We start from the raw sequence: 72,089 nt of genomic DNA, 5'->3' as shown, positions 1-72,089 counted from the left end.
TTTGTGTAGAGGGTTGTTCATGCTAAACCGCTTAGTTTTAGAAATATTGACGAAAAACCTAAAAAACTACGAATTTGCAGATTTCTCCCCCCTCTCCCCCCCCCCAAACCCGACGCTCAAAATGGTGTGACTTTTTTCTGAACATTATGTGGACCATATAGAACAATTTGGTGCTGAAGGATAGCTTTCACTTTGGATGTCTGGGTTTGGGTCTAACTATACCATACTATATTCTGGCTATGTGTTCTGCCCATTTTTTTAGTCTGGCTATCCTTTCAATGACGTTAGTCACTTTTGTGCTTCTCCTGATCTCTTTGTTTTTGATTTTGTTTCTGCGAGACATTAAACATTACTATTTGAGAAACAGGTGAAGCAAACAAAAGAAAAGCGGATAAATATTTTGACAACATGAAAATAAAGGGTTTTATTTTGATTCAAATCGGGCTATTCCTCGACACGTGTTTCGAGGTTTCTAAATATTATGAGATTAATTCTCCTTTATCCTACACTGTCAAGATTTGGTTTCGAGATTTTTGTAGTGGCCTTATATCTACATTGAATAAACCACGTATTGGACAGCTTTCTGATGCAGTTACACCGAAAAATTTAAAGAAAATTCATGATATGATAAATCAAAATGAGACAGCAGCTAAAATTCGAATTAATTATCCTCTGCTCTTTTTAAGATAGAAAAACAAAACAGAACAGAGTGGTTAAATACTCGACAAGAAAATCTATAATTGCATTCACGACCTGTTGTTCACCATGATAATAATCTTTAGCGAACTGGTTCCTTTTGTACAGACAAACGTGAATAAAAATATAAACTAAAATTAAAGATGATTCAGATTTGAGTACAGAAAAGGGCGTCTACCATGTGCTTATACGTATTTCGAATTCAACTTATTCTCATCAGAGCACTTGTGTGGAAGCACTGTCTCCCACAGCACCTGTGTAGTGTTTCTACATCCAACAGCTGCTCTGATGAGAATAAGTTGAATTCGAAATACGTATAAGCACATGTTAGACGCCCTACTCTGTAATCAATCTGAATCATATTTACTTTTAGTTCACGAAATGAATGGTTTTAGCTCATCGTATAATAAAGGAGCGTCCATTGGCAGAGGCCACCATAATTCTCAAAGAGCGCATATTGTGTTATATTTACTCATATTTTGAACAAAGTTTGAATTTAAAAACTTATCCTGCCGATGGGTGCCGAGTTTACTAATCATTAGTCAAATACATGATTGTGTGACCACCTCTCAGCAATATTTGGAACTTATGAAGCGCAATTCCTCGAATTTTTGGCATCGATTGGTAACGAGATCAAACCTGGATCCACTACTAAACTCCAGGGAACAGAATGAACTCATGGCAGTGGACTGAAGCCATAAAAATGCTTCAAAACGACCAAGAGTTGCTCAATGAGTCGGAGATTTTATGGGTATTTTGGGATTGTATTTGTATCATGGGTATTTTGGGACACACTCTATTTTGGGATTGCAAAAGCATAATTTAAACTGACTATCTTTAAAAAGGTAAAACTATCAATATATTATTTTTGTGCATGATTACGTAAATTAAAGCTGGAACTCAGTAAGAAACGTCCCTATATGCAGAAGAAAAAGTGTGATCTCACCAAGATGATGCATCGGGTCCCAAGAACGTTATAACAATGAAAACACCTCGTGACTCGGGCGTATATTTGCTTTTTCATCCGGTTTATTCTCCTGATTTGACCCTTTTCGATTATTATGTGTTACCGAATCTAAAGAGATGGCTCGTAAATAAAAGAATCAGCTCGAACGAAGATATAAAATTAACGAACACAACGCCTATTTTTGAATAAAGAATGGCATAAAGAAGTTGAACAATCACTGATATCGTTTTACTGGGCTAAAAGAAGACTATATCGAAAATAATATAAGAATTTTCTAAAAAACATGTTTTTTATTTCAAAAGAGGTTACTTATCAGATCACCTTATATATTGTTATATTTCTATTTGATATGAAAATTAAAATTTGATAATTATAGACAAAATTCAATTTAATATAAAATATTTTCAATTTTCTCAACCACGGGCATATAAATTTAGAACAACCTGTATACAACAAATTGTTATATTTAATTTTAAGAAGTGATTAAATAAGACTCAAGTGAAATCGTTAAAAGGTCATTAAAATTTGTATATAGTAGAAAGTAATTTTAGAATGGGAATTAACTATTTTCTTTGAAATCCATTAAGCATATTTAGAAAGTTTAAAAATTGGTTTTGAGGAATACTGCGAATGAGAGTTGGTGGTGGAATTTTGATTTGTGAATCTGGAAGGGATATTTAGAAAGTAGGGGAATGAATGACAAATAGAGATCAGAATGTTTTGAGCTGTCGAGAAGTGAAGTCGAGTAGTAGACGGTAGTGTACGGAGAGTGAGAAAGCCTGTGTAGTTCCGTGAGTGTGAAGTATCTATCGTAGAACGAGAGGTAGGCCAGGTTGAGAGTAAAAGAACCTCCTTGAGCCAAGAGTTCCCGGTAGCTGATTGCAGTTTCGAAAAAGGTAGAACACAGCATCACGACAGAAGCAGGAAACGAGAGCTATACGAGCTAGTTTCAGAGGAGAACATTACTGGAAGCCAGGACGAGGTTTGGATTGCAGCCAAGGATAGCAGGAAACGGATCTTGTGTGAAGACATTCTCAGTGCACCAGAAAAAGGTCAGTCTCATTTGTTTGGACATGAATGTATGGGTTTTTCGTAGTAAATACCACATTTAAAATTGAAGAAACATAATCAATAATATCAGAAAAGCTTCATCAAACTTAAATAGAATTGTTGCTAATAAATCATAATAGTTAAATGTTAATAAAAACTTTCAATTGGAAATCAAAAGAAAATAAGATTCCCATGTGTAAATGTTATGTTTAAGAAAAATAAGATATAGCAAATATTAAGCAGTGATTGCCATTTAAATAAAATAAACAATATTTTGATTACAATTGTAACCCATATGTGTTATTATTTTACTCTTTTCTTTCCTATCCCGATTAGGAACCATTAAGAAATACTTAGAAGCCACGTATGTAAGTAATTAATTTTATAAAAAGCCCTGAGATTGAAAACATATTGATATGTGATCTGGTAAATTAATTAGATTATTATTAATGCATTGATTAAATTAAATGACATATAAAAATATTATCTCATATCAATAATCAAGATCACATCAACTGTCGTCCAACGTGGAAAGCATTGTTAAGTATTTCTAGTGGCAAATTTGAAGGATAGAAAGAGTAAAGCCGGTATTTGAAAATTTATATGCCTGTGGTAAAAAGTGAGATACTTACATTTGATAACATAAAATTTTAGATCTCTTTAGGTACAAATTTTACATAATGATTTAATATTTTATTTTTACGATATTTACATTTGATATATTTATTGACAATTTATAATATTTGGGTGAGAAAAAGTCGTCTTGGTAACATACTAGTAAAATTTCATATTTGGCGGGGACAGTACTTCTTGAAAACAAATGTCTGTGACAAGAAGCCAAAGCAAAGACAACAAAAAACAAAAAGAACATTCAAATCAAGAGAATAATTCAGACCAAGAAGATATTTTAGACACGACAATCATGGCATCAGAACAGCAAGAATTATCAGGAATAGATAAATTATTACAAATGATGCAACTCCAGTCACAAAGAATAGAACAAAAAATGGATAAAAATCAGGAGGAAACAAAACAAGCAATGGAGAAAAATCAGGAAGAAACATCAAAGAAAATGGATAAAGTGGATCAAAAAATGGATGAAACACAACAAAAAATGGATGAAACACAACAAAAAATAGATGAAACACAACAAAAATTGGATCAAAAAATGGATGAAACAAAAAGAATAATGCAAGAAAATCTGAAGGAAACAAAACAAGCCATAGAAGAGAACAACAAGAAAATGGAGGAACGCATAGAAAAGTATGAAATGAAAATTAAGGATCACATGAAAGAACAAGAAATGAAAATTCAAAATAAAATAAAGGAGATAACGAATTGCCAGAAAAAAGAAATGGAAAGTTTGGAAAACAAGTTGCAAAACGCTATTCAAGCAATCAGAGAAGAAATGGAAAGAAAGATTGCGGAAATCAATATTCAACAAAATGTAGGAGAAAGAAGAGAAAATGTTATACATAGCACAGATGACGTGAAGATAAGGTTTGGCGGGGATGTAAGAAGATTACACCCAGTGCCGTTCATAAATAGCCTGAAAAAGAAAATACAGCACATCGGAAATTTCGAAACAGCAAAAGAAACTATCAGAAACCATCTAAAATATGAAGCAAGCCTATGGTTCGATTGCAAAGAAGAAGAATTTGACAGTTGGCAACAATTTGAACAAAAATTTTTGAATTATTTCTGGGGAAAGGTCCAACAATTGGAAATTAACAAGGAATTGCAAAATGGGAAATACAATGATAGGATGGGTGTATCAGAAAGGACATATGCTTTGCAAATTTACAATAATGCAAAACATTTACAATATAATTACTCATCGGAACAATTAGTCGAACTGATTGCAAGACATTTCGAAGAAACGCTGGAAGACCATATCACATTGCAAAATTACAAAGACATAGATAGTTTATGCCAATTCCTACAAATAAGAGAATCACGTCTAAGAGAAAGAAAATCAAGAAGGTCGCGAGAAGATTACAGGCCCCGAGAAACACAAGATTACAGAGATAGAAATCAAAATAGGAGGGACTATACAAGACGAGATTTTAATCCCAGAAGGGAAAACGAAAATAGAGACAACGGAAGAGGAAATTATGAACAAAGAAATAGGCAATGGAATGAGGATAGAAATCGAGAATACCAGAATAGAAACACCACACGCTCAAATCAAGAAAACAGAAATAATGGTAGACAAAATGAACAGGGATATCGAGAAAACCGAAACAGATCCGACAGACCAAGAGAAAATAGAAGAGAAGTAAATAATACCCAGACAGATGAATATGACGGAGAGAGACAGTATGACGAAAATATAAACAACGATGAGCAACCGGCGTCTTTTCACGACGGCGCTCACTAAAAACCAAAAATCAAACAGGAATCTTTTGTCACCCCAAGGAGTTTATTAAATTGGCAGGAAACAACGAAAAGAAAAATGGAGTTAATTTAAAATTTGTGGATGGATTTATCAACGAGAAACCAATTAAAATTATGATAGACACTGGATCTGAAATAACATTGGTCAACAGAAAACTAATAGAAGAAGTTAACTTAACAAATTTAATTTACAAAATACCTAGGGTAAATTTAGTGGGCGCAAACAAACGGACATTGGCAACTATAAATGAAGGCATACGAGTAATGGTACGACTGGGTAAGAATATGTATGCACTACAATGTGTAATAATGCCAAATATGTCACATGACATGATAGTAGGAGTTGACGAATTGGCAGAAAAACATGTAGTGATAGATTTTAAAAATAATACGATGAAACTAACAGAAGAAAAAGAAAAAGAACAGGACAAGGAACATGAGAAACAAAATACGGACGAATCAGGTAAAGAACAAACAGTGGAAATGAATTTGGCAGCGAAGCAAGGACAAAGAAAAAAAAGGAGAAAAGGTCGGAAAAGGATAAAAGAAAATGAAACCTGTGGCTCCTCAAAAGAAGAGTTGAGCCCAGAAGAAGAAAGTTTGAGAGTATCAGAAACAAAGGAAACCTGGGATTCCTCAAAAGAAGAGACGAGCTCAGGAGAAGAAGAAATAAAGCTAAAAAATGAAAGTGAAAAGAATACGATTGAAACAGTAGTATTTGAAGAGGAGGTATATGCAAACGAGGAGGCAGAATGCACGGTAAACATGTGTGAAGAATCTGAAAAAAAAGACAGAAAATTGATATGTGGAGAAGGGAAAGAAAAAGAATTGCGGTTGATGTTAAGAAACTACGAAAATTTGATCAATGAGGAAAACAGAGTGGCGAAAAAGTACGAACATTCATTTGAGGTGAAAAACTTGGGAAATTTTCGATCAAAGACTTACCCGATTCCATACAAGTATCGACAAGAGGTGAAAGAAGAAATAAATAAAATGTTGGAAGATCAAATCATCGAAAGATGTGATTCACCGTATGTTAACCCGATTGTGATAGTAAAGAAAAGCAATGGAGAATTGAGATTATGTTTAGATGCCAGGAATATCAACCAGCACACTGTATCACAATATGAATCACCTCTAAACATCGAGGCCATTTTTGGAAGAATCACCGGGTCACACATATTTTCGAAAATTGACTTAAAACACAGTTTTTGGTTGATACCGTTAGCTGAAAAGTGTAGAAACTACACCGCTTTTTCTATTGATGGTATTGTCTACCGGTTTAAGGTAGTGCCATTTGGATTGCAGAGTGCTTGTGCTGCACTCGTCCGAGCTCTACATACCATTTTGAATCGCCATGAAGATTTCATAGTTCATTATATCGATGATTTATTAATTTTTTCACAAGATACTCAGAGTCATCTGGAACACATAGAAATAATTCTGAAAGAATTGGACACAGCGGGATTGAAATTAAACATTGAAAAATGTCAATTTTTTCAAAAAGAAGTCATTTATTTGGGTTTTCAATTGGACACCAAAACAGTAAGATTAGCCGAAGACAGAGTCAAGCTCATAGATGAATACCCAAGACCAACGAATTTGAAAACATTGAGAGGTTTTCTTGGCACGATAAATTATTTTAAAAAGCTGATTCCCGATTTGAGCCAAAAGGAAATTCCTCTGATAAAATTGCTTAAAAAAGGAATAAAATGGAATTGGAAAGAAGAACAGGAGGAAGCTTTCGAAACATTAAAACGAGAATTCTCAAAAGGAACGAAAATATACCACCCCATTTACAATTTACCTTTTATACTCCGAACTGATGCGTCCATACAAAAATTTGCAGGAGTTCTGTCTCAAATACAAAACGACCAAGAAGTACCGATATGTTTTATATCTCGAGTGACTAAAACACATGAGAGAAAATATAGTGTTACAGAATTGGAGTTTGCCAGTGTACTATATTGCGTAAACAAATTGAGGTTTTACTTATTGGGAGCAAAATTCACAATCGAAACAGACCATGCAGCTTTAGTACATATCATGAAGAATAGATTAGTAAATAATAGAATACATAGAGGCATTCTATTATTACAGGAGTATGATTTTGAGTTCCGATATATAAAAGGAAAAGACAACATAATAGCCGACGCTCTAACACGGGATGAGGACACCGGAAAAAAGGAAACAATTACTCTACAGGTGGGACTAAATAGATTAATACAAGAAGAAGGGATATATTCGTTAAATGAGATAAGGACAAACCAGGAAGACCTAGAGGAAAGAGAGAAAAGAAGAGCGGAAGCAGAAAATAACATATATTTTAAGAGAATAGACGGAAAGGAACTATATTTAGTGACACAGACATTGGCCGAAAAGATAATAAAGAAATTACATGAGGACAATGGGCATATCGGTAGCAGAAAAGTTTGGCTCGTTTTTAGGGAAAATTACATAAGCCGACAGGATTACCGCATTGCAAAGGAAATTACCCAGAAGTGCGATGTATGTCAAAAATATAAGAGTCGGAATTTCAAAAACGAAAATGTTGCCAAAAATATTGAAGCCCGAAACAAACTAGACATTGTAGCAATAGATATGTTAAGCGATCTAATTATGACCACTAAAAGGAACAAACATGTTCTGGTAATGGTGGATGTGTTTTCAAAATACGTAAAATTATATAGTTGCCGCACCACAAAGGGGGAAGAAATATTAAGAAAAATCGACAATTTTATAGCCATAGTAGGAACACCAAAAAAGATTCTACTGGACAATGCAACGTATTTCCGAAATGATCGTTTCAAGGGACAACTTCGAGAACGAGGAATAGAGACAAATTTTGTCAGCATCAGGCATCCACAGAGTAATCCTTCGGAACGATTCATACAGGAAGTGACGAAATTTCTCCGCATTGCAACAGATGGTCAACATCGCCACTGGGACAGGAAAATGGCGGAAATAGAAAGGTATCTAAATACAATTCCGAGCACAGTAACAAAAGAGACCCCAGAATACATCATGAAGGGTGTACTGCCGATAAGGCCATGGGAAGACCAAGAGCCAAAAGAATATCAACAGGTGATTGAAACCGTACAGAGAAGATTACGGCGAAGCAACGAAAAATATATCCAAAGACAGGAACAAAATAGAAAAAGAAGACCAGTGATTTTCCAAAAGGGTGAAAAAGTACTCGTGAGGGCATTACGAGTATCAAATCTTCCTGGGGGCATTTGCGCAAAGTTGATGCCTGTTTTCGAAGGCCCGTATATCGTGAATAATGAAAATGGGATAAATAGTTATGAGTTGAGGCACAGGAACTCGGAAAAGATCCGAGGAATTTATAATATTCACGATGTATACAAATATCACGAATAAAAGACAGAATTACATGAAGTAGATAGTAAGTTAGGATATAAGACGTAGATTAAAGTAAGGAAATATACAGGGAGTTGGTTTTGCCTCGAGAAAATTTATTTAAAAATGCAGATAAATTTTATCGAATACAAGGCGGGGATTTGTTATATTTCTATTTGATATGAAAATTAAAATTTGATAATTATAGACAAAATTCAATTTAATATAAAATATTTTCAATTTTCTCAACCACGGGCATATAAATTTAGAACAACCTGTATACAACAAATTGTTATATTTAATTTTAAGAAGTGATTAAATAAGACTCAAGTGAAATCGTTAAAAGGTCATTAAAATTTGTATATAGTAGAAAGTAATTTTAGAATGGGAATTAACTATTTTCTTTGAAATCCATTAAGCATATTTAGAAAGTTTAAAAATTGGTTTTGAGGAATACTGCGAATGAGAGTTGGTGGTGGAATTTTGATTTGTGAATCTGGAAGGGATATTTAGAAAGTAGGGGAATGAATGACAAATAGAGATCAGAATGTTTTGAGCTGTCGAGAAGTGAAGTCGAGTAGTAGACGGTAGTGTACGGAGAGTGAGAAAGCCTGTGTAGTTCCGTGAGTGTGAAGTATCTATCGTAGAACGAGAGGTAGGCCAGGTTGAGAGTAAAAGAACCTCCTTGAGCCAAGAGTTCCCGGTAGCTGATTGCAGTTTCGAAAAAGGTAGAACACAGCATCACGACAGAAGCAGGAAACGAGAGCTATACGAGCTAGTTTCAGAGGAGAACATTACTGGAAGCCAGGACGAGGTTTGGATTGCAGCCAAGGATAGCAGGAAACGGATCTTGTGTGAAGACATTCTCAGTGCACCAGAAAAAGGTCAGTCTCATTTGTTTGGACATGAATGTATGGGTTTTTCGTAGTAAATACCACATTTAAAATTGAAGAAACATAATCAATAATATCAGAAAAGCTTCATCAAACTTAAATAGAATTGTTGCTAATAAATCATAATAGTTAAATGTTAATAAAAACTTTCAATTGGAAATCAAAAGAAAATAAGATTCCCATGTGTAAATGTTATGTTTAAGAAAAATAAGATATAGCAAATATTAAGCAGTGATTGCCATTTAAATAAAATAAACAATATTTTGATTACAATTGTAACCCATATGTGTTATTATTTTACTCTTTTCTTTCCTATCCCGATTAGGAACCATTAAGAAATACTTAGAAGCCACGTATGTAAGTAATTAATTTTATAAAAAGCCCTGAGATTGAAAACATATTGATATGTGATCTGGTAAATTAATTAGATTATTATTAATGCATTGATTAAATTAAATGACATATAAAAATATTATCTCATATCAATAATCAAGATCACATCAATATACTTTGGTCTTCTTCTTCCCTTCTTATTTTGATAACAGGTGCTTACAAAGTCTCAAAGATAGATTTTTATCTTTTATGTCAATCTTAATCTTAATTTATGTCTCCTTCTTCTTTAAAATACATTTCTATGTACCACTATCTCTCATGCTCTCATGTACTAAAATTATTAATTTTTTAAATCATCTCAGTTGTTTACAAGACCATAGCTTCTTTCAGTTGACTCTAAATCTTTGTTATTTAATATTATTTTGGTACCCATATAATTTCTGTTTGCTTATCAATAATAATCATCTTATCCTATCACGCATTGTCCCACCAAACTGTCACAGCGGGAAACTGAATAAGGGTAACCATATTTTGAAAAGGTGATAATTCAGTGAAATGTGTAGTCGATATTAATGGTTGTATCAACGTTTGGTTTCTTTTTAGACGGGTAGAATATTAGTGAGATGATTATCTCAGGAACGTTGTGTATTTTCAGTTTTGATGGGAACAGACATTCAAATAAGGTATAAACCACGTCTTAACCAATGAATTTGGCATATCCATAGGAATATGCAAAGAAAAGACATGTAATGAATACATCATTTCAGTAAAATTATTAATTAATCTGTGGAGTAAAATAGTTCATCATATTTCTTCTTTTCTCTATAGGCATAGAAGCCTGTTCATTCTTCGGGTTATTCTCGTAGATCGTTTTCTATGGGATGAAGATTTTTCTTCTATGTTTACTATTCCATTTTTTGGTATTCTATTTATGTGTTAATTTCATTCAGTCTTTTTTTCTTGATCCACCTCTTTATTAATTTCCAAAGACACATATTCCTTTTACAGTCAAACTCGCTTATTGGAATACCTCTTAAAGGAATATCCCGGTTTAAGGAATACAAATTTGAGGTCCCGAAACGTTTCCACTGGCGACCAATGATCGCTTATTAAAATATCCCAGTTATAGGAATACTTTTGACGGGCACGAAGGCTATTCCAATAAGCGGGTTCGACTGTATTTGTTATTCTACGAAGATTTGTTTTTTATGTCCTCTACAACATTCTTCGTGCACGTTTGATCTTCTGTCTTAAATGTGGCTTCAATATTTTTTAGTTAAGTGGTTTCATTGTTCGGTTGTAGATCTTCAGTATCTTGCAAAACAGATAAATTGTCGTAAAAAGAAACAAATCTTGAAAAATCTTCGTCCATCATTTTGTTTTCGTCAAGAAGAATAAGTATTTTCCTAATTTTCTATGAGAGATATGTTTCTACCTCTTCAAAATACCTATACTTTATAAAACAATTTTTATGCAATTTTCAGAAGTACCAATTTTTGTTGGCATTATTATTATTATTATGAAAAGCGGAGAAAACTGAAATTTTTCTTTCCATGTCATTGGAATTAGCTGAGGACGTCGTGTCATACAAATCCATTTTAGCTACAATTTTTAGTAGAACTTCTTTTCTATAATTTCTCTAAATAGCAGAAATTATTTTTTGATCCATCTGTTGAATAAGTGAAGTTATATGTATTTCCGGACAAGAAATGATGCATGGGCAGAGCAGTTAACAAACAAATTACAAAACTTTTCAAGTATTTTTTCTGTTATTTTCAAAAGTCAATACGCCATTCCTTAAACAGGATTGTTGTCGTTCTAGCATTTTTATTGAAACTGTATTTTACGGGCAATGATTTTATATTTGATACTATTACTACATGTCGCATGTCGGTTTATAACGTTCATAGGTAGACTATGTTCTGTATTCTATGTTTTTTTCTCTCAGCTCCTTGTCCATTCCTTCACTCCATCTTTCTCGGTCTACCTCGTTTTCTCTTTACTTTTGGTGGCCATTTTAGTATTTCCTTTGGTAATCGGTGTTCATTCATTACTTGTATATGTCCGAACCAGATAAGTTGTTTTGTTGATAAGTTATCTGTGTTTGTTCGTTTGATTCCTATTATTTCTCTTATGCGTTCGTTGGTAAACCTTTCTGTTCTAGATTTTCCTGTCGTCTTCTACAAAAATCCATTTTAGTTACTCTTAGAGTTGCCAGTGTTCTTTATTTCAGTGGTCATACCTCGCAGCTGCATATAGAGATAGTTTTTGCTTTAGTCTCATATATATCCCCTTTTTATTTTTTTGCTGATGGATTGATTCCATAAAATACTGTTTAATATATCAGCCTTTATTTTTAAATAAAATGTGTAGAAGAATATGGTACTAAGGAGAGCTAAAATAAATTTAATTATTTGATACAAATTTTTTCTAAAATATTTTATTAAATATAGGTCTGGATCCCTAGTCTAGTCGGATAAACTTTAATATATGGGAACACTGAAACAGGGGCAGTTTTAATTGTGGAACAGGTTAAAAATTTGGAACAGTCACACCACGAAAACGGAACATTTATTTTGTCCGACAGGACAGAACAGACTTAAACTCTCCGAACAGAGATTAAACTCTCATGCAAAAATCAGACTGCTATTTATCACCTGTCATAATTCCTGTCATTTGACATATTCCACATGTTCCACTCATTAAAACGTCCATTTGGTGATAAATAGCAGTCTGATTTTTGCATTAGAGTTTAATCTCTGTTCGAAGAGTTTAAGTCTGTTCTGTTGGACAAAATACATGTGCCGTTTTCGTGGTCTGACCGTTCCAAATTTTTAACATGTTCCACAATTAAAACTTCCCCTGTTCCAGTGTTCCCATATATCAAAGTTTTTCCGACTAGACACCCTTAAGCTATTAACAAATTTTCAGCTTGCTATTAATCAACTTTTTTTTCATACGCGGGATCCAGACCTAATAGCTATTTTTCTACTCTAATAATGGACTTTTAGATTTTTATCTTTTTACTGTTAAGTGTTTATCATGGTTTAAACTAATTTATCTGCATTATTTATTGATTTCATGGTAACTTAATGACATAAAACCAATACCAACGATGCAATTCTTTTCTCAAATTGTATACAGCCCACATGTAAGTCAAGACGTATTAAATGAAGCACCACGTACATGGAATCAGTAAAATAGTGTTCCAACAACTCATATTGACTGAAAATCGATTTCTTAGTTGCTTGAACACGAAAATAATAAGCGATTTCGCAATAACATATCTGCTGGAGTGGCTGCGTAAAATACGAGTGAAAATAAATTATTATCACTCGTTCTAACACAATTTCTCAAGGAAGCATTGTATGAATTTACAGTCCCAACAATAACTGGATGCTCATTTTAGCCAAGGCTGTTGTTGACAATAAGATTCTTGTAACTTACGATTTGTCAGTAGCTATTTATTAAAAAAGAACTTACTTGTATATAATTCTTGTTCTTTTAGTATCTTTTGAGGTGTAGCGGTCGTAGAAAATGCTGAATGAACCTAAAAAATACACTCTAAATGATGATATTGTCACAACTTAAAAGATCTTTGTAAAACGTATACGACATACCCTTTGATGAAATGATATTATTATATATCTGTATCTCAACCCATATCTATTTTTGAAGATCTGTCTTCTTTTAAAATTGTTTTCTTCTTCATCCGGTTTACGCATTTATGACTATTCCGGCCTAAATTTTGCCCTATCTACCTTTTCATTCAACTAGCTAGATGTTTTGGACTCCATATGGTCCAGAAGATTTCCAGTTATGACTTCTATTTAATTATGCTCCAGACTTCTTCAGCGTGAAGTGTTTGTAAGGAACGTTACTGTAATGGTGACGGGTGGGCATTGTATCTTCAATTCATTCAGCATTTCTGTTAGTAGTATTTTCTACCAAATAATAGAGGCTTCTGTAGAGTGCCTTCTCTATATATTTCTTTAAACCATATGGCTCTCACTCCCTCGAAAGCAAAATCCACAGATTCCAGAGTCCTATGGTATCAAATGGATTGAGCTCTGATGGGACTCTTTCCGTGATATCCAGGTGGCTTGATATGTTACAGTATCTCCCAAAAGTTGCTCCTTATTGTGGGCATCAATAAATTAGGAAAGCTTAAAAATAGACCAAGACAAAGTCGCCAAAAATGAACAACAGCTTGCCACGATTGTTTCATTGTCCAAGCAGCTAGAAGAGCTACTTGAAGCCCAAGAAAGAGTTGGTGCCCAAGGACTATACAGCAGGAGTATACGGGTTCCCATGCTATTCAGACAGCATAATATTGATGGCATATATTGGAACATTGCAAATTGGCAAAATTTACGTTTTTAGAAGAAACGAGGATTTGTGTAAAATCAGATGACCGACGAATTTTTGTATTTAGAGGGTGAGGAATATAAGTAAGAACGGAAACTGCCAAAACTGTTCACAGAAATAAAGGAGGAAGTGTCATGTCTCTTTTAATTTTCATCCAACTAACTTTAACAGGCGTTCAGTAATTTGTATTATGTTCTATAATATGTAGTTGTTAGGCTCTGAAGAGGTGCAATGGGAATGCAATGAAAATTTATTTCATGTTTTCTGCACTTTCACATACCAGCAGAGTGACCACTTGAAGCAGAAGATATCACAAGAATGGAACAACCTACACACCAAAATGTTGAGAATTTGATTAGCATATCCACGCAAATTGAAGTTTGCATAAGGGCTAAAGGTGGTGACACTGACTACTAACACACATAAATAAATAAAAACAATTTATCATTATTTATCTAACATTGTATTTTTTATGTTTCTTCTTCTGCTTCTTAAGGTGCCTATCCGCTCCGGATGTTGGCGATAAGCATGACTATCCTAACTTTGCTTGCTGCTATTCTGAATAGTCCGGTTGTCGATGTATTAAATCATTTTCTCAGGTTTTGAACCCAAGATATTCTTCTTCTCCCTGGTCCTCTATTTCCAAATACCTTTCCTTGAAGGATGAGTCGCAACAAGCCATATCTCTGTTCATTCCTCATAACATGGCCAAGATATTCTAGTTTGCGCTCTTAGATATTCTACGTAGAACCTCAACATTAGTGTCACACGATCCACCCACGAAATTCTTTTAAAATGCGCCTGTAACACCACATCTCGAATGCCTCGAGTTTTCTCAAAGAAGCCTCGGAAAGTATCCAGGCTCTACTCCGTATAATAACGTAGAAAATACATAGCATCTGATGATAGAGATTTTGGTAGCAAGTGGTAAATCGTGGCTTCTGAAAAGAGACTTCATCATTATGAACGCTGATCTCGCTTTTCATATGCGTTGTTTTATTTCACTTGAGTAGTCCCACTGGCTGTTTATGTTGGTACCAAGGTATGTGTAGCTGTCGACCCTGTCAATTAGTTGTTGGTTAACCAAAAGCTGTGTATTTAATATTTCGCGCTTACTGACAACCATGTACTTTGTTTTTTTCGTATTGAGATCAAGTCCGTATTCTATACTTATATCTGATATGCGCGACATTATTCTTTGCAAACCATCTAGACCAGAGGTCGGCAACGCGGCGCCCGCGGGCGCCAATGCGCCCTTTAGTAAATTTTAGTGCGCCCTTAAACTATTGTTAATTTACACAAGAAATTCAAAACGTATTTTTTTATTCGTATATATTTATATATTTATTAGGTCAAAAAATAGTTGGCGCCCGCCGTGAATTTTTAATTTAGTATTTCACTCTTTACATTAAAAACGTTGCCGACATCTGATCTAGACTGTCTGCAAAAACTACAGCGTCGTCGGGATATCTAATATCTAATGTTGTTCAGACGCACTTCATTGACTAATACGCCTTCTCAGTAGTTCTCCCAACGCTTGCTCGAAGATACATTCAGAGTATACATTAAACAACACCGGGGACAGGATGCATCCTTGCCTCACTCTTCTATCTATGGAGACTGCCTCTGTCAATTGGTCGTCCACTTTAATATTGGCAGTTTGGTTGTAATACAAATTATATATGATTCTACTACCGCTTTTTTCAAGATGTTTATGAGTTTATCATGGACTCTATCAAATGCCTTTTTGTAGTCGATAAAACAAATATACACGTCACAGCCAACATCCCTGCATCTTTGCATAAGCACTTGCACAGCGAATAGAGCCTCTCGAGTGCCTAAGGCATCGGGAAATCCAAACTGCGTCCATGATACCTGTTCTTCGCATTTTTTATAATATATTCTGCCGTGTATCACTTTCAGAAACGTTTGAAGAAAGTGGCTCATTAGGCTAATTGTTCTGTAGTCTTCACATGTTTTGGCATTTACTTTTTTGGGTAAAGTTTCGAAGGTCGACTTTAACCAGCTTTGGAGTATTTTTCCAGTTACGTATATATTTTGTTGAATACAGTTGTTATCCATTTTATTCCTTGTTCATCCATAAGTTTTAGGAATTCTACATAAAACTGGTCAGGCCCTACAGCTTTACCATCTTTAGTTGTTTTAATAGCTGACGTGACTTCTTCAATGGTAATCGGGGTTCTGTTTGGCATTCAGTGTCTTCAATGGTATTCTGCTTTTCATCTGCAAAAGTTACTTTCACATATTTCTTCCACGTGTCTAGTTTTTCTTCCACACTTAACAGTGGTTTGCCTTGGTTATCTGCCAAGCACCCAACTTTTCTAAGTTTGTATAAGCCTGCAGATTCTTTAACTTTTTTGTGCATATTGAATGAATCGTGTTTATGTTGCAATTGCTGGATTTCCGCACACTGTTCTCTTAGTCGTGTATCCTTTAATTCCTAGCTATTCTAATTGCTTTTTTGGTCTCTTTATCTATTCTTTTGTATAATGACATGTCCTGATCTTTGGACTTTCGCCTCCCTTCCATCATATCTAAAATCTCGTTTGTCATCCACGATTTCTTCTTTATTTTTGGTGGTTTGAGGAATTTCTCACGTATGTCTTGTGAAACTGTATGCAACTTTTCTATCTCCTGGTCCATTACATCCGATTGAATAACGGTATTCAAGTTGTTCTGTATATACCGTTTTACACTCTGTTCTGTGTTTTGGTCTTTTAATAGCCTGATGTCGAATTTTGGATTGACACTACGTCTACCCTTCTTTAGCCTGAGCTTAATTTTGGCAATCAGTGGGTTATGGTCTGACTTGATATCAGCTCCTGGGTATGTCTTGACTGATGTTATGCTGTTACGGAATCTTTTATTAATCATAATGTAATCTATTTGATTTCTCACTATGCGGCCTGGAAAGTCTTGAGGTAATTTCCATGTATATAATCTTCTGTAAGGGAGTTTGAAGTAAGTGTTAGTAATAACAAACTCTTCTTCTGCCACAAATTCACCCAGTCGGTCCCCACGCTCATTTCTTTCTCCAAGTCCAAATTGCCCTATGAATTCTCTCGATTTTCCCCTGGCAATCTTGGCATTTAGATCACTTATAATCAAAGCTAACTCCTTTTTGGGGAGGAATTTTAAGTTGTTAGATAGTTCATTATAAAATGCTTCAATTATCGCAACCGGTTTGTCAGCTGTAGGGGCATATACCTGGATAATGTTAGTTGTAATTGGGTAGGTATTAAGTTGAAGGAGGAGTATTCTTTCCGATATAGGTACAAACATTTTAACATGTCTGGCAGTTTCTAGCAAGCAAGCAAGCAATTTGATTCAACCCGACTTGTGGGAGATGTCCACCCTTTCGAAAAAGTACATTCGGGTGTAACAATTCATTGGGGCGAGATGTTTTGACCCGAGTTCAAACAGGGATTACCCCACCTCGCTCCAATGCCCCAGGCCATCCCTTTCCCCCCCATAGCACGCTGATGCGCGATGAGGGCACAACTATCGAAGCCAAATGCTCTTCACAATGGAATCCTGGGTAATAAGATTCCATGTGGTACCCTAATCGAATGCAAAAAATACTAGGCCCAGCGTGATGCGCTCTATGCCTTTATCCTCTTACTTACTTAACCGCGGAACTAAAATTGCTTGCTTGGGCCCCAAGCCATTGTACCAAGCCCAAGCCCGAGCTCGGCCCAATGGCTCGGAACTCAAGAATTTTATGATTTTTTTTGTTTTTGTGTGATTTTTTGTTGGCTTACGCCTTTTTTATGATTTTTTTTTATTTGTATGTTGGTTTTACCTGATCGTCTGTCTGGTATCTTGGATGACTTCTTGGACTACCTTGGTCACTATGTTGGTGACTAGTCTGACCAGGTAGTCTTCGTCTGGGAGGATCGCTGTGGTGGCTTGTTGGTTTTTGCCCTGTGTGGCTTTGGCATAGGAGACTCCGTTTGCCTGTTGTCGTCTGTTGGTCTGTTGTTGTGGCCTCTGTTGTGGTGGTCTGTTCCAGGTTGGACTTCTTGGGCATCCTCTGTAGCTTGCGGGGTGACTTCCTTTGCAGTTAGCGCAGGTTGTCTTTGTTTCTCTGGGTCTTTTACACATCTTCGTGGGGTGATCTTCTCCGCATTTCACACATTTGGGATGTTTGTGGCACGCGTTCTGTGCATGGTGGAAGCCCTGGCAATTAAAGCACTGCGTTGGCTCTATCGCTTTTCTTAGATCTTCTATCTCTACCTTCATGTGGCACAGATTGGTGATCAGCTTAGCCTTTTCTACGTCCTCACGATTCAGAGTCAGTACGAACATCGGTAGTTGCCTTTTGGGGCCGACTCTTGTGGTCATATTCTTGGCTGCTTGGCAGACTATTTGGTGTCGTGCTTTCATCTCTTCTTGGATTTCCTCCTTGGTGGTATTTGAGGGCAATCCTCTTAAAACCACTTTGGGTTCTTTTATCCTCTTCTACTGGGAAGGCTACCCATTGTAGCCTTTTGTCTTTGTGTGCCTCTGCTTATTCTTCTATTATCCTCAACATCTGGCAGTTTCTTGATTTAAGATTATACCTACCCCATTTTCGTGTCTTTCATTAGGGTTACCTGAATAATATATGTGATGATCATTAATTTTACATTTCCCAGAGTTCGTCCATCTCATTTCACTTATTCCCATTATGTCTACTGATAGTCTATCCATCTTCTTGATTGCATTATGAGTCTTACCTGCTTCGTATAATGTTTTAACGTTTCATGTGCAGATCGCGAGGTTTATCTTTACACTATATTGGCAAGGATTTCTTCTGCTGGCGACCGAGAAGGCCTTGCCGTCTTGTGATTGTCCTTCTCTGCCGGATCTTGGTATCCGAGTTCCATGATCAGTAATATCGTTTCTATGATTTGTCGTAGTCATGCTAATTGTACTAGGGGTACTCTCCGAGTCTTAAATGCCGTGGTTCCCCGTTGCCTTCTGCAATTTTTTATGCTACTGGCTTTAAAACAAATAGTTTTAATTTGTTGTTTCAAGACTTAACCATTTTCTTAGATTTTTTGTATTGGTAATTAAATTGCTTTAACATAAATATTGTTTGACTGTGTATTATAATATGTTGGTTTTTTAAATTCGCCTGAAAAAATGAGAAATGTCAGATGGTTCCATTTGTTTGTTTGTCTGTACAGGTATTTTTGTAGTAGGTATTGCAATGGTGTAGACGTTTTGCTTTAGTCAGTCCTTTTTTATACTCTACAATAACCACGAGACGCAGTTTATGTTCTTCTGTTGTTTACATGTATAGATATCCACAAATGAGAAACAAAGCTTTAAATTGAAAAGTTTATTTAGCTATTGTTAATTATTATGGAAGTTGGCGCCATGGTGACAAATGCATTATTTGCCATAGAAAAAACATTTGTTAGAACGAAAGACGTTTTTCATTGCACAACCTTTTTTATGCGTTCAAAACCGTAAACATTAGATGTCAGCATGATTGTCTAAACGTCTTCGTTTTATGAGTGTCGCCAGTTTTTCCCCTTGTATCGCTACATCTAGGAGGAGCAAATGTTGAAAATAAGGAAGTCTCCGAAAATCATTATTTTAATTGGCAAAAAGTTGACAACCTACACTGTACGTCATTATTATTCATACGTTGATGAGTTTTCTTTTCCTAAATAAGAAAATAATTATAAAACTTTGTTTTACGATCCTTCTCGTGCAAGTAACAATTTAATAAATCAGTTAACTACATTGTTACAGATAATAAAGTTGACACACGAACAAAATATATGAAAATATCCGCGGGCAACAGCGGTCCTCAACATTTCGACTGTATGCAAAAATATATTACACATTTTGCATCTAAATTAAGCATAATATCTCAATGCACATTATCGATATATTTATGATCGCAAAAATCAATGAGCAGGAAAGCGCGGATGGCAAATAAAAATCTATATACAGAGTGAGTCATAACTAGTGAGATATATCAAACTGTTTTCTTGGGGCAGTTAATATTATTTATTATTTCATAATTCCCAATAAAAATTTAATTACCATTTAAGTTTAAAATAGGACCCTTCTTTAGACCACACATTATTTATTATTAACTTGCAACGAGTGCAACATATTTTCGAGCACAAGTCTTTCCATAGTCTATTTTTTCCATCTGTTCTTTTTCCAAATCCAAACTGGCGTCAGGTAAAGTGAGCACAAGGAAATACAAGGTAAATACAGAGAGCCAGGGATGTCAACTGCTATATGTATGCATGTTTCATCGATTTCGAGAAGGCATTTGATAATGGGAAACTAATCTATATCCTAAAAACATCAGGACTCGATGGTAAGACTGTAAGACTGGTTTCAAACTTATACCTCCAACAAAAAGCAATAGTTTGATTCGAAAATGAACTGTCTATAATCTTCACAGTTGGGAAAGTAGTTAGATAGGGTTGAACACTGGCACCAGCATTATTTAACATATACTCTGAAAACATTTTTAGAGAGACCTTGGACGAATCATAAGATGCTATTGCAGTAAATGAACGACTTATACCTAAACAATATTAGATATGCAGACGATATAATATTGTTGACAAATAGTGCGCAAGGGCGCCAAAGAACGATGGATAATGTTGTAACATTATAATAGATAATGTTGTAACATTATGATGGATAATGTTACTAAAACAATCAAAGGGCGCAAACGAGAATATTTTAGCAATGTTATGAGGAATAAACAGAGATATTGCTTGTCCCAACTCATTCTTCTTCTTAAGATGCCGTGCATTTCTGTCGTCTGTGTCAGGTGAGATGTTAGATAGTCAAGATTAAATAATTCGGTTTTTAGCAGCATCGAAAAGCATTTCATAGCTGTGGACTCCTGTCTATTGGCGAGTACTACGCAGCCATGATATCTTTTTACGTACTAGATCTCTCTTACACTCTATCTTTCCTCCGAGGGGTATCAGCTGGTGAAAAGTGTACCGTTCTCCTAGTAATATGTGCCCACGTAGTCTTCTCACTTTTTACATAATTAAAAGTTCCCCATCCTGGAAGCCCGCCCTTTTTAGAAACATTCTTCAGGGCAAGGTATTTGGAAAGAGAGGACCGGGGAAAAGAAGACGTTCTTGGCTTTAAATCCTGAGAAAGTGGTTTAATACATCTACAACCGGACTATTCCGAATAGCAGCAAGTAATGTTGGGATAGCCATGCTGATCGCCAACATCCGGAATGGATAGGCACCGTAAGAAGAAGAAGAAGAAGAAGAAGAAGAAGAAGAAGAAGAAGAAGAAGAAGAAGAGGGAGTTTTACTGCCACTTGAATGGTTCGTGACCGAAAAACACAAAAATTAGCATTAATAAATTTATTTTTATTAAAAGGAACAATCTCCGTGCACCAGATTTTTGTGGATTAGTTTCTCTATCCCATTTATGAGGTATCCCATTCTTTGAAAATTTATGACCTACCCAATAATCACCACCCCAATGTTCAAAGTTTGTCCAGAATGGGATAAAATGCAGAAATATGCTGAATTTACATTTTAGAGAAAAATGATAATATAAAATTAAATTTGTAGATCTTAAAGAGTTCTTTAATTTACGAGTTTCTAAATTAAAATACACAACCAATCGACCTAAATAATTGTAAAAAACCCTTATTTTTGCAGTAATTTATAAATAAAAAAAGACTAAGTTTTCAATCTAATAGCACATAAAACAATTTTAGAAATATTACTCTACATCCCACCAGATTAAAAACAATGGGAACCTTTTCTGGTTATACCTCCGAGGCTTCTAAAATTTGCAAGCCATAACGGATGCTGAGGCTAAAGTAGATAAGGGAATTTTACAATTTATAATTCACGTCCCATCTGCTCAGCGCGGTAAAGTTCCAATGAGAATGGTTCCCTTCGTACTCCAATCGGAGTAAACATGTAAATCAAAAATGAATAACCATTTTCAATTTCGTTGCAACACGAAACTAGAGCCGCACCATATTCTAGTTCAATCAGAGAGTGCAACAAGCACCTCTACCTGTTCCGAAACTTATTAGTCTCTCATCAGGAGACACATATGCTGCTCTCTCTGACCCAACCAGGACAAACCCCGGCGTGCAGTTACGGATTGCAACGAACGAAATGGTAGGGATGCCCTAGCGGCAACTGCTAGCAAAATACCAAGTTTTCAATCTTCTAGCACATAAAACAATTTTAAAAATATTACTCTACATTCTACCAGATTGAAAACAATGGGAACCTTCTCTGGTTATACCTCCGAGGCTTTTAAAATTTGCAAGCCATAACGGATGCTGAGACGAAAGAAGATGAGGGAGTTTTACAATGTATAATTCACATCCCATCTGCTCAGCGCGGTAAAGTTCCAACGAGAATGGTTCCCTTCGTACTCAAATCGAAGTAAACATGTAAATAAAAAATGAATAACCATTTTCCATTTCGTTGCAACAGGAAACTACAGCCGCATCATATTCGAGTTCAATCAGAGTGTGCAAGGTTTGGAAACTTATTAGTCTCGCCCTTTCGTTCGTTGCAATCCGTAAATGCACGCCGGGGTCTGTCCTGGCTGGGTCAGAAAGAGCAGCATATGTGCCTCCTGATGAGAGACTAATAAGTTTCGAAACCTTGCACACTCTCATTGAACTAGAATATGATACGGCTCTAGTTTCGTGTTGCAACGAAATTGATAAGGGTTATTCATTTTTGATAATTTATAAATGTTTTTAGCTTTATTTTTGGGACTATGGTATGTAATATAAAATTGAAATTATGGCAATTAATGAGTTATTAATGAGAATTAATTAATGAGTTATTGAAGTGTGCTACAGCTCAGCAAAAATTATTTTTTCACTTTTTTGACTGTATGAAAAAACATAATAAAATCAACTATACGTGTCTCAATAATTTATTATTAGCTATCCGTCATATATCTTTTAGAATCCTCAAAAACCGGAATAAGATTTTTACGTGAAATGTAGCTAGTACAACAACTAGTATATTGTTACACATTGGCTGCTGTTTTGTTGCAACCTTTAAATTAATCCTTCCCAGTTTCTTTGAAAATGTTTTTGTTTGTACATGGTATGTAATATTTATCTATTAAATATACTTTCTATGTAATGCGCGTTCCCACTGAACCATCATCACCTAAACAATCGTCTAAGACTTTCAATCTAGCAATAAATTTTGTAGCACTGTTGTCGTACGATCAGCAGAAGACAGTGAAATTAATTTGAATCACTAATTTTCTCCGAGTGTGGCTATTAAAACAAAAGATCGGTGAGAGATCTTCAGAGAGAAACCGGGCAGTTCTCCCGATTTGAATTTATTTTATGATGCGAATAAAATCAATGGTGTGTTTGACGTATCAGTTAAATCGATTGGGCTTGTCGTAGGCCTGTTCGAGAACTTCTAATGCACTTATTGGTGGCATTAAGTTGAATAAAAGATTACAGTATGGCTACATGTACATTCTTTTATCGACATAACTGATAAAACTCTTAAATGATACGGAATAACAATAAATCAGAAATGTATGACCACCAAGATGGTTATTTTCCAATTTCCGATAAAGTACCCCGCACAAACCTTATGGAAATTAGGTCCCAGTGGATTTCGTTCATACTTTGGGAAAATACTCTTTGAAGCATCCTGATAAAAGGTTCTCATGGGCACAACTCAATCGTATGAAGGATTTTCAAGATATAGAGGCACAAACTCGGAAAATTCCACACAGGCACACAGGCACACAGGCACAATCAGGGCCTATTTTACCACTAGGCCCGTGAGGCACCTGCCTCGGGCCCGTATGTTAATGGAAAAAATCACCGGAAATATCACCAAAAAAATATTTATTACAATATCAAAATAGATTTTCAAAATTATTTCATTTTACGAACAGGAAATGATAAATGATAACAATAAGAATTATAATTAAACAATGTTTGATTGTTTAAATAGGTATAAATTTTATTTATCGTTCATAAAAATTTAAATTTCTGGTGCAGTATTATTATTATTATTGTTAAATTATATTTAGGGCCCCAAAAATTGTGTTGTGCCTCAGGCCTGATTTGAAGTAAAATAGGCTCTGCGCACAATTCCCTGAGTTACTGGTTATCAGGCAACACGTAGAAGTTTGGATCAAAGAAAAGTACTAGTAGTCTAGGATTTTTTCCTGGCTATCCAATGGCGACCTTTACTTTGAACTTGACCTTCAACGGACGTCATCTTCTAGAGTTTCGTTGGTTTTTGGCATTAAATTTATATAAACAGATTACTCATGGGTGTTTGGGATCGCTAAACACGAATATGCCGTCAGAATTGACCTCCGGAGTACGTGGTGGCCACGGCCACTGCAAGGGACGTCATCTTCTAGAGTTTTGATGGTTTTCGGCATTTAATTGAGGCAAATGAATTACTGGAGGGTTTTTTGAGGTCGCTAAATACGAATATGCCACCAGAACCGACACCCGGAGCACCTGCTTTCCAAGGTCAATGAAACGGACTCCTGGAGTTTCGAGGGTCTGTGGTACTACATTAATGCAAACGGATTAGTTATAGGTTTTTGGGGTTGCTGAACACTAATGCGTGATCAGCACAGACACAGGAGCACCTGGTGCCTAAGACAGGTTATCTTCTGGAGTTTCGGAGGAATCAAATGGATTACTCTTAAGTTTTTAACTCTAGAAGATAACCTGTCTTAGGCACCAGGTGCCCCTGTGTCCGTGCTGATCACGTATTCGTGTTCAGCAACACCAAAAACCTATAACTAATCCGTTTGTATTAATGTAGTACCAAAGACCCTCGAAACTCCAGGAGTCCCTTTCATTGACTTTGGAAACCGGGTGCTCCGGGTGTCGGTTCTCGTGGCATATTCGTGATTAGCGACCTCAAAGAACCCTCCAGTAATTCATTTGCATCAATTAAAAGTCGAAAACCATTGAAACTCTAGAAGATGACGTCCCTTGCAGTGGCCCTGGCCACCACGTCCTCTAGAGGTCAATTCAGATGGCATATTCGTGTTTAGCGATCCCAAAATCCCATGAGTAATCTGTTTATATCAATTTAATGCCGAAAACCCTCGAAACTCTAGAAGATGACGTCCGTTGAAGGTCAAGGTCAAAGTAAAGGTCGCCATTGGATAGCCAGGAAAAAGATCCTAGACTACTAGTACTTTTCCTTGATCCAAACTTCTAAGGATGACTGATCAGGATGCTTCAATGAGTATTTTCCTAAAGTATGAACGAAATCCACTGGGACCTAATTTCCATAAGGTTTGTGTGGGGTACTCTTATGAGTTCAATATAAGGACTATTCAGACTATTGCCTAATGACCAGTTCAGCTAACGACTATGACTATCGATTTTATTATCGAAATATATTCAACCTTCAGACCGTATCATAAAGACTGTGTTATAATGTTATAAATGTCACACGTTTGTTATTTTTCTTTAAATAATTATTTTGTTCCAATTTCTTTTGATTTTATTCATTTAACGTTGTGTTTTGTTTTATTATTTTTCTTCTAACAATAGTTGGCGCTCAGCCTTCTATCTACTAAATATTCTGTCTAATCATTATTCTTTATTATTTCGATGGATGTAATGTGAAAGGGATGAACCTCACATATTAAGAGTAACTCTCAATATGTGAGGTTCATCCCTTTCACATTACATCCACGTAGGTTAGAGTTCTGTGTTGCCCTGGGTAATATCAAGAATATTTGCAACATTCATTATTTTTATTAACAATATCGTTAATGGTAACAATGGTACTACATATTGTTAATAAAAATAATGGATGTTGCAAATAATCACATATTGAGAGTAACTCTACATATTATGTGAGGTTCATCCCTTTCACATTACATCTACGTTGGCTAGAGTCCTGTGTTGTCTGGGTAATATCTAGGAATATTTGCAGCATCCATTATTCTTATTAACAATATGCCTTCTTCTTCTTCTTTAAATTCCATCTTCTGTCGAAGGTTGGAAATCATCATGGAAATGCGGACCCTGTTGACTACCGCTCTCAATAGCTCTGCACTACTGCATTCGAACCATTCCCTTAAGTTCTTAATCCAGGATGTTCTTCGTCTTCCCACATTTCGCTTTCCTCGGATTTTGCCTTGCATAATAAGTTGTAATAATGATATGAGTATTTTTGCCCTCTCATCACATGTCCCAAGTACTCAAGTTTTCGTCTTTTGTACAACAATATTCTTCTTCTTAAGGTGCCGAGACCGTTTGTCAATCGTTGGCTCTGATGTTGCCCAGCATATTAACAATCATTGTCTTATTTACAGCCGCACGAGATAGTTCAGTGCTAGTTTTCCCAAACCATTGCCAAGAAGTTGTACCGGGCCCACACTTCTTTTTCCCATTATTTTACCTTGCATGACAAGGTGAAGTATGTCATATTTTTCTGGGTGACGCATTATATGACTAAAGTATTCCAATTTGCGCCTTTTAACCGTGTTCACTACTTCGCAACTTTTATTCAAACGTTGCAAAACCCTTTCGTTTGTGACTCTTTCTACCCAACTGATCTTCAGAATACGGCGGTAGACCCACATCTCAAATGCTTCTAGGTTTTTTAAAAGCAATTCTGTCAGGGTCCATACTTCAACCCCGTAAAGTAGTACTGGGAATATATAACATCGAACCATTCTTATGCAAAGTTCCAAATTTAGATCATGACTGCACAGGATTTTCTTAAATTTCATAAAACTTGTTCTTGCTGTGGCATTTCTACTTTTTATTTCTGTACTAGGGTTCCAGCTTTCATTAATATGAGTACCCAGATATACAATATTACTTTAATTACTCGTTCAATTGAGTCATTACCGATTGTTACGTTATAGTTATTATTATTTACGGCTGCCTGTTTACTAATAACCATAAACTTTGTTTTTCTTGCGTTGAGTTTGAGTCCATATATCGCGCAGAATGACACCATTCGGTTCAATAACGCTTGAAGATGTTCAGTTGATCCTGTCAGTAACAAGGTGTCATCATTACACTACAACAATATGTAGTACCATTTAAGATCTTGTAACTTTTAAAGGGTTTTTACCCATAACTTTTTGGTGGCTCACGCATGCATGCTATTAGCTTTTAACACTGATGATGAATTATTTGTCTTTTTTATTGGGGTCTTATAAATAAACCTTTTACAAAGGATACAGTATTTTTTTTAAACAAGACAGCGCATTTTTAATCTGCCATCCCTCCCCCACCCATAAACATATTTTTTTGTTTTTGTTTTTTTTTCGCTGGGTTGCAATCAATTTAAAATTTTTAAAAAATTCACACGCATTTTAGGGCTTTTACAAAACTTTTCTACTTTTATAGACACGTAGGCTGAGTGCACATAACCTAAAAATGCATGTTTTGTTCGGAAATAGCGTATAACTTTTTTTTTGAGATGGCTGTAGGTTTAATTTTTTTATTTTGTGTATTTTATTCAAACATATTATATTTATGATTTTATTTAGACTTATCCGTAAAGTGTGCCACTTTCAAAAATGGAGAAACTGGTTTTTAAGCGTTTTGAGGTATTTTCTCCCTTTTACAGACTTTAAAATAGATAAAATAAAGGTTGTTAAAGGTTATATTATTTGAAGCAAATTAGACCTTTAGAAGATTCAAAAACTGGGAGAAACACATTTAAACCCCAAAAAGCTATATTTTTAATGGTTTTAAAGGGTTTTGCGAGTTTTTGCGAGTTTTGAAAAAAAAATGTTTTTTGGAAGTTTAAAGGTGTGTTGCTCAATTTTAATATCCCTAAAGACTGGCTTACTTCATGTTACATATATAACATATAAAAAACCTTGATTTGATGGATTTTGAAGTTTATAAAATTAAGAAAATCCCAACATCTTCTAGAAAACCAGTTTTTGGGGTTTTTAAAGGTGGTGTACCTTAAAAAAACAAATCTGAAAAAAAGGATACGTTTGTTTTTTGATAATATGCAAAAAATAAAAAATTAGACCTGCAGACATCTCCGAAAAATGATGCTATTCGATTTTTTTCGAAAGAATGCATTTTAGGTTATGTACATTCAGTCTGCGTGTCTATAAAAATAGACAAGTTTTGTAAAAGCCTCAACTATGCGTGCGAATTTTTTGACATTTTGAAATTGATTGCACCCCACCCCGAAAAAAAAATAGATAAAAACACAAAACTGATATTTTAAGAGGCAGGAGAAAATCCTTTAAAAACATCGAAAAAATAATTTTTGAATGTCCAACGGACTCGGTTACTTCAAATTATACATATAACCTATAAAAAACCCTGATTTGATCTTTTTTGAAGTTTGAGAATCTAGAATTAAGAAAGAAAAAGACAAAGAATGTGTGAGCATTGAAAGAAGATATTGTATCTAAGTCCTTTAACTTTTATGGTTACTTTTCTTGTAGTTGAATTTATGTTATATTCTTAAAATTGGGAAAAAACGAAACAAGAAATTGTATACATATTTTTGTAGAAAAATAAATTAATAAATAAAATACACAAATTATCATTGACGTTAAGTAGTTGAAACTTATAAGAAGTAACTTTATATAAATAAAAAAATTCACAAACGGTGTCCGAAAAATGGCAATGAGACTGGCCTAAGGTGCGTGAATTCGATGGGATAATGAATGTGGGCTTTAAGTTTGTTAACACGTCTGTTTTGCATGCACTTAATCGTTGTGGAGGTTGCAACTTTACAACATTTCGTCTACCGCAGACTACTCGAGGACTTCTTGTTTCTGGAACAATTTACAAGACGTGTGCTTCATTAGTTGCTTATGTCTACAAAAGAAACACGCACTCCTTAAATCCCAATCTGATAACACTGCCAATTGTCTATTAGAGTAATTTTTGTTGTTTTGTTGCAAACAAAGGTTTTCTGTAAAATGACCAGCTTAAGAATACTAATAAAACTTTGTATTTTCTAATCTTTCTTCTCTCGTATTATTATTTTTGCCTTTTTGTTATTAAATAACTTGCATAAGAAGATATAAAACTTTAAAAGGTTTTTTACTATTCACTCTAAACAATAATATATGGGAAACATATGGGAAACAAAACAAATGTCAAGAGAGTGGTCATAGCAATGTGACCAATTCACAACAAAGGTGACAAAATGTGTTGTGAAAACTAGAGATTAAAACACGGAAAATATAGTAACCGAATATCAGGTAGAATTTAAAAAAAATAGGTCAATGAGAGACCAAATTAATATTTGCGCTAAAGAAATCCTAACTAGACTAAAGCAGGACGCCAAATAAACAGTGCATATTTCATAATTATAGGTAAATTCCCACAAAATAGGTTTTAAACAATATAATGTTCTGTTATATTAGAATATTTACTGATTATTCTTAAACGATAATCAAAGAAAAATATACGTTGTTGTATTGATTGTAGTGAAAATATAAATGTAAAACTCCAAACCTGTAAAAATGTAAAAATTTTATTCCCATTTCCAATTTTTATTTTAACTAATTAAACTATTAACCTATTAAAACATTTAATCAGAATCATTAAGCATTTACTAACACACTACAATTATTGTATCCCAATGTACCATTACCCATGTACTCAGTCGTAGTAGAGTAAGTAGAGGAAGACCACAAACACGATGGCTAGACGACATCAAAGCAAAAGCGGGGAGACACACCAAACAGCACAAAATCGAGAACAAAAAAGGCCCCCCTGCAAACATGCTGAAGAAGATTGTACAATATGTGAAATCCAATATGTGAGGTTTTCTCCAAAAAAAGTTCCAACCACGTGGGGAGAGTCCTGTGTTGCCCTGGGTAACATCCAGGTTTATCTATATCATCCAATGAATTTTATATAAATATGTAAAACATCCTTATTATTTACATTTAAAGGGTTTTTACCCGATACATTTTGGTGGCTCAGGCATGCAAATTTTGTAAGTATGACCTCTTGTTCTTGAAAACCTCTGTCAATTTTAACTTTTATCTCATTTAATTAGGTTATACTTAATTTTAGGGCTTTTAAACACTGATGATGGATTCCTTAATCCGAAAACGTTTTGTATTGTGACCCTTATTTAGGGTATTTTAATATATACCTTTTACAAGAAACTTGGTTTTTTTGTGATTTATGGTATACAGCCAGCTACAGGAAGTTTATTTTCCTCGTGGATATTGTACAATATATTATAATGTAAGCATTGGTTGATAAAACTATTAGTTAAAGCAATAAAGCACTGAACCTCCGAAAAAAAAGGACAAGACGGATCTTAATAATTTTTTTGCATTCGATTCGTGAATGCGCCAGGAAGCGTTGTGACCCCGAGCTATAATATAATATTGAAAAACTGCATACAAAAAATGCATTCTTCAAGTGCATCTCAAACAGAAAATAAAAAAATTCAGAACTCTTCAAATAACGGCGGAAATAAGTTCAACGTTATTACTCGCGGGTTTTTGGAGTCGCTGAAAACGAATATGACGTCAAAGTGATCTCCGGAGTACCTGGTGCCCAGGGTACCAACTGTGTACCTCGTCTTGTGAAGTTTTCGGCAAATTCATTAAAAATTAGTCAAAAATCATTACTCGGGTTGGGGCCGCTAACAACGAATATGACATCTGAAGTAATTTCCGGAGTACCTGGTGCCCAGGGTACCTACTTCTTATGGAGTTTTCGGCAAATTCATTAAAAAATTAATCAAAATTCATTACTCAGGGGTTTTTGGGGTCGCTAACGACGAATATGACATCAGAAGAGATCTGTGGAATACTTGTTGTCCAGAGTACCTACTTCTTATGGAGTTTTCAGCAAATTCATTAAAAAATTAGCCAAAAATCATTACTGGGGGGTTTTTGGGTCGCTGATGACGAATATGACATCGGAAGTGCTCTACGGATTACTTAGTACCCAGGGTACCTACTGTTTACCTCGATTTATGGAGTTTTTGGCAAATTTATTAAAAAATTAGTCAAAATTCATTACTCAGGAGTTTTTGTGGTCTCTGACGACGAATATGAGATCGGAAGTGATTTCCGGTGTACCTGGTGCACAGGATACCTACTGTTTATCTCGTGACTAATGACTAGAGAGCGGAATATATGCAAAGTGCATATAGATGCATATATTGCATATTTTCAGACAACAAACACAACATTGCATATTTAAGCTAAACACGATTTATTTTGCATATTTTAAAAATAAATTATATAAAAGTTTAAAATTTTCCTCTCTTAGTTGGAATTTTATAACTTCGATATGAACGAGCTCGTTATTTATCTATCTATCGCTCATTATTATCTATCTGGACTTTCCCATTACTACCTGAATTTAACAATTATGGGTGTTCCCAGAAAAATATTATTTTATTAGCGTAGGAAGTCGTAGGTACCTACCTGCTTTTAAGGGTCTAATATTTATTTTGTCAGTTTCCGGCCAACATTTGTTAGTAGTAAACGTTGTATCGTATTTAGTGTTTTTGAAGTGATTGGTATATATTAAATTTAAATATGTCTACCATTCAAAAAAGTGCTTGGATAAAGTGTTTTCCCGAGTTAAAGCTAAGTGGAGACAAAGTATTTTGCAAGGCCTGTTCCAAAATCGTAAGTTACATTCATTTTCACATTTCATTTTTTAAATGAGGAACTGACAAACAAAAGCATCATGTCCCACAAAAGAAATTTTTCTGGAAAGAGTGTTTTTATGTTGATAAAAGTTATTTTACGTTTTTACCAGATCTAATAAAGTCATTAGAACAAAGGAATTTACAACTAAGTGATTCGGTTAATCTTGTAACACTTTTTCTGCTCATTGTCCAAAAATTCCCGGAAATACAGGGATTACAATTAGAAATAAATTAAAAAATGTTTTAGAAAAAAATGAGGGCTTCGATTGTTTGAGGAAAGTTGTACGTATTTTTGAAGGCAACTTTTCTGAAGATCTTACGACTTGGCAAATTAGTTTACTGCCTAAATTAAAATATTGTCCTATAACATCAGTAGATGTAGAATGAACTTTTTCTGTGTCCAAACACGTTTTTAGTGATAGAAGGCCAAAGTTGCTAGTTGAAAATTTTGAAAAATATTTGATTATAAATTCATACTATAATTTAGATTCTTAATTTAATTATAATATCAGTTTTTGTGTGTCATTTCATTTGTTTTTTATGTGAAAAATAAATATGTATTAAACATAAATGTAGGTTGAATTTTTTAAACATAAATGTTTATATTTAATATATTGTTTTATTTTTGAGTATTTTTAATATGGATTTGCGTATTTAGACAAATTTAGAAAAAATACCTGCATATTTGTAGTAAAAGTAATGCATATATATGCGCATATTTTGGTAATGTTGTGTTGCATATATTCCGCTCTCTACTAATAACTTTTGGCTTATTTTAATAAATTTGCAGAAAACTCCAGAAAACGAGGTAAACAGTAGGTACCCTGGGTAACAGGTACTCCGTAGATCACTTCCGATGTCATATTCGTCGTCAGCGACCCAAAAAGCCCCAAGTAATGATTTTTGGCATTTTTTTGTAAATAAATTTGCCGAAAACTCCAGAAGAAGTAGATACCCTGGGCACCAGGTATTCCGGAGATCACTTCCGATGTCATATTTATCGTTAGCGACCCCAAAAACCCCCGAGTAATTATTTTTCACTAATTTTTTAGTACATTTTTTGCCGAAAACTCCACAAGATAGGTAAACAGTATGTACCCTGGGCACAAGAGACTCTGAAAATCACTTTCGATGTAATATTCGTCGTCAGCGGCCCCAAAACCCCCCGAGTAATGATTTTAGACTAGTTTTAAAAGGATTTGCCGAAAACTTCACAGGACGAGGTAAACAGTAGGTACCCTGGGCACCAGGTACTCCGAAGATCACTTTTGACGTCATATTCGTTTTCAGCGACCCCAAAAACCTCCGAGTAACAAAATTGAACTTTTTTTTTATTGTCTGTTTGAGATGCACTTTAAGAATGCATTTTTTGTATGCAGTTTTTCAATATTATATCATGGCTCCATTGGACCTATCGCCTACAATTATGGGGCTGTACCATTACCGAAATTTAGAAATGCTCCAGAACCGAATATTAAGGAATATTGTATGTGCTCCTTGGTATGTTCGGAATGACGATTTGCGTAGAGATCTTAAAATCGAATCTATTCCAAATGAAATTAAGAAAGTCGCCAGGAGACATGAAGAGAGGCTCCATAAGCATCCCAACCATGAAGCACTTCAGCTTCTTGTCAACGAACCCCAGATGCGAAGGCTCAAGAGGACTAAACCGTTCGAGCTCGTGTAATGTGTGAAGTTGTGCCGGGCTTAGTTAGTGTTGTTCATTGTATTGTAGCCACAACAAAGACGTGAGCAATTAGTGAAAAGCAGAGTCAGTGCTGTGCTGTGTAGCCACAACAAAGAAGTGGACATTTCATGTAAAAAAAAGCTAGGATGGACCAGGTGACATCTAGTTTACAAACATTTTTAGGGAAATTAGGTTAAAGAAAAAATACTGATTAATCTTGTAGATTAGGTGTATTTATATTGTTTAAATAAAAAAAATATCATGGCTCCAGGTCACAAAGTTTTCTGGCGCATTCATGAATCGAATGCAAAAAGAATTATTAAGATCCGTCTTGTCCTTTTTTTTCGGAGGTAAGGCCGATGTTAGTGCTTTATTGCTTTGTCTATATAAGAAAATATGACTGGCTTTTTGTCATTGCCAGTGCCATTAATTTAGGATTTTTTTATTTTAGCTTTTTTATTATCAAAAAATATTATTACCTATCAATATTCTCTTTTTGCCAGTGCCATTAATCTAGGATTTTTTTATTTTAGTTTTTTTTGTCATCAAATAGACATATACAATAAATATATTATCAATATTCTCTCTTTTTAAATGTTTAATTAAATGTCTTATATGAAATGCGTAATACGGTAAATGAAAAAACTAATAAAAAGCTTTGTTAATTTTACTAGTTATTAAAAATAATGTTAAAATTTTATTAATTACATCAATTATTTTATTTCAATTACAACTTTACAGTAACTGACACATTACGCAGAAACATAAAATCTTTTTTTATAGTGTATACAGAAAATATATACTTCTATATTATATTTGACATAACATTTTAAAGAATTTATTACTTCATAAATGACTAAGTAACGATCTATTGTTTCCAATCGTTTCAAGTTTTCGACAAACAAGATTTTTAACACATAAGACAGTCACTGATCGCAAATATTTATATAATATACATTAATATTCTTTCGCAACCGCCCATATAGTATTACTTAACCAAATTAAACATCAAAATCAATTAGCTATATCGAAAAATCCGAATAATGCATCTTTGTGTCCCGATAGAGCATGCGAAGCGTACCTTCCATGTACAGTCGGAAAATTGAAAGAATACCCATGAACGATCACATCAATCACTTATTTTGTATTTGCTGTCTTTTTCTATAAATAACAAACGTTTGTTATAGATAACGACAGCAAATGCAAAATAAGTGATTGATGTGATCATTCATGGGTATTCTTTCATTTTTCCGACTGTAATGGGATTTCAAGTTTTAAATCCTACATAAAATAAAAGCCCTGTGATTTTTGATATTTTCTCTCTCTCTCCTATAGCGCTACAGGCCAAGTCGGATGCTGGCGTCCTCCAGCATCGGCCTCCAAATATCTCTTTGTCCCTGGCTGTTCTCCTCCCGTTATCCACCATCAATATCTATTTAGTATCAGTTCTCACTGATTCTCACTCTTTAGTATCAGTTCTCACGTCTATCTACCTCTTCCTTAGTCTTCTTACTGGCCGACGTCCCACCATATATTTCCATTTTGCCAGTCGTCAGTTTATTATGTTTCATAGAATATACTAATAGTCTTCTTCTTCTTTTTGTATAGACATGTCTGTTTTTTCAATGTGCCTCTAGTAAGTTGTCGTTCCTTCGCATCGTTTTCATGGTCTTTCCACTGATTGTCTACCTATTGGGGAACCGTCTCTCGCTGTCCTTACTACCCTATTTGTTGTCATTCGGCTTATGTGGTCGTTCCATTCTATTCTTCTGTTTCTTACCCAGTTATTAAAGTTATACACCTTGCATCTCCGTCGTATATCTGTACTTCTAGCTCTATCCCACAGAGTCTTACCATCGATTTTTCGAAGGGTTTTCATCTCCGCTGTTTCGAGCAACCTCTTTGTCACTGCCTGGGGTAATTGCGGGGTGGATTGAGTAGCTCTGCGGTTCCCATAGCCGATCCCAAGCCCGGATAAAATGTGGAGGGTGATTGGCAAGGTTAGCAACCTCGCAATCGGAAAAACGAATACTGCTCAAAAAAACAATAGTCTTCTTGTGTCATGCTATTCTGAAATGATATTCCAGTATTCCAGTAACATAATGTATGATACCTAGTAGTATCATCAAAAAGGCAAAGAAATTGATGGATTCGACCGTTACTTGATGGAAGTTCATTTTATCTAACAATAAAACACTGAAAACCTTTGTTTTCTATACTTCCAAAAAATCTATTAATAACTATGTGACTACAGCTGTTTCGGCAGAGTGCCTTTCTCAAGTGATTTAGTTTACTTAGTTTACTATGTGTTTGCCTTTTTAAAGTATTTAACTGAAGAGGTTGAGGAGTGGGGAGCTGTTTGTCTCGAGTTGGTCATTCAGAATTATATCTGTATTTTTCAATTAATTTCCATAGATTCTAATAAAGATAGCTTAAGGCCTTTATTTTGAATATGCAAAAATTTGAAACTCTTCATTAAAAGAATGATCTAGAAGGTGAAGTGTGTATGTAGAAGTGCCTGTTTTTCTATTGTTGAAAACCTTTTTGTGTTCTGCTATCCGTTTGTCAAAGGTTCCGCCAGTTTGACCGATGTAAGTTTTCGGACAGTCACCACAAGTTTGTAAACACCACTCTGTAGTTGTTTTCTCTTTCGGCTCTTATTGTTCTTAAAATATTTGCTTAAGTTGTTGTTAGTTCTAAAAGCTGGTGTTATTCCTTTCTTTTTTATGTATCTGGCAAATTTTGACGTTAAAAGTCACAAAGTATACCGATTCTGAATCGACCCTGACCCCCTCTTAAAACATAAAAAAAAATTCAGATCGGTATATCTTTTCCACATACATAAAAACCTACATACATATTATAAACATTTTCCCCATTTTAAAAAGAAATTATTATTTTAAAAAAATCTTTTTAAAAGAAATTTGACTCAATTTCTGAGCTCGGCAACTTTTTAATGAAATAACCGATTTTTAAAATTAGACATGCGTTGGAAAGGTCAATACTATCAGAAGCCGCAGAGGTCGGACTAAAATTTTCGATATTTTTGGGAGCTTTGGGGACTAGAACGAAAAACAGGCCCCAAATGGGGAGTGCCGTAAAACCCATATACTTAGACCAAAGTGGATGGTTGAAATATCGCTTGGCTGGTCTTTTCCTAAACTTTAAGATGGGATTTAGCCCATTTTTCAATTCAGTCAGGTTGACAGAATCTGAAACTTCGCGTATATATAGTGTCGCATGTAGGAGTCTGTGCGCCACTGGCGAAAACTACCGTTTTCTAGGATATTCGTTTTGTGTATAAAAACGAAATATATGCACTAAAGTTTGATTGAATGCAAAATATGCAATTTACATAAAAGTACATAAAATCCCAACTTTAGATGTAACATTTAAAAGAATTTATTACTTCATAAATGACTAAGTAACAATCTATTGTTTCCAACCGTTTCAAGTTTTCATCAAACAAGATTTTTAACACATAAGACGGTCACTGATCGCAAATATTTATATAATATACAATAATATTCTTTCGCAAGCGCCCATATACCTATTACCCAACCAAATTAAACATCAAAATCAATTAGCTATATCGAAAAATCCGAATAATGCATCTTTGTGTCCCGATAGAGCATGCGAAGCGTACCTTCCATGTAATGGGCTTTGCAGCAAAAATCGTTTTAAATTATAGCTCTAGCCATTATAACATCTTTAGTTGTTCTTGAATACCTATGCCTAGAATGCAAATTAGGTACTCGTATGACGAAACAATGTGTGCTTTTTTATGAGCTCGTACTGCTCAGAGACCGAACCGAACCTTTCAATACGATATTGATAAATCAAATAAATAAAAATTGCTTGTAGCTAATTCCATGGTAACGTACGAGGGAGATTTTTAACTTCATCGTATTTTGCGTATCTCTCTTATCACGCAATATTAAGTTGTTGCCATAGTATGCTTCTGTATCCCATTGTCAATATTAACAACAAAGGCTTAAGGCCTATTGGAATCAAAAAGAACGAGTGAGGGGTGCGACAGGGGTGTATTTTGTCTCCTGTACTTTTCAACCTCTATGTAGAAAATGTTTTTGCAGAGGCACTTGAAGGCACTGACTGTGGTATAAAGGTCAACGGGTACCCGATAAATAACATTCGTTACGCCGACGACAAAGATATAATTACAGATAACGAGCATGATATGTAGTTGATTCTACATAAAATAAATATCACAGAAAAACATATGGCTTAAGAATAAATACTGGAAAAACTAAATGCATGTCAATAAGAAAGGGCGCACTTTAAAGAGTACATGCAAGTGCAAGTAGATAATGCTCCAATCGAGCAAGTGAAAACATTCAAATACTTGGGAATCGAACAGGAACAGGATCCTCAACAAGAAATAAAATGCCGTATCGAACAAGCAAGACAAGCTTTTATTAAATTTAAACCGCTACTTTGTAACCACAATCTTTCCTTCAATATCCGTAACAGAATGGTTAAGTGCTATGCATGGCCCATATTGTTATACGTCATGGAGACATGGACGTTGAAAATATCTTACATTAATAAGTTCGAAATGGCGAAAAGGCCTTCGAAATGTGGACCTTGTGAATCATGTTCCGTATACCATGGATAGTTAGGGTGAGAAACGAGGAAGTCTTAAGAAGAGCAAATACTGAAAGAGAATTGGTCAACTTGATCAAGGCACGAAAAATTGGATACCTGGGCCATATCCTGAAAGGGAAAAATACACAATCCCTCAACTAATCCTCCTAAGAAAGATTGAGGGCAAGAAAGGAATAGGTTACAAACAAATGTTGTGGCTGACGAACACTGGCGAACTTCTGCATGCCGCAAGACAGATATCTGACCTTAAGATAATTTGTCAACGCACTATAATAAGAAGATTTAAGTGTACTGGGTTTTAAAATTAATTTCAGTTTTATCATTTTTTACACAATTTCTTTCATGTTGTTAAAATCTCTGGTATATGATACTTTTTTCAATTTCGTTAATTTCATACAGTTGTCGTACACACACTGCTCCCAATAATAAAGAAAAAGAACAGAGTCAGAAAAACAAGAATCGAGGCAAACATAAACAGGGCAAATCGACTAAATCAACAAGTCAAATAGGCACTTATAGAATACAGAAGCCAAAAATGGGATGAGCACGTAAAAGAAATGTAAGAACGACGGCAGAACACGAAAGAAATATGGAGGCTACAAAGAATATTAAGGAATGATAGAAAACCAATTCCACCACTCGATGGTGAAAACGGAATCATGTACTCCAAGAAGACAAAGCAGAGGTGAGGAGGAATAATCTCGAGAGAGAATGTACGTTAAATTATCACCGAGATGAAGATACTAACCTTATACAAAAAAATCTAAGAACCACAAGCAGAAGTGCATGAAGACAAAGAGGGTATAAGCTTCCCAACATCTCCAAGACAAATAAGCAAGTCAATGAGGAAAAGCTCTTTAAAAAGCACCTGAACCGGACTAAATAACAAACAGGGCTCCAAATTATCTTCAAATCAAAGCCATAGCTTATTTTCAAATATTACAAATGAAATATTAAGAAACAGGCTCTTCCCAAATCGATGAAGAGAAGCCCATGTGATAATGATTTACAAACCAGAGAAGACAAACATTTTCCGGCAAAATTACACGCCGATTAGCTTACTTTTAGCAGTCAGCAAAACAATAGATAGAGTCATACAAACTAGACTTCAAATAGAGAGAGACCTACATGCAATACTTGAAGCACAATTTGGCTTCAGATCACTCCAGCGAACATCAAGTAATGAGCCTAACCGAACACATTGCAGCTGCATTCAGTGATAAACAATATAGAGGAATACAGGAGCTGCCTTTCTTGATGCAAGTAAAGTCTTTAACAGAGTATGGCATCAATGGCTAGTATATAAAATAATATTATATGGACACATCGAGGCCACGGCAAGACTAGTGACCTCGTTCCTTGGCAACCGGATGTTCAAGATTGGAATAGGAAAAGTCATGTCCGAACACAGAGGCCGAAGTACCATAGGGAACAGTATTGTCAACCCTATTGTACAGCATGGGAAATAGAATAAATGCAATGGAAATGATGTTTTGGAGAAGAAGCTTCAGATTCACACTAATGAATAAAGGGAAATTAAAAAATTAGGGAACTATTGAAGGTATAGAAGACACTAAGTGACGAAATATACGCGAATGATATGTGAGACAACAGTACCGCTTAGAACTTCAAAATAGAAACAGGAAAAGAGGACGTCCTAGATTACAGTGGAACGTACAGATGAAAGCAGCAATGGAAAAAGGTATACAACCGACTACAGTAGATTTATGACTTTTTTTATTATTTTACCCATGATCAGGTTTAAAAATAGAAGATCAGGGAATCCCCCATCTTATCCAATTCTAGCTTCAATTGGATCGGTTAATTCTTCTTCTACTTTTACTTTTATTTTGTTGTTCTGGTAGATATTTTCGATGGTTTTGATTATTCCTAGATGAATCTCTCTTGCACGTAATAAATGGATCACGATCTTTAATTTCAACTTATCAAATGCCTTCTTAAGGTTCTAGAAAAATAAATATGCCAGTTTGTTGTATTCTAATGATTTATCTTGCACTTGTCTCATCATAAATATAGCGTCGGTGCATCATCTTCTCGATCTAAAACCTTGTTGTTCTTCCGCTAGTGTCATAATTTCATTTAGTTTGTTTGTTATCCGTTTGGTTGTTAATTTTAGTGTAGTGTGCAATAAATTAATTCTGTCTTACATTCCGTAATTAAATCCATAGTCCTCGGGGCTCTCTTCGTTTGTCGTCACTTCTGGTGTTGGTTGTTTAACGTCACTTTTAGCAAATGGGCATCGAAAGTAGTCTAAAGATATATCATATGACAAGTTGTAGTTGGGGTGTGGTAAGCGGAATACAGAATATGACGTGTAAAGTTAGGGATAAGTAAGTAAGTAAATAGTTTGTCGTCGTCCATTTTATCGGAGCAAAGTTGGCAGATATTAGTGATTGAATGTGTTAGCATTCAATACTTCTTTGTTTGCAGTTTCTATGTTTATTAATTTTTGGCATAGTTACGCGTGGTATTGTTTGTTCTTATAGAGCTATTACCTTGTAGTGGTCAATTATATCGAATAAGTGGACACAATGAAATACTTTGGAGTCTGGATTACTGAAGATCTAAATCCAAAATCAGAAATTCGATCAAGAATAGGGCAATCAAGAGCAGAATTTTTGAAGATAAGGAAATGTATGAGTAACCAAAGACTCAATCTGCAAATCCCATATCGGATGATAAAATGTTATATCCACTTTATTCTTCTTTATTTTGTCGAAGCTTGGACGGCTAATGTTGACTTATAGAGAAAGCTAGAAGCTTTTGAGATGTGGCTTTTCAGGAGAATTTTTAAAATGCCGTGGACCAATCATATTATTATGGACAAACTAAACGCTGTTGCACAGAATGGGAAGAAACAGAGAACTTTTGACTACAAGTAAAAGAAAAAAAAACAGTACATTTGAGGCACATACTTAGAAATGATAAGTATGAGTTATTACAGCTGATTCATCATTATCAATGGTGCTACAGCCCTATGAAAGAGCCTTGACCTTTCCAAGTCTATTACGCCAGTCAGTCCTATCCATTGCCAACCGTTGCCAGTTTGCTGCGCCTATTTTTCTCCCATCCTCATCTACACCACCCTTCCATCTAAGTTTTGGCCTACCCCTATTTCTACTTCACACAGGTTGTGACATAAGGATTCTTCTAGGAGGGTTGTTATGGTGTGATCTTGCTAGATGTCCTGCCCATCTTAGTCTTCCTATACTGATAAGAGATACTACGTCTTTACCACCGAATATATGTTTATATATGTGGTATGCCTCGTAGTTGTACCTCCTCCTCCAAATACCATTTTCACAGATTCCACCGAATATTGCTCTCAGGATACTTCGTTCAAATATAAGCAGAAGGTTTTCATCTGCCTTGGAGATGGTCCATGTCTCCGATCCATATGTCAACACTGGTTGTATAAGGGTTTTGTATACGGTTATTTTTGTTTTTTGGATTAAGTTTCTGCTTCTCACATGTCTACTCAGTACAAAATAGCATTTGTTCGCTAGGATTATCCTTCGCTTGATTTCTTCCGTCATAACGTTCTCCTTGGTGATCAGGGAGCATACGTATGTGAATTTGTCCACCACTTCAAAGGTAGAGTTATCAACAGTGAATTGGTGACCAATGTTTCTGGCTCTATTGTTGGGTGTTGATGCCATTCATCTTAGTTTTCTCCTCGTTTACTTTCAGGCCCATATTTTTTGAGGCATTTGAGAAGGTGCTATACATTTCTTCTAGTTTGCGTGTTGTGCGGCCAACTAGGTCCACGTCACCTGCATAATATGCCAAAATTTGGGATGATTTATTAAACAAATTTCCTCTGTTGTCTATCCGGGCATCTCTGACGGCCATTTCCACAGCTATATTGCAGCTGATTATAAAGGGTAAAATTAAAGGAAAAAAGGAGTCCTGGTAGACGATAAATATCCTGGCTGAAAAACATTCGCGACTAGACCGGGTTAATCACACCGACGCTTTTAAGAAAAACAAAACATAGAGACGAATTTGTAATGGTTATAGCCAACCTTCATTGGTAGAGTCGGCACTAGAAGAAGAAGAAGAAGAAGAAGAAGAAGAAGAAGAAGAACGTCAATTATTGTTGAGTTTACATTGATCAAATATTCTGTCCTAAATAAAATGTCCTCATTTTTCAATTAAAAGCAATAATTTGAGTCAAAATGTAGAAACTAATATACGAGTAAATATTATGTAAAAATAATAAAAAGAAACATGAGACCAAAATTATTTTATATCCCAAAAAATCGGTGTTTTTAACTGCGTTTTTAATGATTTTTAAAAATATTCTAAATATATATAGGTATCATAAATATTGTCGCGATAGGTGTCGCACCTCGATTTGACTATCTTGTTATTAATCTGAAAATAGTGAATGCAATAAACAACAAATCAGTTGTTAATAGCGCACTTCATGAGTTTCCATAAATAATTTCTGGGAATCCTCGATAAAGGACAGTCTCTAGCGTAAAAGCTGTTAAGAGCAGAAATATTATTTATACCTCTTTATAAATTTAATAGCGTAAAATGGTACACGGCCATTAACATCTTATGGATAAGGTTTATGGTATAATTTCTTAGACAATAAGATTACTTTTTCGTGTAAGGAAATTTTATGGCCGGCGAATGATCGTGAACTTTGAGGTTGTCGTTGCCATGTTGAGAAGTGACTGGTTCAACCAGACGGCTCTAAACGACTTCCAGTCATAAATAAAGATGATGATTTTTGTAGTATGTATTACACAATCAATAACTTTTATGCCGAACAACGAAAAAAGTAAAGAAAATCCTAAGGTCGCAGAAAAGAAAATATATGGATGATCAAGTAAAGTGTATTGAATAAAATTACAAGAAAAGCGAAATAAATTCCTACAAATATGTAAAATAAATTAAAACTGCGTACCAGGAAAGAATGAAGAGTGTCGAAAATTAGCATGAGATGAAAGAATAGGTATTTCGAAGAGTTGCTGAATGGCGCAGTGACTACTGAGGAAAATTAGAATGTTCCTGAACCCTAGATATTATCTGGCAAAATAAATACCAAATTCCACGAGAGAAGAAATTGAAGAAATAATAAGAGATATAAAAAATAAAAAAAGGTCTACGATGATCGGTATTCTGGCAGAGAATTTAAAATATGGAGGAGAATGAAACAAAAAAAGAAGAACTTCTGTTGGAGTGAAAGTAAAGATATACTCCAACAGAAGTAAGGAAAAGACAACTAGATAACTAAATAGTTATGGCTATTATGAAAATAAAAATGAAGGGGCTTCTACATTGAAGTCGAAGTAGGAAAATACTACTTTTTGTAGTAGTGCTTGTACTAGAGGGATAATGATAGGATGATGAAGTTGCGGAAAGGGGAATTAAAAGGGATAGAAGTAGAAGTATGAATATACAGAGGCAAACTAAATAGAGTTGGCTAACAAGAGATGCAAGAGAACAACTTGACACTCAAGGATAGATACGGCTCGTTTGCATGCCTGTCGAAGAACAGTAGCTCACAGTAGATAATGGTGATGACTAGAAAAGGTATATAGGTAAGAATAATGTACTGAAAATGTATAAAGATGAATAAGTGTTAAAGAAGAACCAATTAAATAAAACTAACAAATCATGGGCGCCAGGAAATGATCTTTGATCACTTCCCCAGGTATCTTACACTGCTATCAAATATTAAATATAGTAAATCAGTAAACATGAACATAAAGGAATAATAAAAATACATTATATACAAAATAAATAAATATTTATTAAAAATAACTACTAGATCTTTGAAAATCTCTGAGTTAACCAAATTGAATATAATGTGACTCTAAAATGACAAAGTTATACAAAAGTTATAGTTAAACATGATATATCATATAACAACAGTCCTGTTATATGTATGTAAAAAAGATATACCTCTTACTTATACATAGGGTACAACTCACATGAGATTTCTACCAAATGCATATAGTACGCTTGCAACGTACCACTAAATTGAAACCGACAAATATGGAAAATATATAACTAAATAGGCACAAGCCTGACTAAGAGAAAATATGATAATGAATTAAGCAAAATGAATGAATAAAAGTTATAGAAATGAAGTTAAGATAAATACCGAAACGACGAATTAACCGAACAAATGAAGTAAAGCGAATAGAACAACGAAATATCTGGGAAACAAGCTACTAATATTACAAAATAAATATCAAACCAATAACGTATAAAAACATAATTTTCTAGGCTTATTCCTGTGCACAAGAACTTACCGTAGATACAAGAGTTTGGGAACTTACTAACCTTATATGTACCTATATTAAACAGCAAATAAATTCAAGCTAAATCTTGAGAAAAATAATTAATAAACGTAATACATTAACCAAATGTCTGTGATATGAAACACCATATACAAAAAGTTATTATCACAAACACTCATTGTTCCCAAACAATCCCAACTGACTTCTCAAAAGGTTGCTACCGCATACCGGAAAATGAGCACCTTGGTGGTGCAAAACTGTACCCCCGGTAGGTCCAGGTAAAAAAAGTGAAAATGAAGCTGAAACGCTTCAGCTTGCTCCCAGGTTGACTGACTGGAGCCGGAATAGGTTCCTCTCAGGTGGGTAAGGGTCTATGACTTCCCATGTTGTAGTGTATTATTTCCCCAAAAGGCTAAAACAAATATTTCCCAGTCTTAGTTTCAATGTAAAAGTCTAGGAAAAGGTCAAAGAAGAAAAAAGAGAAACTAAGAAGTGATTTTTAATATAGATTGTAATGTAAAAAAGGGCCATTAACATACAAGAAAAACTTTCATTGTTGGATAGTACATGACAAAATTTGACCTTCAGAGCGAAATATGTGACAATTTCCAATTACAGTAAAGAATAAATATGATTTCTTTAAAATAATTATAGGATACTTATTAGATGTTGCAATAAAATATACAGATATCAAAGATACCTACAGATAAATAGCTAAAAGTTAGGGTTAGGATTTTTTCTGAATGAGTATTACTTAAAGATATTGAAATAATTAAAAGATACCTACTAAATTCACTGAATAAATTTACTAGGAAAATTGAATTGGAAGAAATATTTTATTAGATGTAAAAATAATGTAACATGCAATGTCATTAACCTCGTGATGTCAAAAAAAATATGTATCTATTTACCGGATCTCTCAGTTCTTCATTACTGTTTTCCTCTATAAAACACTGGATGGATTCTGGGAAAACACTGTGAACACCATGTACATCCTAGGGAACTTTATTTCCCAATAAAGGCTTAGTACTTAAGAGAAAGATTCCGACATTTGGGTACTGTGACCTACTTATTCCGGGCTCACAAATCAAGTCATCAGTGAAGTTGACGTCTCCCACTAGAAAATGTCAAATTTATCTCAGAACGCGAAGTAATATTTCTCGATAGGTGGCGTATATAGTACGTTCCATTACCGGAGTATGACGTCACGTAAGTAGTCCTTCACGAGAAAATTAGAGAATTTAAATGAGATTAAGGGAAGATAATTATAAAAATAATTAAAGAGCTAATTTCGTAACGTAGACCGTTACAAGAAGCTTTACGCAACCAAATACGTGAGTTAATATGGGATGCCGAAGAAATGCCCTAAGACTGGAATAAGTCCATGCCTGTACACAAAAAGAGATAGAAGAGATAGCCTGCAGAATTTAACGCTCATACTACAGACATAGACTAACATCCTTGTAGATGTACTTAATATTAAAGTGCTCGCCATACTAATAGAAAAATAACTAGAAATATTATATGTGAAGAAAAATCTAGGAGAATACCAGGGAGGATTTCGCAAGGGAAGATCAACAACCGATCAAATTTTTATGTTAAGTTAATATTCATAAATCCGAGTACATGGAAATTTCGAGCAGAAAAGAAGTAAACACCAGGACCATTTAAATTAAAAGTGGAGGATGGATCAGTTGTAGAATTCGAGAACGTGAACAAATCTATGTACTTACGTAGCCTTGTTGACCATATACATAAGGAAGAAACTGATATCGACCTGAGACTGACCAAGAGACCAAATAGTTATATATGAATGAAGTAATAGAAAAATGCAGTAGAGAGTCCCGAAAATTAGATTTAGGTTACCATCGATTAAAAAGTATAACGATAAGTGAATGTGTATTTGCAGATGACATTGCATTAATAGCAAGTTCAGAGAAATCTTTGCAAAACAACCTAAATTTATGGACGAGAGAACTTGCAGACAAAGGAATGAAAATAAATTTAGCAAAGACCAAAACTCTACGTATATCCAAGACACCCAGAGAAATCCATATAAACCTAGACGGAAATTTAGTAGAACAAGTGGAGGATTTTGAATATTTAGGAACTATAATAGACGAAAAGGAAAAATGCAAAAAGAGCTGAACAACAGAATTGCTAAAACATCACGACTATATCACTCCCTGAATTCAGGTTTCATTAGCAAAAGAGAAATTAGCAAGAAGACAAAAGTGTCAGTATATAAGACAATATACCTCCCTACTTTGTTATATGGAAGTGAAACATGGACACTAACTGAACGGGAGAAGAGCAAGATACAATCTTCTGAAATGAAGTATTTAAGAAGAGTAGAAGGAGTTACGCTAATGGACAAAGTAAAAAATGAAACGATAAGAAACAACCTAGATGTTGAAAGTGCCAACAAAGCAATAGAAAGATCGCAACTAAGATGGTTCGGTCATTTAAATAGGTTAGATCCACATAGACAAGTCAAGGTAGTTTGGGAAGCAAAGGGAATTGGTACAAGGAGAAGAGGAAGACCGTGTCAACAATGGAACGATGCTGTTGGGAAAATCATTACAAAGCAGAAACCTCACATGGGAGGAAGCCAAGAGAAGGACATCCAACAGAAAACTTTGGAGAGAGATGATTAGGAAGTAAAAGCAGATTTCTCGACACCTCACGGTAAAAGAGAACCGGATTATATATATAATATATATAAAAATAAAAGTATAAAAAACTATAGCTAGGCCCACAATGCTATACGCTGCCGAGACATGGACTATCAACAAAACCATACAGAACAGATTGGAAGCATGGGAAAGAAATATACTTCACAGTATGTTTGGTAGAAAAGGAGTAGAGGGAGAATGGAGAAGACGCACTATAGTAGAAGTTTATCAATTGTATGCTAACCCTCCAATAGCAGTAGTGAAAAAACGTAGACTAGAATGGCTCGAACCATCTAGAAAGAATGAAAGGTAATAGACAAGTCAAGAGTATTGGTTATAGAGTACCTGAAGGCAAAAAAGAGAGGAAGACCAAGAAAGCAATGTAGAGATGTATTGATGAAAGATGTCAGAGAGATGAGAATCAAGAATTGTAAGCTGACAGTTAACAGAAAACAATGTAAATAGTGTAAAATGGTACACGACCATTAACATTTTATGGACAAGGTTTATGGGACAATTTCTTAGACAATAAGATTATTTTCTCCTGTAAGGAAATTTTATGACCGGCGAATGATCGTGAAGTTTAAGGTTGTCGGTGCCATGTTGAGAAATGACTGGTTCAACCAGACGGCTCTAACCGACTTCCAGTCATAAATAAAGATATGATTTTTGTAGTACTTACATAATATTATGTTTTATATAATCAATAATTTTTAGATGCCTAAAATTTTGGAACGAACGTAAACAATTCAATTATCAAATGGTATTTAAAAAATTAAATTAGAGTGTATAAAATGAAGCAAGTTCGGGCAAGTTTTGGTCGAGTTTTGAAAAAAAAATTCAAAACCTTCCAATTTTCAATTTCTAACGTTGGATATTTCTTAATGTTTAAAGCTAATTAATTTGGTTATTAAAAAAAAGCAATCATGTACTTACTTGTACTTTCGTACTTAAATTTAAGAAACTTTATGTTTGGCTAAAAAACCAGTACCAAGAAAGAAAGGCCATTTCCACGACACTGAATAATTCTCAAAATTAATCTACTATTTCACAATAAAACACTGAAAAACGTTTGTTTTTCTATACTTCCACAAAATTTATTACAACTATGTTATTACTACAGCTGTTTCGGCAAAGTGCCTTTCTCAAGTGATATATTTTACAATGTGTTTGCCTTTTTAAGTCTTTAACTGAAGAGGTTGAGGAGTGGGGAGCTGTTTGTCTCGAGTTGGTCATTCAGAATTATATCTGTATTTTTCAATTTATTAATTTCCATTGATTCTAAAAGTGATAGCTTAAGGCCTTTATTTTGAATATGTAGAATTTGAAACTCTTCATTGAAAGAATGATTATGATCTAGAAGGTGAAGTGCGTATGTAGAAGTGTCTGTTTTTCTATTGTTGAAAGCCCTTTTGTGTTCTGCTATCCGTTTGTCAAAAGTTCTGCCAGTTTGACCGATGTAAGTTTTCGGACAGTCACCACAAGTTAGTTTGTACACACCACTCTGTAGTTGCTTTCTCTTTCGGCTTTTATTGTTTTTAATATGTTTGCTTAAGTTGTTGTTAGTTCTGATCTAAAGAACAAGAAAGCCGTTGGTCCTGACAACAGACCTACAGAAATGTTAAAGCTCATAAATGAGGAAAACATTGGAATACTAGTCAAACTTTTCAATGATGTTTATTCGACTGGTGATATCCCTGAAGATTGGGTAAAGTCCGAATTCATAACCCTACCAAAAAACAACGTCCGAAAAACTGTAGACATTATAGAATGATAAGCCTTATGAGCCACACTTTGAAAATCTTTCTACGTATCATCCACAGTAGAATCAGATATAAATGTGAAGAAGATCAGGATGAAACACAATTTGGCTTCAGAAATGGACTGGGAACCCGGGACACACACTTTGCACTAAATGTATTATTGCAGAAATGCCGAGATCAAAGGAAAGACGTCTTTGCTGTATTTATTGACTATGAGACGGCCTTTGAGCGAGTACAAGATCACAAATTAATTAAAATATTAAAGGATAAAGGAGTTGATAGTCAAGATGTACGAATCATAGAAAAATTATACTGGCGTCAAACAGCGACAGCTTGCATAAATGGAAAATCAACAGAAATATGCAAAATACAAAGAGGTATCAGACAGGGTTGTATACTGTCTCCACTGTTATTCAATTTATATTCAGATATAATATTTAAGGAAGCGCTGCATAATTTGGAATGGGGTGTGAAAGTTAATGGAATTCTGATAAATACAATCAGATATGCAGACGATACAGTTATTTTAAGTGATGATATGAATGGATTACAACACCTTTTAAATGCTATTGACAAAGTAGGAAGAGAGTTTGGCCTAAACATAAACTGTTCAAAAACAAAATACATGGTATTTAGCCGTTTGGCCCATCAAGATTCACGGTTATTTGTTGATGGTCATATAATTCAAAGAGTACCCAGTTTTAAATATCTTGGTTGACATATTACTGAACAACTAGATCCAGATAAAGAGATAAAATGTAGAATTGAGATAATCCGCACGACATTTTTAAAAATGAGGTCATTCGTCTGTAATGATAACTTGCAACTTCAACTTCGAAAGCGCATGATTAAATGTTACATTTGGTCAGTCCTCTTGTATGATGTCGAAGCATGGACATTAAAAATATCCACCATTAATCGTTTGGAGGCCTTTTAAATGTGGCTGCACAGACGTACACTGAAAATACCATGGACGGCTATGCTGACAAATGTGGCAGTCCTTAAGAGAGCGAATGCTGCCCGCGAGCTGCTTAATAACATCAAATATAGAAAGATGGCCTATTTTGGACACGCAGTAAGGGGAGACCGGTTAATATTCTTCAACTTATTATGATGGGTAAAATCGAAGGACGCAGAGGAGTTGGTAGAAAGCAAGCCTCTTGGTTGAAGAATATCCGGGAGTGGACAGGAATAAAGAAAGCAGAATAACTATTTAGAATAGCTCGAGACAGAGACAGTTTCGCCATGTTAATCGCCAACGTCAAGGGGACTTGATAGGGCACGTTAAGAAGAAGAAGAGTTGATAGCTAATTGTTTCATTTCGTAATGAAGCATTGGGAATTTTGACGACGAAAATATAAAAGGGAACTCTTTCTTCGTGCATTAACGAATGCAATTAATATCTATTTCATTAACCACTTCAACTATAATTTATCACAATTTCATTACAATGTACACGTGGTATAATGTCTAGCTTAACGCCTTTCTTCCATATATTTCTAAAATTTCAATACACCAATATTATTATCGGTGTTTGTAACCATACGGAAACATTTTTTCAATAGAAACCTTTCCCGCTATTTGTGTTCAAATCACCCGTGATAATCCCCCGCCACTGAGTTCATCCTCATGGACAGATGCACTGCTTCTTGTCCAAGAAAGCATTTGAAAAGCCCATTTAGAATAAAACCGACACGCGTTTTTGAGTTAAGTTGCCGCTGTGTACAAAACATACATCTAGTGATCAAGTTCTTTAGACAAATCCGATGTGTTAATGAAAAGAATAATATTCGGATTGGTCGGTAAACTTCAAAGGCGAACAAACTGGAAAAAATTGTTTTAGAACTCAGATCTCGGAAATATTGACACGTTTTCAGATTTGTAATTGCTCTAGTAATTAGAAGCGACAGAAAAGAAGGACGGGTTGTGTGTTCTTTGTTTGAGGCAGCGCGAAACATATTTTCAACACTTTGTATCGTGATTATATAAGGTATTTTAAATCTGTGATTATGTTTCCATCTCCGTCCTTAACTACAGTGATATGTTTCTTCCTAGTACATATTATCTTTTAGTTTTTTGTGCATTTAGTCCATACACTTACGGTAAAATATTGCAAAACCTCCGGATTTTAAAGGACCGCTTGGATTGACATGAAATTTGGCAGGTCAAAGATGTCAAAGATGTCAAAGTTGTAAAAGATGTCTAACATGTCAAAGAAAAAAAGTGATATTGTGCCGATGTGTGCTTTTCTCCTGGGGGTGAGTTTAACCCCTTCTCGAGGGTGAAAAAATATACGTTCATAAAAAATCCGAAAGTGAATAAACTGTCTGATTCTAAGCAACTATTGATCTATAGAGATTTTGCACTAAGTTAATATTCTTCGAGATATTTGCGAGTGAAATGCTCATTTTTTAACAAAAAAAAACAGGCGTTAAAAGCGTTTTTAAACGATTTTTTGCAAATAATTCAAAAAGTAAGTAGTTTATTGAAAAAAAAAACACTCCTATCAATAATATAGCTTGTAAAAAGGTGAAAAAAATGGTATATGTATCAGGTCTGTACATCCAGTAGAAACAGAGTTATAGCTAATGAAAAATGGGTTCTTATTCGTCAAATCCCAAATCAAATATTTCAACGTGAAAAATTATGCACTTTTCGGGGAAAACTCATCACAATCTTTAAATAATTTAAACAAAGCTTTATTCTTGTTTTTTAAAAGTTTCTAGCAACAAAATTAAGCAAGTTATGCTCAAAATAAAGTTGATTATTTTTTTGTAAAAAAAATCATGAAAATCACACCCTAATTATCACCCCAAATGAAATTAATCGTTACCGCTTCACAAGTTACTTTACTTATGTGATGTTTAATATATGATCTGTAAGTTTCATCGGTTCAAAGTGCTTTTTTTTGTTTTTTCCAATGCTTTCAATATTTTATTTTGTGGGATACTGTCATATGCCTTTCTCAAGTCTACAGACAATAAATGTACCTACTTACTTTTTTTATTTAGTTAAGTTCCATCTTCTATTGAAGGTTGTAAATCATCATGATAATGCGGACCCTGTTGACAGCCGCTCTAAATAGCTCTGCACTACTGCATTCGAACCATTCCCTTAAGTTCTTAAGCCAGGATCTTCATCTTCCCACATTTCTCTTTCCTCGGATTTTGCCTTGCATAATAAATTGTAATAATAAGTATTTTTGCCCTCTCATCACATGTCCTAAGTACTCTAGTTTTCGTCTTTTGGTAGTTAATATTATTTCTGATTCATTTACTACCCTTCTTAGTTACTTCCACGTTTGACATTCTGTGAATCCATGATATTCGTAGGATTCTTCTGTAACACCAAAATTCAACTGGTTAACTGCAACCTATTTACTGGTTAACTGTAACCTATTTACTGGTTAACTGCAACTCTCTTTTCAATAATTTCTGTAAGGCTAAATAAGTGGTGAATAGTTGATTCACCTACCGTTTCCAATCACTTTTCAGTACTACTGACTGCGTTTGTCACATCGATGCCTCGTCCTGCCTCCACAGTTGTTACTGTCGTCCCTTCTGCATTTCTTGTGTATGATGGATATGAATGATGTCTTCTATTCTTCTGGGTTTTCATATTATTTTGCTGTGCTGTATTTTATTAGTTCGAAACTTATTTTATTACATAGGAAGGTTTCCTGGGAAGGTGCTTTGTTATTGTTTAACGATTTACATAGCTATATCTTCTAGTGTTGACCAAATGCAAGACCAAGACGAGACTTAAACAGTCTTGGGGTTGGTCTTGGTCTTGCGCCAGTACACCTGGTCTTGGTCTTGGTATTGCGCTCCCGGTCTTGGTCTTGGTCTTGGTCTTGGTCTTGCAGCAAGAGTCTTGCAAGTCTCGCAGTTGCCCATTAGCCTATTGCGTATCTTAGAACAACATAACAAAGAGGTACATTTTAAGCTTGAATATCATAGCCATAGTAAAGACTAGCCAAATTAATAAATATCAAAACAACTGACACTGGGTGGGGTTTGAACCCACGATATAAGTGATCCCTGCCTATGTTCTAACTAACTAAAGTTAAAACTACCTCTTAAAACCCACAAAATTTCATTTGCATATCTCAACCGATTTTAGAGCAATAAATAAATCGCCAGTTTGTAGAAAAATTTCAACCCCCTCCCCTATTTGGTAAACAAAGCATCTATAAAGTAAACGTTTATGAAGCAAACTGTCATTACTTTTTCGTGCAGAATTACCCATTAAAGTTCGCTATGAAATACACGGCTAGTTAAAAAAGTACCTAACTTTTGTATTATCCAATATAAGTGAATGAATAAAAAAACATAATGTTAAGAAAATATGAGGCTATAATTGGGCTTTAATTTAAGTATCCTATTGCATGCTAGAATAATAAGTTAGCATAATGCTACAATATTCCACAGAGTGAGAAAAAACACAGTTTGATTGGTACACCCGGTATACACTGACAATAATTGACCTGTCTAGCAGCAATATCTATTATTACTGCGATATTTATAAAGAATAAAACAAAATATTAAAAAAAATCACTTAAATTGGACAACAGGTTTAGGAAATTTGAGACATTAAAAATGACCCGTTTTTAAGGTGGTGCGTTAATTTCTTGGAGAAGTGTATATCGTAAACAGTATATTATGCAACGAGCATTTAATGATGGTCATTATGAAGCGAGTATGAGGGTTACGAAACGAGTCGTATGCGGCGGGTTTCGTATAGAGTACGAGCTTCATAATGATAATTAAATGCTAGTTGTATACACTACTTTTTCTATGATCATTCACAACAAAAAATATATTCAATAATGTAGGCGTCGCAACACAGGAATGTTGTGTTATATGAATATGATTAGAAGACGACTATTCTCAAAACCAGGACAATTAATTTCAGAGCAAAGAAGTCGGCTGCTGAGAAAGCATGTACTAAATAATTTTATTTTTACATTATAATAATGACCTCTGAGTACATGTCAAATGTGTCGAGTGTTCTTTTAATGGATATTTTGATTCGCTATGTATGTTTATGGTATTGTCCGTAAAGTCCAATTTTCAAAATTGTTGTTACAATTTTTTTTGTTTCTCATAGAGTATCTAAGAATATAGCCGAACTTCTATACTCCCTAAAACGACTCTCAGTTCTAACTGCAAGACGCTAGAGTCTCGCAGACTTAGTCTTGTTCTTGCTCAAGTCTTGCACGGTAGGTCTTGGTCTTGGTCTTGCTAAAATTAGGCGGTCTTGGTCTTGGTCTTGGTCCTGCGAAAACGCAAGAACAAGACCAAGACTGCAAGACCAAGACCGATTTTGGGCAACACTAATCTCTTCTACTTCTTATGATGTTATTCGTAAAGATGAGGCTGGGATATTTATATTATGAGTTTCGTTGTTATCTTGGAAGTCTTGTCTATCTTGATTTAAAAGCATTTTGAAGTACTCGTCCCATTTATCAGGGGTAATTGGTGATATTATATTCCTTTCTTTTCTTGTTGCAGTGACTGTAATTCTGTCCAACTTTCTGTGCTTCTACGTCCCCCTAGATAGGAATTTATGATGTTACACTTTTGTTGCCAAGCCTAATTTTTCTTACGACGTTGTACTTTGGCTTAGTTTTACCTGTAAATCAGTTTTTCAGCGTCGTCCTTTATATTCAAATTTCTTAGTATTCCTCCCTTTTATTTTCTATTTCTCGTTCCATTTCCTCATCCCACCAATACGGGAGTCTTCTCCGATTTTGAATTTGGTGATTTGGTGATAATGGCTTCTGTTGCTGCCCCCTTTACGCACATTTTTATATGTTTGGCATGTCCGCTGATAGGTATTATTAAATTATTTAATATTTAACTTTTGGTCCAGTCTATTTCTATATAATTATCTCACGCTTTCTTGTTCTAGGCTGTTTAAGTTGTATTTATTTTCTGGCAATTTCACCATTTCATTTCTTTTTAATTTATTTGGTATTACGACTTTAAATGTGGAATTGGTTTTTAAGTAATGATCACTATCATAAGGGTCTCCTCTGTATTCTCGTACATTTTTTTCTACAAAAATCTTCAAAACCAAAAGTTTTGATTATCCTTTTAATTTCAATTAGCATAATTATTTAAATTTAATATATTTTGTTAGACCAGTAAGGATCTGTGAAAAAACGTCTATTTTTGGACGTGAGAGGTGGCATTCGGATTTTTGCAGATAAAGTTAGGTGACACCTTCAGTAATAATAATTGACTTATGCTCCTTCTCAAATATGCCCGGAACATTAATAAAAAAATTAAAATATTTAAAAATTTCGAAAAACGTCGATTTTTTTCTGCTTTCTTTGCTTATAACTTTAAAACGATTCGTTTTGGAACAAAGTCGTAGAGAAATAAAATAAAGATAATTGTCTTAAAGTATTACCTTTTCTGCAATATAGCAATAAATACAAAATAAGGGGGCAAAATACGTCTGTTGTTATTCAATGTTTTTAACCACTTTGCTGGCACTTAGAATCTTAGTAATTCGCTTAGGAAATTCTTTGTAGATAGAATAGAATAGATTTTGCATAATAAATTTGCAATCTAAATGTTTTTAAAAAAGTTCAAATTTTTTAAAATCTCTCGGAACAAAAAGTAGACCATTTAGAAGTTGTCTAATTTTTTACATAATATAAAGAGGTGCTCTACCTATCTAATACACTTTATAGAATTAAAATCGAATTATTTAAGGGGCCTCAGCAATGTTTTAAACTTATAAACAATTTTTTGGCTTATAAACAAATAGCTTTGTTTAATAATAAAAAAATTAATTTTTAGCAATGCAAATAATTAAAACCGGTATAATTTGACTTAAACTTTCAAAAACTGTCAGCAAAATTTCTATTTTATTTTTTAATCAAAAGTTATTCGCGTTCAAAAATTGCAATTTTTCGAATTTTTGAAAGTTCCACTGCGTTTATCTCGAAAACTATGCATCCTACGAAAAAACTTGTAAGAACATTTTTTGCTTAGAATTACCCAAGAAATACAAAAAAAAAATGTTTTATTTTGCGAAAAATCGATGTTATGTAATTCCTCAAGTTCTTTGTTTATAACAATCTTATCGACATCCGGATCAACTGTTACCCAAAAAAATCGTGTTCTACGGGTCAAAAAATACATAAAAATCTTGGGTAAGTCCATCTAAATAAAGGAGCCCGTAGCACCCCCTCCTGGCCACAGGACTAATTTGTTTATAAGCCAAAAAATTGTTTATAACTTTAAAGCATTGCTGAGGCTGCTTAAACAATCCGATTTCAATTCTGTAAAGTGCATTAGATAGGTCGAGTGCTTCTTTATGTGTAAAAAAATTGACAAATCTTTGTATGTTCTAGTTTTTGTTGTGCAAGATGTTAAAAAATTTTAATTTAAAAAAAAAAGTTTAGGTTGCAAAATTATTATTCAAAATCGAGTAAGTGAATTTTAATGAAATTTGGTGTACGGTTTTAGCACATTACAAAAAATTTTTAAGCGAATTAGGAAGGTTCCAAGTGTAACCTAAGTAATGGAAAATCATTGAATAAAGGAATGTTTTGCCCCCTTATTTTATATTTATTGCTATTTTGCAGCAAGGGTGATAAATTAAGACATTTTAACCAATCGCATCTGATAGAAAATTTAATTATCTTTGTTTTATTCCTATACGACTTTGTTCCAAAATGAATCGTTTTAAAGTTATAAGCAAAAAAATTAGAAAAAAAAACGAAATTTTTTGAAATTTTTAAATATTTTATTTTTTTTATTAATGTTCCGGGCATATTTGAGAAGGAGCATAAATCAATTATTATTAACGAAGTTATCACATAACTTTATCCGCAAAAATCTGAATGCCACCTCTCACATCCACCTAAAAACAGATCCTTACTGGTCTATGTTCAATGGTGTATATTTTGCATTAAGGCAACTTTTCTTCAAAAACCACCATCGTTAACAGCTACATTTTAAGTAAACGTAAGATTAATAACAAGATGCCAAAAGTGCCATAAAAATTCCGTTTGTGTGGCAACATTAACATATTTTAATACAATATAACTCTTATTTAAGTGCTCCGTTTTCATAGTACAGCTGCCGAGGATCTCAAACATGCGAAATAAAATTTAATTAAATTAATGTTGCTCATCGTTGAACGAGTCCGACCTCCCGCTGATATCCCAGAGATATCCCTTAAGATACCATAAAGATTAGACCTAGGTATTTGGTACAAGATCGTTCGCACTGTCAAGACTGCGCTTATTGATAAATATTTCGATGCTTGTTATAGTTGAGTAAGTAAAAGAGCAAAATATGAAAATGACTGCAGGAAATAAATGACACACATTAAAATATTTCAGATGTATTAAGATATCAGATCTACAGGCTGTATCTTGGTCAACTATTTGCTCTTCTCGTCTTCAATATATCGTTTTATCATTAAAATTGTTTACTCAAAGCAGTGGCGGATCCAAGGGGGTGGGGGTAATCCCTCAAACCAAATTATTTGTTTTTTGTTTAATTATACGTGTATATAAAGATTATAAAAACATGTTTTTTTTTTCAAATTGATAAAGACAGTCATGTGTACACAAAATGAAAAAGAAGAAGAAGAAAAAGACTATGAAAAGGCGTTTTCTAATATAGATCACCCTAATCTAAAATGCTTCGATTATTGGCTAACTGCCGCATTAACTATCTATACTCTTATATTCTCTTGATTAAGAGTATCTACGAGACTGGTACAGCTTGTGTCAGACTTCATGAAGATACCAAAAAGTTCCGAATAAGAATAAACCGTGGAATTAAGTAGTGTACTCTCCCCGAAATTATTCACAGCTGTACTCGAATATATTATATGTTCAAGCGAATGGAACGATATGATAATATGGGTATTAGTATAAATGGAGAGGATCTGAACCACCAAAGGGTGCGTTCACTACGGAGATCATATATGGTATCATATCCTAGAACAGGGGTCACCAATTAGCGGACCGCTGTCCACATCCGGACCGTGAGCTAGTTTTGTGTGGACCGTCAATAAATTCAGAATATACTTAGTGTTTGGAAATTTTTAAAATGTTTTGCCATGAAATTGTGTACTATGTTTGGCTCAACTTATGTGTGCGAAGCCGTTTTAACAAGAATGAACTTTATTAAAAATCGGTAGAGATCTCACTTAACAGATGAATATCTCAACTCCCTAATGAGACTCAGTTGCACTAAACTCACTCCAAACTTCAAATAGGTTGTACATAAAAAATGTCATTTTTCTCTCTGATAATTTAATTTTGTAAAGAGTTTTCCCCCTTATTGTTATACTTACTAATCATTAATTTTGAAATTAAGTAAGCTGTAATATAAAATTATCATGTGCATTTTTTATATTCATTTTCTCTCTACTATATGTTAAGTAGGAGTACTTTTCAGATGTGCATTTAATTAAAATAATTTTCAGATTTAATACGTTTGCAACAAACACCTTGCATTGAAACTAATGTAGAAAAGATAACATGTTAATTAGCATTTTGTACTACGATTATTTATTTTAAATTCCTCAGTTTCCTTTCTACAAAATTGAAGATGTCTAAAAACTTCATTAGCATTCAAAATATAAATTCCCAATTTTTAAAATATTCTCAGTAACAATTGACAATACTGCTGTTTTCAAAATATATTGATAATAACATCAAAACAATGCACAATGAATTTATATTTTATTTATTGTACCAGGAAAACTTACAGAAAAGTATACAGTAACCAAAAAACAATCAGATGTTATTAGTTTTCCTATCCATATTAGTCCATGTGTGAGGCCACTTTCGTATGAAAAATGTTTCCGACTCGATTTCTTTGCGGATTTCTGTTAAAAAATGTCCCCTTTAAAAAATCAGAAGGGTGCCGGGTGAAACAATTTTTTAAGCAAATTCAAAATTACTTTTTTGCCTCCCAAAATGTATTTTTAGGGTAATTATAAACAATAAAGGTATCTTGTCATATTTCTGAAAAGTTGATAGTTTTCGAGTTATAAGCGATTTAAAATCTGAAAAATGCGAAAATTTGCATTTGCGATGCTTGAAAACTCTTAGGTTTTAATAAAATGACAGATCTTTTTTATTTGAGATGTCCCAAAAATGCTAAAAACATATTTTCGAGGGCAAAAAAAGTGATGTTTTGAATTTGTTAAAAAAATATTAAACAATTTCTGCCCAAAAATTTCGCCCAGCACCCTTCTGATTTGTTTATAGGGGATATTTTTTAACAAGAATCCACAAAGAAACCGAATCAGAACAGTCAGACACAGGCAGCATAAATTCGGGCCCCGGAAGTGTCATAGGTTTTCGAAACGGACCCTCAGGGAAACTAATTGGTGACCCCTGATCTACTATATTACCTACGTTAGTTACTTGCAATGCCACATTATTTTTTATCTTTCTGATGTCGGTATATCACAGTACTAGGAGCAGATGCTATCTCTGTGACGAGACAAACTAATTATTGTTTACGTAAACCACGACGTTATATTGGATGGTGACATTGTTTTGTCTTAAACGGTAGAAAAAAAGAATGTGTGTGTACTTTGTACGCACGTAAGAAGTTATACTTCTACTACATATTATGTGATTTTTAAGACAATACCAAAAAATTAAAAAAATAAAAGAATAAAACGCACACAAACACATTGAAAAATGCCACAAAGAAAAAATGATTTCTGAACGATAATAATTGTTGGCAAAAATTTTAAATACGCATTTTCTGAAAAAAAAAATTATATAACAAATATACTTACAATCATAAAATGCATAAAAAAATAAAAAAATAAAAACTTGCATCGGGAATCGAACCCGTGAATTTCGGGGCGCTTTGATTCGTAATCGAAGCCTAGACTCACTCGTCCAATTCCACATTATTTGTCATGTGGAAAAATAGGGTAACTGAACGTTTTACTGTTTGACAGTTGTTGTGAATATAATTAAATTATGTAGTTTAAATTTTGTGGAAGAAAATATTAAAATATAAACAATATATTGGATGGAGATTGGTAGAACTTTTGTTGGTAATCAAATTAAGTATGTAAATCAAAGCATTACATACCTACTAGATAAATAAATCTACGCCAAAAAATCATAATTTAAAAATAAAAATCGGACATAATTTGGGATTTCTCTCTAAAATCCCCATTCTTGAGAAAATAAATGTACAGTAGAGCGTCGATTATCCGAACGTCGATCAACCGAACGACCGCTTATTCGAACTATCGGCTCCCGCGTCCCGCACTCAAATACCGAGTGCATAAATAAATATGTAGGTATATAAATATGGCTTTTATTCACTTGTGGATAAATATGTATGACTATAAATATGTATCAATATATTGTAGTTCGATTGTCCGAACAAATCGGTTTTACGAACACCTATGTCCCCCAAATAGTTCGGATAATCGACGCTCTACTGTATTTCAACCTAATCCAAATGTATAATTACAATATGATTATATTAAAAACTACTTACCAAATTAGAATGAGTTTTCCTTGTCCAAAATAGTCCAAAAGTCCAAAAATATAGGTATATGAAAACTATTTAAAAAGGCAGTATAACTATTAACTAACTTTTTTTTGTTGTTTCTTTTCACACAAATTTTAAAACGCAACAACCATAAATAATCCAACTACAGCTGTGCCACAGCCGCCATATTGAATAATTTTTGACATGTCATTTGAACATCCAATCAGACCAAAGTTATAATGCGCATGCGCCGGATCATAGGTTTTAACATATAAAAATTCACCCTCATATCGCCGGTAAAGAAGTATAACTTCAAAAATTACCATAAACTGTTCCCTGTAAACTGGTACCTGTAAAAATTACCCTATAAATACTGTTTGGTATTAACACGATATCTATGGATAGAATAATATTTCATAACTTCGTCATTCTAGTAATATTCAGTTGCGTTAAGTACATCTTTGTCCATTAGTTGGAGCTCGTGAGAAGTATTAATGAGAAGACAGTACAGAGAGAGTTCGTTTCTTTTAGCAGTTTTTACAATAGCATGAACCAAGTGACCACTAGGTCGTCAACAAGTGGCCAAGTGTAGAAGCCAAACTAAAACAGTTTACAATATTCATGCTGCCTTTTGCAGTCATTTGAGCAATAGCAATTGGACGTAGTGAGTGAACCTTCTGGCTTTATACTAATTAGACTTCTAAATTATTAGTGTAGGTTTTATAAATATATGCGTATAAAGGTAGGTACCTAACAGTTTTTATTTAAAAAAGTAAGTAAGTAAAAGCAATTTTGTTATTCCCCTTTTCTTCTTTTTTGCTACTTAACTGCTAATATATTATAAATAACGTACGTTTTAATATGAGAAACCATTTTACAAGTATGTAGTTATTTTAGTTCGGGACTTAAGCCCCATGTGAAACGGTTATAATATATCCATATTGCCCGCTACAGAATACACCAAAACGAAGAAAAAGAATCTGAATTCGATTTCGAAGTCTACATAAGCATTTATCATGCATGTAATAATCGTTTAAATGACATCAAGTAGAAGGGTAACACATTAAGGGCCATTTAAATGTAAATGATTCCGAATTCAACGAGATGTGATCCTTATTTATACCACAAAGTTTTATGATCGAGAAAATTGGATTGAGAACACCTGTTTTACAGTTTTGAATTGTATTCCTGTTATTTCTTTCTCATTATATTAACCTTTTTATCATTGGTTGGATTTTTTAAATTATTTATATTAAATTTTCGTTTGGTTTAATCTACATTGTGGTAGGGGAGCCCACTCGGGGATTTTTGCAGTTACTCGAGCCCGTCAGATTATTTCATGGGGAGAAACTTTGTACCGTAAAATGTAAAATGGAGTGACTTTGACCGATTTCGTACTTTTATCCTATAAAAATCATATTTTAAATTTTGCTACATTTTTGTATATGCAAATATTTAGGTTATGGGTTTAGGCGTCTACTTTAGCCAAAGTAATGAAACCTAAAATAGGACAACACCTCGCAATTTTTACAGATTAGATCGATTTGCTTGAAAATTTGAGAATAAGTAGTGGATAGTCCAGGGATCAAAATCTATATGAGGCCGAAAGGCGCTTTTACCATAGGGGTGGTTGCCACCCCATCTCGGGGGTGGACATTTTTTATTTTATTTTGACCGCAAAAGTTGGTAAAATCATTCATTCCAAGCAAATAACACTCTATACATTTTTTTGATAAAATTAATAGTTTTCGATTTATTCGCTATCGAAACTGTTAGTTTTATATCGAAAAAATCAATTTTCTTAATCAGTTTTTTGCTAATAAGTCAAAAAGTTTTCGTTTTATCAAAACAACTTTGCTTAACAAAAATGTACCTTTTGAAAAACTAAACAAAACAGCTTCTCTTCATTTTGTTTAAGACCAATAGTAATCGAGCTATACTTTATTACATGTTAGCTATTCTTCGTCAAATGCTAAATATTGTAGTTTCAAACTGAAAAGACGGGAAAACTGTGCATTTTTCGAGGATAACTTGTTCAAACTAATTTAAAGCATTTAAAAATATCTATCTACAGAAGTATAAAAAAGTCTCTAGCTCAAAAATTAAGTGACTTATTATGAAAAGAATGTCAGTCCCTATTTTTTTCAGCGAAAAAGTGATCGGAAACTTCCCCCTAATTACTACCCTGATTAAAATTAGTTATTGACCTTATTTGGTTTTCTATATTTATGTATTATTAATAGGTTCTAGAGGTTTGACCGGCTTAGAATGATTATTTAAAAAAATTGAGTTAAAAGCGAATAACGAATTTTTGTAGTTTGGTAAAAAATGCCCTTTTCTTCAGAATAGAAAGATTAGCATCAGAGATACGAAAAAATATATAAATCTAAAAATGTCGCTTATTTAATTCCCAAGAACGGGGTTAGCAAAAATTTATTTCTATGGTAAAAACTGAGTGAGCTATTGACAATTAAAACTTGTAATAACATGCAAAAACCACATATACCAACCCTTTTATAGTCACCTCTTTTTGCGACTGAGGATTTTAAAAGGATTTAATATTAATAGCCTTATAGATCTTACAGAAATCTACAAAATTCTTTTTTACCAAACTTTCTAGGATAAAAAATAAAAAAGTTACGGTTAAAAAATCAATATATTTTTTTGAAAAAAAAAAGAGAAATTCAATTGGAAGCTTAATAATGTAAGTTAGCGATGTTTTTAGTCATTGGTCTAATTCATACTTCTTTATTTATGTATAAGTAATAGATTCCAGAAGTTTGACTGGCTTGGAATGATCAGTTTTTAAAAAACTGGAGTTAAAAGCGAATAACGAATTTTTGTAGTTTGGTAAAAAATACCATTTTTTCAGAATAGAAAGATTACCATCAGAGATACGAAAAAATGTTTAAATATGAAATTGTAGGTTATTTAATTCCCAAGAACTTGGTTTGAAAAAATTTTTCTACGGCAAAAATTGAGTGAATCGTAAATCAGTATAATATCGAAAAACTTTGATTTTTTCGATATAAAACTAACACTTTTGATAGCGAATAAATCGAGAAACATTAATTTTATCAAAAAAATTTATAGAACATTTTTTGCTTAAAATGAATATTTTTATCAACTTTTGCGGTCAAAATATAATAAAAAATTTCCACCCCCCGAGATAAGGTGGCAACCATCCCCATGGTAAAAGCGCCTCTCGGCGTCATATAGATTTTGATCCTTGGACTATTATCTACTTATTCTCAAATTTTCAAGCAAATCGATCCATTCTGTAAAAATTGCGAGGTAAAAAGCTTCGGTTCCTGGACTACTTTCAGTATTTTAGATTATAATTACAGGAAAATAATCATGACATAAAAAAAATAAAAAATGCCTTTGCCACCCCATCTGGGGGAAGTTGACCGTATATGCTTTTTGCCTGTTAAACTTATTTTTCTCTTAGGTGGGGTTAATTTGACCGTTTTTAAACCATTTTTTCTTAATTCGTTATATCGGTGGATTTAACAATCCTTCTTATTAATTGTGGAATATTAATTCTTTTTTTTTTATTTAAAAATGAATTCTTAGATATTTATAAATTTGAATCGTTAAAAATAATTTTAAAAATTATACAGGGTGGCTGAAGTATATCACCCTAGATATTTTTCTATGTTTTCGGTCAAATTTACCCGAGCGCGAGCGGTCAAAGTACCCTCATTTTACGGTACCCTGAAAATGTACCTCTACCATATATTGGCTCTAAATACAGGGGAGTTCGTTAAGGGGGTCCGAAAAAAAAAGAAAAACTCGAAATCGTCATATTAAGTTAAGGTAAGTTAAGTATAATGTAAAACAGTGTATATTTAAAAAATCTGACGATTTGAGCAAAAAAAATCTGTGAGTTCCAAAGTTTCACAAGAAAAAAGCGAATATTTCGCGAAATGAATATGACGACAGATCGAAAAACTAAAAAACACGTACTCAATATTTTTCAAAAATCTATCGAATGATAACAAACTCGACTTTCCACGGAGAGGGGTGGGGGATAAATTTTAAATTTTAAACACAAATCCCGCGATATTTCGCGAAATGAACATCAGATCGAAAAACTGAAAAATACACTTATTCAATATTTTTGAAAAAGCGATCGAATGGCACCAAACGCTACCCCCACGGAGATGGGGTGGGGGTTACTTAAAAATCTTAAATGGGAGCCCCCATTTTTTGTTAAAGATTTGGATTGCTTAAGTAAAAATAAGTAACTTTTATTCGAGACATTCTTTTGGAATTATGGATAGATGACGCTATAATAAAAAAAACGATTGTTGGAAATGGAAAATTAAATTAAAAATGGGAAGTCCCCACTAAAATGGAAAACTTTACTTAACTTTTTTTGGTTTTAGGAACTACTCTTCACAACCCAATAGGTCCCCATAACGCTTAAGTGACTGTACATTTAGCATACTTTGCTCCCCTACCATTGCTTTCTTTGTCTGTTTTATAGTAACCGCAACCCTACTATTATAGATAAATAGGAACATTGAGCTGGTCTCATCATTTTTTGCAATGTTTATTTTTATATCTAGTGACGTTTAAAACGCCAGAAAATGTATAGAAACTGAATCTTAACCAATGAACTGTCAATACGGATGGAATGGCCATGTCCCATTCAAATAGTGAAGCAAGATTGACACCAACATACAAGAGAGAGGTCCTAGAGAGAGACAGACAAGGTGGTGGAGAATTTGACAGGCCGTGTAATTTGAGTTGCCTATATAAATGGACCCGATTTAATCAGTATTTACAGTTCGTTGAATATTTTAACTTGGCTAAGGCCTAATGCTGATTGGCAGTACATATTTCAAAATTTAACCACTTTTTTGTATTTAGGGGATAAATAGAGTACACAGTACCATACTTGGTGTTTAGATACTTTTCAGAATTGTTATTTGTATTTATCAAAACAAATACCTACTTTCCTAAAGTATTTGGGAGTTAAATAATTTTAAAACTATTTAAATACTAAATTAGTGACTGTTTTATACAAAGTGAAGAAGTCCTTGATTATGTTTTTATGTTACTTTTATATTTAGACTTTTATATTTCCCCGATTTAAGTTGATATAGGCAACTCAAATTACACGGCCTGTCAAAGTTTCCACCACCTTGTCTGTCTCTCTCTAGGACCTCTCTCTTGTATCGTGGCTACATTAGTTGTCTTTGTGCCTATTCCATCCGTATTGACAGTTCATTGATCTTAACATATTTTATTAAGTTGACAAATAATAGATCAGCTATATTTGACATTTATTTATAGTTGTCATTTTGTTAAAGTTGTAAAATTTTAAAGTATTGTAATATCCTTGGTGTTTGAATAAAGTTATTTTAAAGCAGAATAACAATACTGTTAATTAATGTATTTTTTGTATAAAAAACAATTATTTTGAATAGTTTCTTGACAGTAACATGACATAGATGTAAGTCACATCTAAGAAGGGACCGGATTGGCCCATAAGCATAGCAATTAGGTACCTACTCATGTGTCTAAGAGCGTAGCGCTTACTGTAGTTTTTTTAGTTGTTTAACAATAAAACACTGAAAACTTTCTCAATACTTCCACAAAATTTAATAAAGTTATTTTCACTAAATTTACATGGGTCCTACTGACAAAACCTTTGACAAACGTATAGCAGTAAATAAAAGAGCTTTTAATGATAGAATAACAATGCAAAGTGCAGACACATAGTAAAATACATCACTTCTTGAGAAAGGCACTCTGCTGAAACTGGTGTAATGACATTAACTTATAATAAATTTTGTGGAAGTATGTATTGAGAACAAGAGTTTAAAGTGTTTTATTGTTAGATAAAATAAATTTCCATCAAGTAACGGTCGAATCCATCAATAGACCAGGGCGCATCTGTAAAAATAATTTTACATTTGGACGTTGAGAGGTGACTAATAATTTTTTTGCAGAAATTGCTTGAAAATAACTCATATAATAATAATTGAGTTATCTTCCCACTCAAAAAGGTCCGGAACATTGTTTAAATAATCAAAATGTCAAATAATTCGATTTTTTTCTTCATTTTTTGATTATAACCTTAAAAGTATTTGTTTCCGAGAAAAGTTCCACCAACATAAATATTGCGTAATTAAATTTCCTATAATATAACACTAGTTAAAAATTTTAAAAATTGTCGCCCTTGTTGCAAAATACCAATATTTGCGAATAAAACCATAAAAAACAAGTGTTCGAATTTTACGTTTTTCAACCATTTATGCTACACTTAGGACCTTCATATTTCACCCAGAAAAACTATATGATATAATAAAACAATACTGTAAATTTCATTAAGATCGGTTTAATAGATTTTGCAAAATAATTTTGCAATCCAGTTGCAGGACTGAAACTAGAGCAGACAGCAAGTTGATTTTTTTTTACATATAGAAGAATACTTCCCCTTTCATTTGTAATATGCAAAATTAAAATCGGTTAACTGTCACGGCGTCAGGAATTTTTTTAAATAAACAATAATTTTTGGTGCTAGGCGCAGGATAGCGGATAGTTTGCTCTGATTGGGCATTCCAATGACCTTTGATAATGATTGATACATTTTAATTTGTAGTACATTTCGACATAAATAAATAAATTTATTTATTGCGAAATAAAAACACATACTCTGTCCTTTACAATAACAATTTTTTAGCAAAAACTTTCTTTGTTCATATATGTATTTTAAAGAACAAAAGTATATTATTTTTAAACATATGCAATTTTTTAAACAATATTTCACAAACAATAATCAAATTAGTTTGATTTTTGTGGAATTAAAATACTAAAATACAAGAAAATATATATAAGAAAATAATACAAAATTCCTGACGCCGTGGTAGTTAACCGATTTTAATTTTGCAAATTGGAAATGAAAGGTACTGTATTCTTTGTACACAGTACTGTATATTACAGTACTTTGCAGTACTGCAACATTTTGAAAAAATGAATTTTTTTTTGCGAAAGCTGGATTGCAAAATTTATTTTGCAAAATATATTTTCGATCTTATTGAAATTTACAGTATTGTTTTATTATATCATAAAGTTTTTCAGTATAAAATATGAAGGTCCTTACTGTAGCATACATGGTTGAAAAGCGTAAAATGCAAATAATTGTTTTTTTATGTTTTTTTTTTTCGCAATTATTGCTATTTTGCAACAAGGGTGACAATTTTTAAAATATTTAACCAATCCTATCTTGTAGTCAATTTAATAAGGCAACTTTTATGTTAGTGCAACTTTTCTCGGAAATGAATACTTTGAAAGTTTTTATCAAAAAACGAAGAAAAAATCGAATTTTTCCTTCATCTTTTGACATTTTGATTATTTAAACAATGTTCCGGACCTTTTTGAGTGGGAGGATAGCTCAATTAGTATATAAGTTAATTTCAAACAATTTCTGCAAAAAAAATATGAGTCACCTCTCAACGTTCATCTCGAAACAGATGCGCCCTGGACTACAATTATTTCAGCCGTTTGTTTATTTTGCTTTGTATGATTATAGAATTACAGAATTCTTCCTCTACCCAGAGCTCTTCCGCATTGGACTTTTTTCAGCTCCAAAGTGGTAGAGATTCCTTAAAAAAATTGAATAAGATAAGCAAGGGGACGAAATTTGACATCATTCGAATAATCCACAAGGAAAAGAAAATGTTTTTCCTGTAGTTGGCTGTATACCATTAATCACAAAATTGGAAAGAAATTCTTTGTAAAAGGTATAAATTTTTTTTAATTAAAGTCCTTTAAAAGGGCTGCATCACAACAAAACGTTTTCGATTTTTATAAAAAATCATCATCAGTGTTCGATAAACTGGATGCTAGCTGAGCCACAAAAGAAAAATATCCGGGTAAAAACCCTTTACATATAATATAGTTGCCTTAAAAGTGCATACTTCAATAAAAAGCCCTGTGATGGTCACATGGTAACTCTATTGAGTAATGCCCTAAGGTAATGTATTGAGATTTCCCAACACGTGGGATCCCAAATAAGTTGTAGCCAAATTGAGTTGGGAGGTAGCCCTTTTAACCCGGCACCTGCCACGTGGGGTGCTAGCAGCACCCCATAACACATTTTTATCAAATATTTGGTATTTCAAGTTTGGCAACCGAGCTGTGCGTCATAGTAGCTTTCTATAATATTATATAGCATAGATGTGTTATTGTTTGAAGTGATTATTTAGTGTCATTCTGAACTTATAGGTCCAAAGTCGAATTGGGGTGTCATCATCTGGCACTTAAAGTTTAAAATTTTTTTTTGTATTTTTGATAAACAGGTCAAATTTACATTTTTTATTGAAATAACTGATTTAAATTATTAATATAGACTCCATACTCACTAAATCTTAATTTTTTTAGATATTTTACTTGACTTCATTTATTATGGCTTGGTACTTGGTAATTTGTTTATAACAACTTTTTCATTTTATTTTTTAACTTTTATAACATGTTAGTGGCTAATAAGTTAATAAAACATGTTTTTTTATATTCTTGTGTTACTCAACACATTATTTTATTTTTTAAACAAGTAGATTACAGAAAATATTTAAGGAGTGCTGTGAGCACCCCACGTGGCAGTTGGCGCCTTGCAAAGCCACGTGGCAGGTGCCGGGTTAAGGGATTTTAATTAAAAAAAATTTATACCTTTTACAAAGGATTTCTTTCCAATTCGAATAATATTTCAAACAATGTACTCATGATGATTTGGTTATTTTCATTTAAAAACTATCAAAGTTATTTATAGAAAAAATGTAAATGGTATTCCATAATACCCTTCTCTCATCTACAGCTTCTTACAACCTAGTTGTACTGACTTAAACGTGGCATTTGCTTACAGAAGATCAGAACGTCAGATAGACAAATATTTATTTTTTTTTGTGTGAATTTGATGGCCTTGTCCGAGCAACAAATATTTATAGATTAATAAAAAATCGTCTAGATCCTCATATTTTATTACAAGTGGCGATTTAGTACTAGTAGACTATTAGAAAGCTACAAATTAATATCTCTAGTCAAAAGTATTGTCACATTTTGAGATATCATAGATAACCTTGGAAAGTAGGTACTTTAACCGGAATTATTAGCGATTTTGAAAAAGAAAAGGTGTCCCAAATATATAAGTATTATACCCAATTTGAATAAAATACTAAAATATTGCAGTATATTGAGCGTTATTCCCTAGAAATCAAATGTAGGATAGAGAAAACAAGATCTGCATTTCAAAAAATGGCTAAGCTATTCAAAGGTTATGATTTATCAATACCCATAAAAATCAGGTTACTAAGAGTTATATCTTTCCTATACTGTTGTACGCAGTTGAGTCCTGGACGCTCACAGACGTCACCTGCATGATAATTGAGGCTTTCGAAATGTAGAATTATCATAGAATTCTGAATATATCTTATACCGACCACGTTACTAATCGTTTTGCTGAGAATGCTTCTTTTTCTTCTTCTTCGTGCGACTAGAATTACTCCTGTTTGTCTGCCTCTTATTCTGTTTCAAGTGTTGTTGACTGTACATTGTCTTTCCATCTTCTCGGCGGCCTTCCAACGGTCTTCTGCTATACGGCTTGTTGTTTTTACAGATGTTTGCTAATCTATTTGATGCCAGTCGGTTTACATGTTCGTTCCAGTTTTTCTTTCTTGTTTTTATCCACCTGATAATATTTTGAACTTTGCATCGTTCTCGTATACTGCTGTTGCTTTGTCTGTCTGTTAATGATATGCCCACTATTGATCTTAATACTTTCATTTCGATATTGTTGATTTGTTGTTACGTCTTTCTTGTATCGGTCCTTGTCTCCGCTGCATATGTTAGGATAGGTCTTACTGTTGTCTTGTATACTTTTATTTTGCTTTCCGTGGTCAGATATTTGTTTCTCCATATGGTTTCTCGGAGGCAACCACTTACTCTTGCCGCTTTTGTTGCTTGTGTTGTGGTCTCTGTTCTTATATTCCTGTCACTAGTGATCTCTAGTCCTAGGTAATTGAGTTTTATTATTAATTTGTTCTAAAATTTTGCCGTCTATTCCTAACTTGCATCTACGCGGCTCATTACTTATCACTATACATTTAGTTTTTTCTACTGAAATTCTCACAGTTTATTTGCTGTGATATTGAAAGTGTAAAGCTGCAGCTGCCTTTTTAGATCATCCTCGTTATCGCTCATAGTATCGTCATAGTACAATAAAGTTTCATGGCACAATTTTGCGCATGACATTTGACAGCTAAGGGAGCGTTCAAGTACTACGTAACGCGATTTTTGAAGATTTTGGCCCCTCCCCCCCTACGTAACGGGCGTTTAACTATTGCGTTTAACTCTAATGGGCGTTTAACTATTGCGTAACGCAAGTTTTGAAGATTTTTGACCCCCAACCTCAATTTGCGTTACGTAATACTTAAACGGCCCCTAAGGTCAAGCATGTGACGTAGTAAAGATCCTGTGAGCCATTATTTGTAATGGTAGTTATTATATGTGAATTATTTTGCAAAATTCTTATAATTAACTCGTATTTACCGATTTTTTTTTTAGTTTTTTTTGGATAGTATAGTATGTGTATAGTATGTGTTATAGTATGTATAGACTAATTTAAGAACATTTACACGTTAGTGTCTATATAGTTTTATTCGCTTTTGTGTATTTGTTTGTTTTTGTGTTTAGTGTTTGTACTCAAGTCTGGACTCAAGTGTAGCTACAAATTTTGAGTACCTAAATTACAAAGTGATCATCAATAAATTAAGAAGTGGGATAACCTGTATATTTGAAAATAATTTTAAAATTTGTAGCGACCCATTTTTATGTGCATATTACTTTTTTTGTATCTTTAAACAACTGAAATATCGAACTCTGGAGTACCACTTGATCAACGTGTATGTATAATAAACAAATAATAATATATAATGGACATCTGTGCTAACAAAATAACAAGTTTCTAAAATATCAGTTTCAAAACCTCGTTAAAATAACTACCCGAAAATCAACAAAATTAAATTAGCTACAAAATATTTTTTATTATTAAATATTATAATAACACAGCTTTATCATTTCTTTATAAATACTATAATTAAATTAGTCAAATTATATTAAAAATTTAAAATTAAAGTCTTTCCTATAAAACTACATTCAAATATTGCGTGAAGAAGGATCTTTACTACGTCATGCGCGAAAGCGACCGATTTTGGAACATTACGTGCCATACCTGGGAAATTTATTGTACCATGTAGTATCGTAATTTTATGCGCCCCCATGTGGCATCCATGGCGTTTTTTTACTTCGTGAATTATTTGATTCATCACCATATTTAATAACAATGGTCTGAGCGAGTCTCCTTGGCGGATTCCTCCTTTTAGTTCTATGCGTTCTGTTTCTCCTGTTGACATAACTCTGGTCTTGTTGTTCTTGTTAATTTAATTAATTAGCCTTATTATTTGGTGGTCTATTTGTTCAGCTTGTAATAAATTTAAGATGTCATTTCGCCTCACCCTGTCAAAAGTACTTTTTAAATCTACAAAGCACATGTATGCTGGTTTTCCATATTCAATAGACTTTTCTAGAATGCAAAAAGAAAAAGGGAATTTTCGTTGCTGAGAATGCAAAAAGAAAAAGAGCTGTTAACCACAATAAAAATAGCCAAAATCGAATACCTTGGTCCAGAGTTGGGTCGGATACTGAAAAAAAGTATCCGGATACCGGATTCGGATACTCAAAATGTATCCGGATACTTTTTAAAAAAGTACGAATACTTTCATTTAAAAATGTATTCGGATACAAGTATCCGGATATTTTTTTCGGATACTTCCT

The 72,089-nt window shown here is 33.8% G+C and overlaps 1 long non-coding RNA gene across 1 annotated transcript; it reads right to left on the bottom strand.

Annotated features, from left to right (window-relative positions):
* Positions 1 to 44,414: 44,414 nt before the first annotated feature.
* LOC126884682 (uncharacterized) lies at positions 44,415 to 45,374 on the bottom strand. The gene is made up of 2 exons (XR_007698126.1): positions 45,212 to 45,374; positions 44,415 to 44,712 (listed from the first exon to the last, which is right to left on the bottom strand). It is a non-coding gene; the product is annotated as an uncharacterized LOC126884682 (long non-coding RNA).
* Positions 45,375 to 72,089: the final 26,715 nt, after the last annotated feature.

Source organism: Diabrotica virgifera, chromosome 5 (assembly GCF_917563875.1).
Source record: "Diabrotica virgifera virgifera chromosome 5, PGI_DIABVI_V3a".
Lineage (NCBI taxonomy): Eukaryota > Metazoa > Arthropoda > Insecta > Coleoptera > Chrysomelidae > Diabrotica > Diabrotica virgifera.
This window is presented reverse-complemented; position numbering and strand designations above follow the sequence as displayed.